Genomic DNA, 72,089 nt, shown 5'->3' with positions numbered 1-72,089 from the left:
AGTAAGATGTGAGCAATACCAAGCTAATAAGATAACATCCAATATAATTCTACTCTAAAACTAAACAAATAACTATAACTAAGACAAAGCAATTAAGATTTTTGGGGTTTTCAAATATGAATAATAAAGCAACTCTTGGCTAGACATGGGAATTGGGGTTACTATCCTTGTCTAATAACCATATCTTGACAATTATGAGGAACCAAACTCATTAAGTCTACTTCTACACTTGAAGTATGTTAAATGGTTTAGTCAACATCAACCCATAAGGTCCAACCTAGCTTCTAATTGACTTAGTAGTAGGCTAGTGTCAATGGTTATCAAATTGACCACTAAGGGTTCCCAAATCATCAAATTCATTAGACCCAATGACTCAAGTTTATCCAATTCCCTTAGCCTAGGCCAAGAGTAAAGAGAACTACTCCATAATCAAAGGAAACATTTCATCAAACACATGGTAAGCATTACCAAAAAACATATTCAAATTGCAATTAAATTGAAATTAACAAGTACCCACTAACAATTATCAACATACCATCACTCAAACAACACAATTGATCATGAAAATCATCAATGTAACATTAACAACTCAAAATTCACAAGATTCATGAAATGGGTATAAAATGACAATTGAGAAGAAAACATAAACTAACACAAGATCTAAACAAAATTATGCTAAGGAATTCAAATTAAGCAATCAAAGCTAGTAATTAATAAGATCCAATTCAGAATTCAACAAGGGAAGATCAAATCAATTAGATCTAGAGAGGAACAAGGGTTTCTCTCTCTAAAATAACAAAAACCAAAAACTAGCTAAAAATTGTGTCTAAGTGTGAATGAATGATCCCCCCCTTTCCCCCTAGCATCCTTAGGTCTTTTCCATGCAGAACCAGCTTGAATTTGGGCCTCTTGAGCCTCAAAAATCGCCAGGCACGATTGATTTTTCGATCTATGCGTGCCCGCCATGTACGCGTGAGCGCCAGTATGGATTTCTCTAATCTGCGCGGATGCAATGATCTTCACGCGCCGCTTCCAGCTGTCCACATCTATGCGTGCGCTCGAGGTAAGTGTGCGCGCAAGGTGCGCGTGCGCGCCTATGCTGAAATTCCCAAAATCCAAATCTTCATGTTCCTTCCTCTTGTGCATGCTTTCTTTCTCTCTTCTAGGCCATTCTTGCCCTATAAATTCTGAAATCACTCAACAAACACATCACGACATCGAATGGTAATAAAAGAGGACCAAAATATAGCAATTCTAAGGCAAAAGAAGCATGTTTTTCATCATGGAGCAATATTAGGAAGAGAACACAAAACCATGTAATTCTTGTGGATAAGTGTGAAAAATATTGACAAAACCCCCCAAATTCTACACGATATAAACCTTAAAATTGGGGTTTATCAAAAACAAATGTCTATAAAAATAAATATAATTAACTAACATTGGGTTGCCTCCCAATAAGCGCTTCTTTAATGTCAATAGCTTGACAGTGAGCTCTTAGAGAGCTTCACAGAGACTCAGAGCTTAATGGTGGTCTCCCAACACCAAACTTAGAAGTTGAGTGAGGGGGCTCTATTTTATTCTGTATTGAGAGAAGCTTTTCATGCTTCCTCTCCATGCTTACAGAAGAAGATCCTTGAGCCTTAAACACAAGGTAGTCCTCATTCAATTGAAAGACTAACTCTCCTCTGTCCACATCAATCACAGCTCTTGTTGTGGCCAGGAAGGGTCTTCCAAGGATGATGGATTCATCCTCATCCTTCCCAGTTTCTAGGATTATGAAGTCAGCAGGGATGTACAGGCCTTCAACCTTCACTAAGACATCTTCTACAAGTCTATAAGCCTGTTTCATTGATTTGTCTGCCATCTCTAGTGAGATTCTTACAGCTTGTACCTCAAAGATCCCTAGTTCCTCCAGTACAGAGAGTGGCATGAGGTTTATTCCTGACCCCAGGTTACACAAAGCCTTCTCAAAGGTCATGGTGCCTATGGTACAAGGTATTAAGAACTTTCCAGGATCCGGTTTCTTCTGAGGTAATTTCAGTTGAACAAAGGCATTCAGTTCATTGATGAACAATGGAGGTTCTTCCTCCCAAGTCTCATTACCAAATAACTTGGCATTCAGCTTCATGATTACTCCTAGATACTGAGCAACTTGCTCTTCAACAATATATTCATCCTCTTCAGAGGAGAAATACTCATCAGAGCTCATGAATGGCAACAGTAAGTTCAGTAGAATCTCTATGGTCTCTGTATGAGCCTCAGATTCCTTTGGTTTCGCAATAGGAAACTCCTTAGTGGTCAGTGGACGTCCATTGAAGTCTTCCTCACTAGAAATCACTGCCTCTTCCTCCTCTATAGTTTCGGCCATGTTGGTTATATTGATGGCCTTGCACTCTCTCTTTGGATTCTCTTCTGTATTGCTTGGGAGAGTACTAGGAGGGATTTTAGTAACTCTTTTACTCAGTTGACCCACTTGTGCCTCCAAATTTCTAATGGAGGACCTTGTTTCAGTCATGAAACTGAGAGTGATCTTAGATAGGTCAGAGACTATGGTTGCTAAGTCCGAGAGGCTCTGCTTAGAATTCTCTATCTATTGCTCAGAAGATGATGGAAAAGGCTTGCTATTGCTAAACCTATTTATCCTACCATTATTATTATTAAAGCCTTATTGAGGTTTCTGTTGATCCTTCCATGAGAAATTTGGATGATTTTTCCATGAAGGATTATAGGTGTTTCCATAGGATTCTCCCATGTAATTCACCTCTTCCATTGCAGGATTCTCAAGGTCATAAGCTTCTCCTTCAGAGGCGACTTCTTTAGTACTGCCGAATGCAGCTTGCATCTCAGTCAGATTCTAAGAAATCATATTGACTTGCTGAGTCAATATTTTATTCTGAGCCAATATGGCATTCAGAGTATCAATCTCAAGAACTCCTTTCTTCTAAGTCATCCCATTATTCACAGGATTTCTTTCAGAAGTATACATGAACTGGTTATTTGCAACCATCTCAATGAGTTCCTGGGCTTCTGCAGGTGTTTTCTTCAGATGAAGAGATCCACCAGCAGAGTGATCCAATGACATCTTGGACAATTCAGACAGACCATCATAGAATATACATAAGATGTTCCATTCTGAAAGCATGTTAGAAGGACACCTTCTGATCAATTGCTTGTACCTTTCCCAAGCTTCATAGAGGGATTCACCTTCCTTCTGTCTGAAGGTTTGGACTTCCACTCTAAGCTTGCTCAACTTTTGAGGTGGAAAGAATTTGGCCAAGAAAGTATTGACCAACTTTTCCCAAGAGTTCAGGCTTTCTTTAGGTTGTGAGTCCAACCATATTCTAGCTCTGTCTCTTACAGCAAAGGGGAAATGCATAAGTCTGTAGACTACGGGATCAATCCCATTGGTCTTAACAATGTCACAGATCTGCAAGAATTTAGCTATGAACTGATGAGGATCTTCCAATGGAAGTCCATGAAACTTGCAATTCTGCTGTATTAGAGAAACTAATTGAGGCTTAAGCTCAAAGTTGTTTGCTCCAATAGCAGGAATTGAGATGCTTCTTCCATAGAAGTCAGAAGTTGGTGCAGTAAAGTCACCAAGCACCTTCCTTGCATCTCCACCATTGTTATTGGATTCGGCTGCCGTAGCTACTTCTTTTTTGAAAATTTTTGTAAGGTCCTCTCCAGAGTGTTGTGCTTTAGCTTCCTCTTCAGAGTCCTTTCAGGTTCAGGATCAGCTTCAACAAGAATGTTCTTATTCTTGTTTCTGATCATATGAAAAAGAAGAGAACAGAAAAGAAAAGGAATCATCTATGTCATAGTATAGAGATTCCTTTATGTGAGAATAGAAGAATAGAAGAATGAGGTAGAAGAAGAAATTCGAACACAGAGAGAGGGAGAGGGTTCGAATTATTAATAGAATAGAAGTGTTAGTAAATAAATAAAATAAATAGAAAGAGATGAGAGAGAGTATTCGAAAATTAATTAAAAGAAAAGAAAAATATTTTTCTTTTTTATTTTAGTTATTGGTTAGTATTCGAAAATATTAACATAAATAAACTAAAATTAGAATTTAAAACAATTAGTTAATTAAAAAGAATTTTGAAAAAGTGGTTAGTTGTTTTCGAAAATTAGAGAGAGAAAGGTAGTTAGGTGGTTTTGAAAAAGGTAAGAAATAGTAAACTTTTTTTTTAAATTAAAACAAACAAGTCAAGTTGTTAATTGAAAAAGATTTGAAAATAAATTTTGAAAAGATGAGAAGTTAGAAAAAGATTTTGAAATTAAATTTTGAAAAATATATGATTGAAATTTATTTTGAAGAAGATTTGAAAAAAAAATTTAAAAAGATTTGATTTTGAAAATTAAAGTTGATGACTTGACTAACAAGAAACTAAAAGATATGATTCTAGAATTTAAATATTGAACCTTTCTTAATAGGAAAGTAACAAACTTGAAATTTTTTGAATCAAAGCATTAAATGTTAGTAAAGTTTTCGAAAATGTGAAATAAAAATAAGAAAAAGATTTTAAAAATTTATTTAAGAAATTCGAAAATATTATGAAGAAAAATGAAAAAGATTTGATTTTTGAAAAAGATTTAAAAAGATAAAATTTTTGAATTAAAATTTTGACTTGACTAACAAGAAATAATTAAATTTATTTTTTGACTAAGTCAGCCCAAAATTTCGAAATTTACGAGTAAATAAGGGAAAGATATTATTTTTTATTTTTTTGAATTAATGAAGAAATATTATTTTGTTGTTTTTCTCTTTCTTCATTAAACAACAAAATGAAACAAAACATAAAAATTTAAGATCAAAACAATTAATGCATGCAAGAACACTTTGAATGTCAAGATGAACACCAAGAACACATTGAAGATCAAGATGAACATCAAGAACATATTTTTGAAAATTTTTAAGAAAAGAAAGACATGCAAGACACCAAACTTAAAATTTTTAATATTTAGACACCAATAATTCGAAAATGCATATGAAAAACAACAAAAAGACACAAAACAAGAAAAATTAAAGATCAAACAAGGAAAATCATCAAGAACAACTTGAAGATCAAAGAAGAACACAATGCATGAATTTTTGAAAATTCAAGAAAAATTAAAAACATGCAATTGACACCAAACTTAAAATTTGACACAAGACTCAAACAAGAAACACAAAATTTTTTTGGTTTTATGATTTTATTAATTTTTTTGTATTTTTAGAAATTATTTTGGAAAAAGAAAATAAAGAAATTCAAAATTTTTAATAAGAATTCCAGGATTCGCGCAATATTAGTCTAAAGCTTCGGTCCAAAAGAATTAGACATGGCCAAATGGCTAGCCAAGCTTCAGCATAACAAATACAGACATGTCCTTTCTACAATGGAAAGTGGAAACCTCGGTCCAAAAGATTAGACATGGCTTAACAGCTAGCCAGGCTTCAACATATCTCATGAAACTCTAGAATTCATTCTTAAAATTCTGAAGAAGAAATATATATATATATATATTTTTGAATTTTTGAATTTTTTGAAAATAAAAATAAAAAGCTTAAACATAAAATAAAATTACCTAATCTAAGCAACAAGATGAACCGTCAGTTGTCCAAACTCGAACAATCCTCGGCAACGGCGCCAAAAACTTGGTGCACGAAATTGTGATTCACACTTTTCACAACTCCGCACAACTAACCAGCAAGTGCACTGGGTCGTCCAAGTAATACCTTACGTGAGTAAGGGTCGATCCCACGGAGATTGTCGGCTTGAAGCAAGCTATGATCATCTTGTAAATCTCAATCAGGCAGATTCAATTGGTTATGAGTTTTGATAATTAAAAGATAAATAAAACATAAAATAAAATAAAGATACTTATGTAATTCATTGGTGGGAATTTCAGATAAGCGTTTGGAGATGCTTTGTTGCTTCTGAACCTCTGCTTTCCTATTGTCTTCTTCCAATCATACGTGCTCCCTTCCATGGCAAGCTGTATGATCCTCTCGGATGAAAAATATCAAGTATGATCTCTGCACGACTAATCAACTGTCGGATTTCTCATCTCGGATGAAAAATACCAGGTACAGCTACCGCACGGCTAATCATCTGTCGGTTCTCACTAGCGTCGGAATAGGACCTTTGTCCTTTTGCACACTGTCACTGCGTCCAACATTCGCGAGTTTGAAGCTCGTCATAGTCATCCCTTCCCGGATCCTACTCGGAATACCACAGACAAGGTTTAGACTTTCCGGATCTCAGGAATGCTGCCAATGGTTCTAGCCTATACCACGAAGATCCTAATCTCACGGACTCGGTCTGTGTATTAGAGACCCAAGAGAATATATTCTGGCTATCGTCCAATGACTACGTTGAACATCATGTAGACCGCTTTGTGGTTGTCAAGCACGCGGATCTTGGCTAAGCGAGTAACGAAGATAGTGGGTGATTGTCACGGGTCCCCTCTTCATTCTGACTTAACTGAATTAAGTACGAGAGTATATCTTGGAGAAGAAGTAGGCGTGAATTGAAAGAGAAACAATAGTACTTGCATTAATTCATGAAGAACAGCAAAGTTCTACAACTTAATCTATGAGGTGTAGAAACTCCACCGTAGAAAATACATAAGAGAAAAAGGTCTAGGCATGCCGTGTGGCCAGCCTCCCAATGTAACATAAATGTCTAAAGTGTTCCAAGGATAAAAAATATGTGAATACAATAGTAAAAAGTGCTATTTATACTAAACTAGTTACTAGGGATTACAGAAAATGAGTAACTAAGTGCAGATAATGCAGAAATCCACTTCCGGGGCCCACTTGGTGTGTGCTTAGGCTGAGCATTGAGCTTTACACGTGCATAGGCCATTCTTGTAGTTAAATGCCAGCTTGGATGCCAGTTTGGGCGTTTAACTCTAGTTTTAGTGCCAGTTTGGGCGTTTTACTCCAGAAAAGGGTCAATGGTGGGCGTTTGAACGCCAGTTTGGGCCATCAAATCTCGGGCAAAGTATAGGCTACTATACATTGCTGGAAAGCCCAAGATGTCTACTTTGAAACACAAATGAGAGCGCGCCAATTGGGCTTCTGTAGCTCTAGAAAATCTACTTTGAGTGTAGGAGGGTCAAAATCCAACAGCATCTGTAGTCCTTTTTCAGCTTCTGAATCAGATTTTTGCTTAGGTCCTTCAATTTCAGCCAGAAAATACCTGAAATTATAGAAAAACACACAAACTCATAGTAAAGTCCAGAAATGTAATTTTTGCATAAAAACTAATAAAAATATAATAAAAAGTAACCAAAACATACTAAAAACTATGTAAAAATAATGCCAAAAAGGGTATAAATTATCTGCTCATCACAGTATGAGTCATCTTGTGGTTCTGGGAGGGGTTCATACTCTTTCAATTCTTGGTTATACTCCCAACCACCAGTAGAATAATGACTTGAATCATTTTGTGGTGGTGGGAAGTATCCCATATGATTCTTTTGCTCATCTTGTGGTTCTGAGACATATCTCCATGGATTGGAGTGCTCAGGATCTGTAATTTGTTAGTGATATTCCCAGCCATCATTAGAAATTGGTGATGGTGGGTAATATCCCATAACATTTGTTTGATTATAAGAAGAGTTGAACTCCATTTGAATTTTGTAAAACACAACACCAATGAAAATTGAAATTCATATCTCAGAGAAGAATTTCTTAGTGAGGCAATAACTCAAACACCTTGGTGTCAAATTAAAACAGAGAACAAAAACAAAGAAAATGCTTAATCTAGACTTCTCACCCACTTAATCATTGTTGATCTAAATCAATCCCCGGCAATGGCGCTGATGCACCAAAACTTGTCTCTCAATAGATTTCTCTCGGCAAGTATACCGAATTATCGTCAAGTAAAAACTCACAATAGAGTGAAGTCGAATCCCACAAGGATTGATTGGTCAAGCAACTTTAATTGGAGGAATGTTCTAGTTGAGCTAAGCAGAATTTGATTGGAGAATTGCAGGAAATTAAATGGCGGGAAAGTAAATGGCAAAAAATGTAATTGCTGGAAATAAAGAACTGAATATAAATGACGGAAAGTAAATTGCAGAATCTTAAATGAAGAAAGGGGAAGATGAATATAAATGTAAATGGCAGAAAGTAAAGAGAATGGGTAATATCAGAAATGGGGGATTCATTGGGCTCAGGAGATGTTGTATTCTCCGGATCAAGTTCATTCTCATCTCTTCCTCAATCAATGCATTCATTGATCTCCTTGGCAATCTTAAGTGATTGGATTCCAATTCCTTGGCAACCCAATCTCTCAAATCTTGATCAATAGCCAATTCCTTGGTCTAATTGCTCATGAGAAGAGATGAAGTATGGTCACTGATTATACCACATGTATTCCCAAATTAAAGTATTGGTAGGATTATATGTCACCATATCCATCCAAACCCCAATTTGGTCCAACATGAGAAAGTATTTCTAGCATGATCTCTTCATTCCTCTTCCAAGGTCCGAAGAGATCCAAGTATGAATAGCTTCTTTTCCAAGATAACTACCCAATAGGATGAAGATTGAAAGCTTTCTAGTAAAATCAAGAGAAAAGAAAGAAGAAGAATAATGAAAACTATTATTGATCCATCAAATTACAACAGAGCTCCCTAACCCAATGAAAGGGGTTTAGTTGTTCATAGCTCTGGGAATGGAAAGCGTAAGTGTAAAGTACATTATGAAAACTAAAACTAGAAGTTGCAGAGAAAGTAAAATATACAGAGTGTAGTTCTCCAAAATGCCAAAAGCTCCCTTACTAGTTCAAAACTACTCCTATATATACTACTCTTCTGATCTTCTAGTTGGCACTTCAAGTCTTGGATATGGGCCTTTGGATCTTTAGTTGAAGCAGTTGCAGTCTTCAGTGGGCTCAGCTTTGCTTGCAGAGAAAGTGTGAGTTAGGCATGGACGTTAGTTAGGACATTAGTGGTGTTAACGTTAAGTGAAAATGTGGGTTCGAGAACGTTAGTGACGATCACCTTTTTCACTAACGTTCCTAACCCAAAATGGTCCACGTTAACTTCAACGTTAGTGGCTCTAACGTGACCACTAACGTTGCCTCTTGGTCCTTCGCAAACGTTATTGGCATTCACCTTTTCCAATAACGTTTGCTTGTTACCCTTCCTTCCTACGTTAGAGTCCACGTTAGTGTAGCTAACGTGACCCCTAACGTGGGCATGCCTCAGCCTCGAGAGCGTTAGTGACACTTACCTTTGTCACTAACGCTCCAAACGCCCCTTCTCACGTTAGTGGCCACGTTAATACAATTAACGTGGCCACTAACGTGGTGGTGATTGCCATCTCCAACGTTAGTGACAAAGGTGAGTGTCACTAACGTTGGCTCATCATTTCTTTCCTCCACGTTAGCTTCCACGTTAATGTAATTAACGTGGCAACTAACGTGGCTAATAGTGGCTTGGTCCAACCTTAGTGACAAAGGTGAATGTCACTAACGTTGGCACTTCTTTGTTCCTTCCACGTTAGAGTTCACGTTAATATAATTAACATGACTCTTAACGTGGCTAAGTGTGCCCCTTTTTCCAACGTTAGTGGTATTCACTTTTACCACTAACGTTGGAGCTTTACTTCTCCTCCACGTTAGCTTCCACGTTAATGTAGTTAACGTGGCAACTAACGTGGGTTATAATGGCTCACGAAGGCGTTATTGGCGGTCACTTTTCTCATTAACGTTGCAAGCTAGCTCCCATTCCACATTAATGGTCACGTTAGTTAGACTAACATGGCTATTAATGTGGCATCTTCCTTGCTTCCTTTGTCCTGAAATCAAGTAAGTAAAGTGCATCAAAGCTAGGTTCTAACTCATGAGATCTTGCATCATCCATTTTATCATTCAATTCATGCATAATCTTCATAAAATCATATAAAATTTACAATGTTTGCTTGAATCAAGATGTAAGTGATTATCTACCCAAAACTTGCTTATTAACTAAGAAAATGCATGAAACTATCCTAAAACAGTAAAGAAAAGGTCAGTGAAACTGGCCAAAATACCCTGGCATCAGGCGCCAAAAACTTGATGGGTGGAAATCAGATTCCACACCAAACTCACCGGCAAGTGTACCAGGTCGCATCAAGTAGTAATAACTCACAAGAGTGAGGTCGATCCCACAGGAATTGATGGATCAAGCAATTTTAGTGAGTGATTAGTTTAGTCAAGCTAACATTGGTGAATTGGATGAAATTGAACTGGTAGAAAATAAATTGCAATGAATTGTAAATTGCAGAAAGTAAAATGGACAAAAGCTTAAATTGGCAGAAGCTTAAAGAGCAAGAAAAGTAAATTGCATCAAATGTAAATGGGGGCTGGGTGCTGGAAAGTTAAATGAAAGCAGTAAAGCAAGCAATTAAAGAGATCTTGAGAATAAGTGACTGGAAATTTAAATTGCAAGAGAGTAAATTCAGATCACAGCAAGAATTGTAAAATGCAGAACACTTGCAGAGGAATTAAATTATAGGAAGAGTAAATCAGATCACAGTAAGCTCAAATGAAAAATTATAGAAAGTGAAATTGCAAAAGAGAATCATAGCAGAAAAGGAAATTGTAGTAGAGAAGGAAATTGAAATTTGCATAAGCCAATATTGAATTCAATACTTGGAATGTAACAGTGCAGAAAAATTAAAAGTGTTCCACAGAGGATTTTCTATTCTACCCTACTCCTAATGCTCTCTAGCAGAGCCAGCCTTCTTTAATGAAATCAAATTGATGCCTTTATATAGGCTTTGCAAAATGAAAATGAAATTGAAATTGAAAACAAATTACAATTTAAATGAAATTCCTATTCTAACTATCTCTTGTGCTTTTGAGTGATGATAATGGGCTTTGCTTGCTTTGAATTTGAAGAAGAGTGGATCCGAATGGTTTGGTTCAAGTGGCATGGGTCAGGGTTGCTTGGTTCAAGTTGGTTTGGTGTGTGGGAACCTTCCAGGGGAGTGCTCCATTTGGTATAGTGAGCATTAATTTCACTCTTGGTTGGTGACCCTTGGTTGCAATTGATCCTTGCCCATAGAGTTCACTAAGTGAGCGTTCCGCTCACTCTTTGAGCGCTACATTCCTTTGCTTCCCTGGGCCAGCTTTGAACCCAGCTATCCTTGGCCAAGAGAGCACGAAAAAGTTGAGGAAAGGGAGCGCTATGCTTGAATTTTTTAGCGCTACTCCTCCTTGGGTGCCTCGTTCGTGTCATGGCATGCACCTAGCTTTTCTCTTGGTTCTAAGTCACGAGAATACTCACACTGGTGAGCTTAGCGCTCACTTCTTTGAGCGCCATCCTTTGATGTGTCCGCTTGTCTTGATTGAGCGCTCCCCCTTCGAGCCTTGGTGCTGGCCTTTGCTCCCTTCGTTGAATGTTTTTCTTGGGCCTTAAAGATGCCTATCACTTGTACTTCAATTTCATGCCAAATATAGATTGCTATATATCGTTGGAAAGCTCTGAATGTCAGCTTTCCAATGCAACTAGAAGCTCATCAATTGGACATCTGTAGCTCAAGTTATGGCCCTTTAAAGAAGGCATGGTCATGCTGTCACAAGGCTTAAAGAAAAACCCGAAAATGCTCACACTTGTGAGCATAGCTCACTTCTTTGAGCGCTCCTTGCTTTAAACTTTCATTCCATTCATTTCCAATTATGAATTCTAATGCTTGGTTCATGATCATACATGCATGCTATACTTTAATAATACCAATGCATTAATCGTTAAAGCCAATGCAAGCATGTAATACATTATCAATTGCCAATTGGCATAATTAAAGCTTAGTAATGCATTACGTATAAAGCTTGATTTGCCAATGCATGCATGCTTTAATTTATCAATAATAAATTCATGCATAAGGCACTAATGCATATTATTTCATGATAATAAGGCCAAGGCTTTAGGGTCATGGTAAAAGCGTGGCCTAAGGTTCCAAAGCGTGCTCAATCTTCAAAGAAGGCCCAAAGCGTGCTCAATCTTCAAAGAAGTCAAAAATTTCTATACAGGAACATTATTACAAGGTTTTGGGTCCCTTACTCCATCATCACAGATAATGGCACTCAATTCACTGATACAGGTTTCAGGAACTTGGTAGCTGACTTGAAAATAAAACACCAATTCACATTCGTAGAACACCCACAATCTAATGGACAGGCAGAAGCTGCCAACAAAGTCATACTAGCTGGGTTAAAATGGAGACTACAGGACGCAAAGGGAGCTTGGGCCGAAGAGCTCCCACAAGTCTTATGGGCATATCAGACAAATCCGCACTCCACCACAGGAGAATCACCCTTCCGACTTGCTTACAGAATGGAGGCAATGATCCCGGTAGAGATAGAGGAAGGATCTCCCAGAATAATCCTCTATAATGAAGAGGCCAACTCCCAAAATCAAAGGGAAGAGTTCGACCTACTTCCAGAAGTCCGAGAAAGAGCTCGGATTAGAGAGGAAGCGTCAAAACGTCAAATGACTTCAAGGTATAATCAGAGGGTAATCCAGCGAAGCTTTGCCAACAATGATCTCATCCTAATCCGAAATGACATCGGAGCAGGTCGATCAGGAGAAGGGAAGCTAGAAGCTAACTAGAAAGGACCTTACCGAGTTGTAGAGGTACTGGGAAAAGGCTACTATAAGGTGTCTGACCTCGAGGGACTAGAGCTACCAAGGACATGGCATGCCTGTAACCTAAGAAGGTACTATAGTTAGAAAGTAATAAAGATCTTAGGTCAAGGTGCACTTTTTTTCCTGAAAAGGTTCTTTAATGAGGCGCCAGGTCAAGATCTACAAAATTGCCCGATTTAGAAGGGTAAGCACTCATATGTATATATTCTTGTTTATATGCCTATTTTCTACTTGAATAAAGTTTTTTAGATTTCGTAAAAAGTTTCCTACCATGACGCATTAATCTGAGCACAAAAATTCATCGCCCGATTACGACAAGGTCGGCAAGGTGAAAACTAAATTCATCGCCCGATTACGACAAGGTCGGCAAGGTGAAAACTAAATTCATCGCCCGATCATGACAAGGTCGGCAAGGTGAAAATCAAACTCATCGCCCGATCACGACAAGGTCGGCAAGGTGAAAACCAAATTCATCCTCCGATTATAAAGAGGTTGGCAAGGTGAAAGCGAAAAAACAGATTAATGCAAAAAGTTATAAAAAGTAATCCATAAAAAGCGGCCTGACGAGGTCTAACTAAAATTAGACTACTAAAAATAACTTAGCTTGGACCGACAAGAGAAGTCGGACCAACGAAGACAAAAGCTTGGACCGACGAGAGAAGTCGGACCAACAAAAAGCGTGCGCTAAAAAGGACACAGCTTGGCCCGAAAAAGCCACGACTCCACGACAAGGCTATCAAAATTGTCCAGGCTAACTAAAAAGGTTCTACGAGAACACTAAAAATTTGCTGGACAACTTAGCCCCAACGATCACCTCGACCAACCAAGTGGGCAAAACAAGAGCTGATCAAAAAGGGGTCGGACAGCAGAGTACCCACACTACTATAGAGATCCACAAAGGTTGCAAAAGCACGAACAACATATCAAAGAAACATATCCATCAAAATAAAAAGGCTGCCTAAGTGGCAACCTCAGAGTTTAAAAGCATTTTGTTTGGAGAAATAAAGTTGCATAAAAGCAACTAAAGTCAAGAGAAGTCCACAACATCCAAAATTACAAAAAACCAGAGTTTAAAAACCCACAAGCCGGGCTATAGAAATAAACAAAAAATCATAAGGGGTCCAAATTCTCTCCATCAGTAGCATCCGTAGTTGAAGGGGGAGGAATGATCTTCATAGGGGTGGCGTCCACAGTCCCATCCTCCCAATTGAGAATTTGAACATCAGGATCAGATTCGGGATGGTCGACCTCAACCGTAGGAGTTGAAGAAGTTGTGGCGGCAGAAGCTTTGGCTGGCGGTGCAGGGGGAGGTCCGTCATCTTCATCATCTGGAGCAGGCACTATCTTGCCATCTTCCACCACATTGTCCAAGCTAAAGAGAGTCAGGTCAAGTTCAGGAGCAAGAACTCGGACCTGTGCCTTTAAATTTTCATAAGCACCCATCACAGTATCTACTAGATGACCCTGGAGATTGGCGTAATCCGCATGGGCAGAAGCAAGCCTCTCCCTCAACTCCAACAGCTCGGCATAAGTGCGGGTATAACTTTCCTTGTGTTTCTTTGCCATCTCCTCCGCCAAGTTTGCAGCCGCCTCAGCCCGGGTAGCTCGGGACTTTTCCTTCTCCAGGTCCAACTCCAGCTTAATTACCCTAGGATCAAGCTCATCCTTCACCCCCTTGATTCTATCAAAATCCAATTTAGCATCCTCCAGAAAAGCCTTAGTCGCATGGACTGGGGAACCCTGGATAGTATGGAATAGGGCTGCACCCATATGGGCCATTCGAACACTATTACTGGTGATAAAATCCAAATGATGAAGGATGAATGCATCGTCCATAGGAAGATGGCCATAAGGAGCAATCTGAATGTCGACAAACCCCACAGCATCAAAATCAGGGGCATTCAAGTTATAGGGACTAACAGTCTTTTGCTTTTTTGGAGGAGGACCAGTAGTAGGGGAGGAGGCAGCACCAGAAGTCAGCTGGAGAAGGTCAGAAGGAACTACACAAACCTGAGGAGTCGGAATAATCTTCTTTGGCCCAGAAGTGTCCAAGGTCGGCTTCCTCGGAGGAACTTGAGTAGATCCTTCTCCAGAAGCCTTCGCCGAGATGTTTTGAGCAGCTATTGCTTTCTTAGCCCTACGAAAGTGCTTCATAGAATCCATAGACTTCACCATCTCTGAAAAAAGAAAAACAACGAAATCCAGTTACAAATAAGAAAGGGATATATCGACAACCACAAAGCAAAACTCTAAGAAAAGAGGTCGGTCACTACCCAATTCAACACAAAGAAGGGAAGGATCTCCTAGAAACTTCTTCGTCTCAAGATGAGGGTGCTCGCCCCAGTTCTCCTCTAACACATTTACGAAGGCCTGCTCAACCTGATTCAGACTTTCCCAAGAATACCTAGCTACTACTACATTCTTTTGCCAACATAATGGAAAGGTGGGCTCATTGTTCTCATCCAAGAAAAAAGGGTGAACCCCCTCAACAGCTCGGACCTTGAAATAGTAGTTCTTAAAGTCCCTAAAGGAGTCATCATACATAGAGAATACTTTCTTTCCTTGGGTAGCTCAGAAAGAAATCCAGGAAGCTTTCTTCTTAGCTGCCCTAGACTTCATCAACACAAAAAGATAAAGAAAGAGAGTTTGGGTAGGTCAGATATCCAGTTCCTGACACAACAATTGGAAGATTTTTATGAAGCCCCATGAGTTCGGATGGAGGTGAGAAGGAGCTACATTATAGGACCACAACAGCTCGGTCTCAAAAGAGGTAAAAAAATGGTAATATTCAATTGACTAAAGAAGTAGTCATAAGTATAGAAAAAGGGTCGTTCCCCTTGAGTCAAAGGAGGGAAACTAACCCTCTCCTCAGGGTCAGGTGACACCAACTCATAATTTTTCTCGTGGTCCCTATTACTACAAATCCTATGGTGCCTCCTAAGTCACACATAGTACTTAGGGTCAACCACAGTAACACACATCAAAATAATGGAGTCCAGCCAGTCAAACATGCCATCCGGGATCTTAGTAGACATCTCAACAATATTTTTACGGGAAGACATAGGTCAACTATTCCTACAGTAAGAAAAAGAAAAATTGGGTTACTACCAAACAACTCAGCAAACATGGAAACAACTCAGACAAATAACAACAAAACATCAAGTGACAGATACGGCAGTGAAAGGGAAACCCCAGGACTCTCACTAAAGTCCAGGGGCACCCTTTGGAGGCAACAATAAGGCAAGAACCCATAAAAAAGGGAAATCGGCAATCTATATTCTAAACACCTCTCAATAGAAGATACAGAGAAATCAAAACCTTCTCTGGCAATGACACTCCACACAAAACAGCAAGAAAGTCATCATCACCAACAAAATCATTAAAGTTACAACCTTTCCTACCAACAGTTCATCATCAAAGCAACAAAAAGCTTTCAAAACTATAACCTCAATCTACCAACAAATCTGCAGAGGCCAAAAACTTTGATCAGGGGGATACAACCACGAAAAGAGACAGAAATAGTGACAAGCAAAAATCCGAACAAAGAACAAAACTACCAAAAGGCACACATTTCCTCCAAACAGGAGTGAAATAGGAAAAAAGCAAACGAATGATCAAAGTACAAAAGATGCAATCTTTTTTAGAAAGAATCAAGTCTCTCAAAGCAAACTCAAAATAAAAATCAAAACTTGGCAAGGTATGCAACAGTAAAAACAGGCGTGATGCAAAGAAAGTGTGAAGAATAAAGACCAACCTATAGGAGAGAGGGCGATAACTGCTTGAAGACCGAAACAACGACGAATCCATGCCAACAATCGCTTTTGAAGCAAGGAAAATGGGAAGCACGAAGACACAAAAACAGAGGGGTAAAGGAACGAAGCACTATAGCGAGCAAAAGCAAAGAGAAAGGAGAAGAGAAACTGAAAGAGAAGGCTTTAAAATTCAAAATGATAATACGAAAAGGGAAACAAGGAAATGACAAAAGGGGAGTTAATAAGTTTTAACCCTCGCACGTTCCCAAGAAAAGCGCAACGCACGCTGCAATTAAAGAGGAAAAAAGAAAGAAAATGCTCCGCATTCAAGTCTCAACAGGAGTCATACCAGAGATCAGCCCAAGGCGAAATGCTCGAGCTCGAATTCCTCAAAAGGATCGAAGTCCAAAGGACATGACCTCAAAGGAAAAAGTCGAGCTCAAGCAGGGGCACTGTTCATACCCTGGGTCGAGCTATCCGACCCAGACTGATGAAAGATAAAAGTGACCGACCTCTTCAGGATGGATTGCCCTGATCTCTTCTCAAAAGAGTTCGGCCAAATCACCATAGAGGCCCAAGCAGGCCCAAACGAAAGGAGCAAAGCCCAAGTCTAAGGGCAGCAAAAGCCTAGAAAGATAAAGGCGGTTCCCCTTAAAGATAAAGATGAATTCACTTAAAGATAAGATAAGATAACTAACTTATCTCCAAGGAAGGTCACTCTGCACTACTATAAGTACATTGGAGCACCCAAGTATAACTGATACTCCAATTCTACTAAAAACCTACCTAAAGCACGTGCTAACTTAAGCATCGGAGTCTCTTGCAGGTACCACCACCCTCCGGTGATCAAGGAACAGCGGCTCCACCACATCCAACAAGTCAGACATGATAGCTCCGGCCGCCACAGCAGATCTCGTCCGAGATCAACCTTCAGTTTCAGGTAACTGATGCACCTCAAGAGACTATGTTGGTATAGAATTTATCAATAAAATCCCGTTGCAAGTATAGCTCTTCCCAACAACAATCCTCAGTATCAAATTTAGAAGGGATTTGGTTGTCACAAGTTCAACCCCAATAAAAGTAACCGAAGTATTCAAACCTCGGGTCATCTCATAAAGAATGGGCAAACATGTGCTTCAACATTGGTTAGAAATCTGGGGTTGCAAGTCATGAGCAAGAAATTAAACTAGGAATCTTAACAAGCAAGTAATCTTGGAATGCAAGAAACTAATGCAAACAATTAGAACAAAATGTGAATAATTCCAAACTCATCAAATAAATTCCAACGCAATTCTATTTTAACTAAACAAGTAACTATAACTAAGACAAAGCAATCAAGATTTTTGGGTTTTCAAATATGAATGATAAAAGTAACTCTTGGCTAGGCATGGGAATTGAGGTCACTATCCTTGTCTAATAACCATATCTTGACAATTATGAGGAACCAAACTCATTAAGTCTACTTCTATACTTGAAGTATGTTAAATGGTTTGGTCAACATCAACCCATAAGGTCCAACCTCACTACTAATTAACCTAGTAGTAGACTAGTGTCAATGGCTATCAAATTGACCACTAAGGGTTCCCAAATCATCAAATCCATTAGACCCAATGACTCAAGCTTACCCAATTCCCTTAGCCTAGGCCAAGAGTAAAGAGAACTACTCTATAATCAAAGGATACATTTCATCAAACACATGGTAAGCATTAATAAAATATCTAATTAAATTGCAATCAAATTGAAACTAACAAGTACCCACTAACAATTATCAACATACAATCATTCAAATAACACAATTGATCATGGAAACCATCAATGCAACAATAACAAATCAAGATCTAAAAGATTCATGGAATGGGTGTAAAATGACAAACAACAAGGAAACATAAAACTAACACAAGATCTAAGCAAAATTATACTAGAGAATTCAAATTAAACAATCAAAACTAGTAATTAACAAGATCCAATTCAGAATTCAACAAGGAAAGATCAAATCAAAGTTAGATCTAGAGAGGAACAAAATTTTCTCTCTCTAGAAGAACAAAGAACCAAAAACTAGCTAAAATTATGTCTAAGTGTAAAATGATTGATTCCACCCCCTTTTCCCCTAGCATCCTTGGGTCTTTTCCATGCAGAAACAGCTTGAATTTGGGCCTGATGAGCCTCAGAAATCGCCAGGCACGATTTCCTTTAATGAAGTCACGTGAGCTTCCCGCGTGTGCGCACCATGCGTGCATGTGCGCCGATTGCTTTTGAGATACACGCGTGCACGCCATGTGCGCGTGCGCGTCGGTGGGGATTCTCTGATCCGCGCAGATACGTCCATCCTTGTGTGCCGCTTCCAGCTTTCCTCACGCACGCGTGCGCGTGCAGTATGCGTGCGCGCCCTTTGTGAAGTTCCCAAAATCCAAATCTTCATGTCCCTTCCTCTTGTGCATGCTTTCTTTCTCTCTTCTAGGCTATTCTTACCCTATAAATCCTGAAATCACTCAACAAATACATCACGACATCGAATGGCAATAAAAGAGGATTAAAATATAGCAATTCTAAGGCAAAATAAGCATGTTTTTCATCATGAAGCAAAATCAGGAAGAGGACAGAAAACCATTCATTTTTTGTGAATAAGTGTGAGAAATATTGACAAAAACCCCCAAATTAAGTACAATATAAACCACAAAATTGGGATTTATCAAATCTCCCCACACTTAAACCAAGCATGTCCTCATGCTTAAAATTAGAAGACCAAAGATCATGGTAAGAAAGGGGTTATGCAATGCAATTTTCCTAAATGAATGCATGCAACTAATGTAAAATCATCTATCTACTCGGTCAACGGTAAATCTATCCTCCAAGAACACATATGAGCATACGGCGTGAAAATGCTATGTAGTTCATGAATCCTACCAATTTGAACATCAACATGAAGTGCATATAACTTGCTAGATGAACGCTTGTGAAATCCGGGAACAAGGAGCTGAGCATCGAACCCTCACCGGAAGTGTATCCGCTCTATTCGCTCGAGTGTATAGGGTTCGTCACTCAATCCTCTCCTAATCATGCTTTCCAAGATTTGTCTTTGATCTAACAATCAACAATTACTTAATGCATGCTTACAAGTATTATGAGGTATTCTTCATGGGTTGTAATGGGGCTAGGGTGAAGGTAGGGATGTATATGGTCAAGTGAGCTTAAAATTTGAGTCCTTGATTAACCTAAGATCCCACTAGACACATAGGACAACATATTACAATTATAATACAATACCTAGCTACCCATGGGTTTCACTTTTTGCATACTCATGCATTCTTTCCAATTTACATTCCTTATGCATTGTTATTATCACTTTGTCTTGGGGCATTTTTGTCCCCTTTCATTGCTTTCTCTCTTTTTTTTATTTTTTATTTGTTTCTTCTATTTTTCTGTTTCTTTTTCTTACATTCTCATATATACACATACAATTTCTTTTTCTTTTTGGTCCCCTCTTTCTTGGGGTTTCATGTATAAAAGTTCCAACGCACATGATTCAATCATTTAATACATGAGTATGTTTCTACTTCCCAAAATTTCCAATTATAATTACAATACACCTATTTATATCTACCCAAATCAAGTACACCCTCCCAATTAATTGATACACACGTCCATTTACCTAAGCTAATCAAGGATCCAAATTTAGAGACAATAATTGTTTTTCACTTAGGGTTGTTGATGTGCTCTTTTTAAGAACCAAGAGGGCTTACCATAGGCTCAAAGTTGGTTAGCAGTGGTAGATAAAACGGTTAAGGCCGTTTGGAAAAAGTGACTATTAAAATGATGGCCTCAATCATGTAAATGCATTCATACACAAAGTAATGGACATATAGAATCAGACAAAGCAAGGATTACAATCATAGAGAGAGAACAATGCACACAAGAATGGGAATTAATGATTAGAAGATATAACCACACAATAGGCTCAAAACTTACATGCTTGTGTTCTTAACTCAATCACTATGTTCCAAAATACATTCTTAAAGCAAGTTTGCCACAAAAATTTTTTTTTTCAAAATTTTAGTAGGGTACCCCAAAGCACAGTTCATGGGGAAGAAGTTATTATTTTGACCAAGCAACTCTATAGAAACTAACCATCATGCAAGGAGTATTTACAAGCAGACTAACTACACATGCAATGCACTAACTACTAAGCAGAAGATAAATCCATGGGTGTTGAAAGGAAGAGATTGTTACCCATGGAGATTGGTTAAACGACCTCCCCACACTTAGAATTTAGCACGGTCCTCCGTGCTACCAACAATGCGCAAAGGACGGTTGGGACCGGAACCTTCAATATTCCCTTCTTCAGAGCTCCCATCGCTTGGGTTTGAGGTGGATGTGAATATTTTGGGTTCCTCCATGCTAGGGGTAACACAACGCATAAGCTTCTTGATGTAAGTATATTGGCGTTGGTTGTGCCGCTCATATCTATCAAGCTTCCGGTGTAGATCTTCTATCCTTTGGTATGTGGATCTTTGCCGTGGTGGTGATGATGAGGTGGAAGGAATTGTAGATGGGAGGGCTATGTCAAGGCTTGAGTTGTTCATAGGAAGATGTAAGTATTTTTTGCTTGGGACCACATCGCCCTTAGCCGGAATTATAGCCTTCGTGTCCATGTCTTCCCAAGGAACACCCGTAGCAGCAACTAAATCGGATACCAATGCTGGAAATGGCAAATTGTCCCGGGCGTGAACTTGTCCCATCACTTTCTTGACAAGAAGTGGAATGTTCACTGGTCTCTCCGTGAGAATACACCAAACAAGCAAGGCGAGATCCGCTGTGAAGGACGACTTGTTGGTGCTAGGTAGCACATAGTAAGATAGGATCTAGGCCCAAGCTCTAGCTTCTACAGTGAGGAAGCGAGCATCAATGCACTTAGGTCTCATCCTGAATCGACCATGGGTCCAAAATTTCTCTGGTTCAGCAATGACTCGGAGAATCGAGTCCCAATCAAATCCAAACTTTTCTCGCTGATGTAAGACCTCTTGGTAGCCATCCATGTCACTTGGTACCGGTAGGACATTAAGCACATGCTGAATAGCCTCTTCTAAAACTGAGACTTACTTCCGGTGCACGTATACCGATTGAAGAAAGGGAAGATAGTAGTTAGTGTAGAACTCGACCACCTATGAGAGGTTGACCTCTTGTGGTTTTCTCAGATGAAATTCCCATCCTCGCCGTTCAATGCGGGGTAGAATACAAGGAGTAACCTTGTCCGGCGGAGCAAGTAGATGCTCAGCATGGTAATTTCTCTCAACCATGGTGGGGAACATAAGTTCACAGAAGCGGTTGGGGAACTTTGAAGAATCCTTTGCCGGTTTGCTCTTCCCATTCTCATCAATAGGAGCGGGTGTCTTCGCTTTCTTAGATAGCGGTTTAGCTCCTAATGAAGAGTGCGCCTTCGAGTTTGACCTTTGGGGTGCCCTCTTTGCAGCTGGTTTCCTTGAAGCTTTCTCCTTGCCTTTCTTGGTGGCCATCCTGAAAAAAGAAGGGAAAAAGGAAAGTATTAAACCCAAAGAATTATCTCAACAAAAACATGCAAGCGAAAGATATTGCCCATAAGAAACAATGCAACAAAGTAATCATAGAAACATGGGTCACAACACTTGGCATGGGATACAAGAGGGAATGAAGCATGCAAAACGGCATGAGAAGAGTAATCTCAAGCATCCATAACAACAAGCAAGTCATGTTCAACGAGTATCTAATTGGCAAGTAATAAGCAAAGTGGACTCAATGCATTTAGACAACAACAAGTGATTGAGGAGAAAGCACCAAATTGAAAATACATGAATGAAATAAACCAAAATGGCATATGTGCATTTTCTCAAACACTTGGTGTGCAATTATCAAGTAATGAGCAATTATGAGATACTCAACTAATTTGAATCCCAAAATGAAATATCAATCATCACATAACATCGTTCACATGACAAAGACAATGAGAGACAACAAGAAGATCTATCAAAGCAAATTAAAACTCAAATTCAACATTCATGGAAGAACAAGAAAAAAGAAAAATAAACAAATAAAAAGCAAGTAATGTAATCATGTAACTAAAATAGAAAATAAGTAAACAAACAAGAAAAATCTAACTAGAAGAAGAGATTATGCAAAGAAAGTAATAGATGAGGTATGGAAGAAGTAGAACCTTGAGAAGGAGAAAAGAAGAAAGTGAGGTTCTCTTCTTGTGAGAATGAGAAGGAGAGAAGAAGCATAGAGCCACCGGAAGCGGTGGTGGTCGCCGGTAAGTAACCGGAAACGGTGATGGTGGATTGGAGAAGAAGAAGAAAAGAAAGAGAGGTGATGGACTAGGAAGAAGAAGAAAAAAATAAGAAAGAAAGTGGGATAGAAGCAGGGCGCGCAGCTTTAAAACTGATTCGCGTGACTGGTGCGCGCGCGCACAGTGCGCTGGCGCGTCGGTGAGGGTCAGACAAGGGACGCGCACGCGTCAATGGCGCTGACGCGCGAGTGTAGCTGTGCCCCTGGCACAGGATTGGCACAAAGTTGGCCCAAGTTTCGGGTACTATGTACCAGAGTTAGCATTCAGTGCAGGCGCACGGACGCGCACAGTGCGCTGACGCGTGCCTGAGTGGATTGGTGACCGGTGCAGACACGCGCGGTGCACGGACACGTGGGTATGGGCACAGGTGAGGCACAAGTATGGCATAACTCTCTGGTTTTTGTACCAGGGAGTTTGGGTAGAACCATCAGTGCGCTTGCGCGTCGATGGTTAAATTACAAAGGGCACGCAGGCGGCACGTACGTGGACGCGTGAGTGCCTGGCACGAGATGGGCATAAAGTGGGCATGACTCTCGGATTTTTGGTCCAGGAGTTAGAAATGCACCGCCGGCGTGCGCGCACGGTGCGCTGGCGTGCGGATGCCCCTTTTTTTCTTTTTTTTTTTTTTACATAGAAAAAGCTATTCTAACACATTCTTGGTACGTGTTTAAGCTAGTAGTCAAAGAGAACACTTCACAATTTCATGCATTATTCAAAACATGGCATTCTCTCTACTTCAACAATTCATCCATACCAAAATAGTGAGAACTACATGAACATCCTATATATCCAACAAGAGTAATAAATCTAGCAAATCATATACAATTAACAACATCAAGAAGTCACAAAATTCACAAGAATCTAAAGCTAAAAACAAGATGGTATACACAAGGAAGATCTTACCATGGTGGGGTTCCTCCCACCAAGCACTTTTCTTTAACGTCCTTAAGTTGGATGCTCAGTCGCTTAAGCTTCTCCTTCCTTAGCTGCATCTGCCAATAGGAACACCTCTAGCTCTTTTGGGAGCTTGTAGCCATGATACTTCTTCACTCTATGTCCATTCACCTTGAAGGTTGCTTCACTTTTGGGATCAAAAAACTCCACCACTCCATAGGGCTTTATCTCCTTCACCTTGAAGGGTCCTTCCCATCTAGAACGAAGCTTGCCAGGCATGAATCTAAGCCTCGAGTTGTAGAGGAAAACCTCATCACCTTCTTGGAAATCCTTCTTCCAGATGTGATGGTCATGAAATGCCTTAGTCTTTTCCTTGTAAATTTGGGCATTCTCATATTCTTCGTTCCTCAAACACTCGAGCTCCTCTAGTTGTAATTTTCTGGCTACTCCCGCCTTGGTTGGATCCATGTTGCACTACTTTACCGTCCAATAGGCTCTATGCTCAATTTCTACTGGAAGGTGGCATGCCTTACCAAAGACGATCCGGAAGGGGCTCATCCCTAATGGGGTTTTATAGGCCGTCCTATACGCCCATAGTGCATCTCCTAACTGGAAGCTCTAATCCTTCCTTTGTGGATTGACCACTTTCTCCAAGATTCTCTTCTTGTCTCTGTTTGACACTTCCGCTTGTCCATTGGTTTGCGGATGATAAGCAGTGGTAACCTTATGTAATACCCCATAGCGTTTGAGCAGTATCTCTACTTTCCTGTTACAAAAGTGGGATCCTTGGTCGCTCATGATTGCTCGTGGCGACCCATAATGGCATACAATGTGATTTTTAATAAAAGAAACAACGGTATTAGCGTCGTCAAGGCAGGTAGGTATCGCTTCTACCCACCTTGACACGTAGTCAACCGCTAACAGAATATATAGATACCCACTTGAGTTGGAAAACAGTCCCATAAAGTCAATGTCCCATACATCAAATATCTCACAAAACAACATAGGTTGCTGAGGCATCTCATCCCTTTGGGACGTGTTTCCCGACTTCTGACACTGATGGCAAGACACACAGAACCGGTTAGCATCCTTCAATAAGGTTGGCCACCAGAATCCACAATCCAACACCTTTTTAGCTGTCCTTTGTGGGCCAAAGTGGCCACCATATTCGGACGAATAGCAAGCTTCAAGAATGAGTTGAATTTCAGATTCTGACACACATCTTTGAATTACTTGGTCTGTGCCCCTCTTCCACAAGTGAGGGTCATCCCAAATGTAGTATTTGGAATCACTCCTCAACTTGTCCCTTTGGTATTTAGAAAAGTTGGGAGGGAAGATTTTCGCAACCAAGTAGTTCGCCATTTTGGCAAACCAAGGAAAGCTATCCGACACAGAATGCAAACTATCCAATGGGAATGAGTCATTGATCGGAAATGGGTCAAATTTTAAGTTCTCAAGGCGGCTTAAATGATCTGCAACCAAGTTTTGAGACCCACTCCGGTCCCTAATCTCAATGTCGAATTCTTGCAAAAGCAAGATCCATCGTATGAGTCTAGGCTTTGACTCATTCTTTGTCAACAAGTACTTTAAAGCTGCATGATCCGTGTATACCACTATCTTGGACCCTAGCAGATAAGATCTGAATTTATCTAAAGCATGAACAATAGCTAGGAGTTCCTTTTTTGTAGTTGTATAGTTAGATTGTGCTACATCCAGTGTTTTAGAAGAATGAGCAATGATATAAGGGAATTTACAATCGTACTGTGCAAGCGCGGCACCTACAGCATGGTTTGATGCATCGCACATTATCTCGAATGGCAACGTCCAATTGGGGCCTCGCACAACCGGTGCTGTGGTAAGAACTCTCCTTAGCTCTTCAAATCCTTTCACACATGCACTGTCAAACTCGAAATCCACATCTTTTTGGAGTAGGCGCGACAAGGGCAAATCAATTTTGCTGAAATCTTTGATAAAGCGCTTGTAAAATCCTGCATGTCCCAAGAACGAGCGAACCTCCCTCACAGACGAGGGGTGAGGTAAAGTGGTGATAACATCGACCTTGGTCGGGTCTACAGAAATGCCTTCACTAGATACCACATGTCCCAACACTATACCTTGCCTTACCATAAAGTGACATTTTTCAAATTTTAAGACAAGGTTAGTGTCGACACATCTAGCTAGGACCTTGGCCAAGTTCTCTAAGCAACAATCAAATGATGTTCCATAAACACTGAAGTCATCCATAAAGACTTCCAGACAATTCTCCATTAGATCGAAAAAGACACTGGTCATACACCACTGAAAAGTGGTAGGTACATTACATAGTCCAAATGGCATCCTTTTATAGGCAAAGGTGCCAAAAGGGCAAGTAAATATGGTCTTTTCCTGATCTTCAGGAGCAATGTGAATCTGGAAGTAACCAGTGAATCCATCAAGAAAACAATAATGGGATTTACCCGTCAAACGATCCAATATCTAATCGATAAAGGGCAAAGGGTAGTGGTCCTTTCTTGTAGCGGCGTTCAATCTCCTATAATCGATGCACACGCGCCACGCATTTTGTACTCTCTTGGTGACCACTCCACCATCGTCCTTCTTAACCACAGTAATGCCCGATTTCTTGGGAACGACCTGGACCGGGCTCAACCATTCACTGTCAGAAATTGGGTATATGATACCCGCATCAAGTAGCCTAGTGACCTCCTTCTTTATCCATCAAGGATGGTCGGGTTGAGCCTCCTTTGCGGTTGCCTAACCGGCCTAGCTCCCTCTTGGAAAAATATACGATGCATGCATTTGCAAGGGTCAATCCCCACAATATCAGCTAGGCTCCAACCAATTGCCTTCTTATACCTTCTTAGAACATCTAGGAGCTTTTTCTCTTCTTCACTAGAAAGCTCACTAGCAATAATGACCGGAAACTTTTGGTTGTCCTCTAAGAAAGCATACTTCAAATGAGATGGAAGGGGCTTCAGTTCACTTTTTGCCTCAAGCTGAGGTTCCTTTTCATCAAGCTCACGGAGTTCATTCTCAACAACTTTCTCATGTTCATCCTCTTGGTCATCCGTCTCTTCAACAACATGGTAGCACAACTTGTTGTGGTCTTCTTCTTGCACTTCTGCTACCACTTCATCAATTACATCACATCGGAGAACGGAATGCTCTTTGGGAGGATGCTTCATGGCTTCTTCCAAATTGAACTTGATAGTTTTGTCTCCAACCTCAAAGGAATATATACCGGTGAAGGCATCTAACTTGAATTTAGAGGTCTTGAGAAAGGGTCTACCAAGTAGAACGGAGGATGAGCTTTTATTTTCTATTGGAGGCATTTTAAGGATGTAAAAGTCAACCGGAAAGACCAAGTCCTTGATTGCCACAAGTACATCTTCTGCTATTCCCATCACAGTGATCACACTTTTATCGGCTAAGGAAAACTTTGCCGCCGACTTTTTTAATAGAGCTAAATTCAACTGCACAAAAATGGATAGTGGCATGATGCTTACGCAAGCTCCTAGATCACACATACAGTCATGAAAAGTACGTCCACCAATACAACAAGACACCAAACAAGGTCCAGGGTCACCACATTTCTTTGGAATAGGTTCCATCAATGAAGAAATTGAACTACCCAAGGATAATGTCTCCAACTCTCCTATCCTATCCTTGTGTGTGCACAAGTCTTTTAGAAATTTTGCATACTTTGGAATTTGTTGGATAGCATCAAGAAGTGGTATGGTTACCTTAACTTTCTTGAACACCTGAAGCATGTTTAAGTCGAATTCCAGAGTTTTCTTTGCTTTCTTCCCCAAGGAAGGGAATAGGATAGGAATGGACTCATCCACTATACTTTTCCTCTTGGGTTCTTTAAGGCTTACACCTTCTTCATCTTGTTTTTGTCTACCTCCTCCTCTTCATGTGGAGCTTCAACAACCACTTCTTCCTCATGAATGTCTTCCATGACCCTAGGAGATATCTCCTCCAATGTAGTCCCCGACCGTAGAGTGATGGCATTGAGACCGCCCTTGGGGTTTGGTTGGGGTTGGAAAGGAAGGCTAGAAGAGCTTGAGGGTTGGTTGGTGTTGTTGGAGGACATGGACAACTTTGAGATCATGTCGGTGAGATTGGCTAATTGAGATATTGAGATGAAGATTGGTTGTTGTTGTAATGAGAAGAAGAATTGTTCCATCTTTGGTTCTGATTGCTCCCTTGTGCATTATCCCTCCACCCTTGATTTTGATTATTACCATGAGAGTAGTTGTTTTGGCCTTGAGAAGGATAGGGTGGACGGTTGTTGTAATTCACATTGGCCACTACAAGAGCATGCTCCTCTTGAATTTGATGGCATTGATCGGTGTAATGTGTGGTGCTAGAGCACAAACCATAAATTCTGGGAGGGCCTTCAAGTTGAGCAACTTGAGGTTGAGCTTGGACGGCTTGGATGGAGTAGTATTCCTTTTGATCTTTTTGTATTTGAGTGAGGATAGTAGTCATGTCCCCAAGCGCCTTGGTTAAGCTTGCTTCGGAAGGGGATGGTTCTACCACACCCTTGAGAGGATTACTTCTCACCATCACATGTTGTGTAGTCTCAGCAACATCATTTATCAATTTCCAAGCTTCTCCCTCCGTCTTGTTCTTTGAAAGTGAACCGCCACTAGAAGCGGTGAGTAATCTTCTATCTTCCGCGCAAAGACCTCCGGTGAAGTAACTAATGAGCAAGTGAGTGTTTAATCCATGGTGTGGACAAGATTCCAATAGCCTCTTGAACTGAGTCCAATACTCACACAAACTCTCTTGATCTTTTTGCATTTTACCCGAAATCTCCTTCCAGATGAAGTCGGTCTTCTCTGGTGGGAAGAATTTATCTAAAAACTCTCTTCTCAAGAAATCCCAATTAGTCATAATTTTATCCGGTTGTGAATAAAACCACATCTTCGCTTGCCCTTCAAGAGAGAAGGGGAAGGCAAAAACCATGATAGCCACCTCATAGGCTCCATGCCTTCGAGCCGTAGAACAAGCAACTTGAAAATCCTTTAGGCTAATTAGGGTGTTACATTTAGTGGTTTCAGAGTAGTTTGTCCTCATGAGCCTGAGGGATAAACCGATTGTGCTTCATTGCATACTCTGCGTGTCTTTTTCTTTGATGCTATTAGGTTATCTATTTGATATTGTATAGCATGCTTATTTGTGAGTACTTGTTTGGGATAATTGAAGCGCTAGACTTTTGATATTGAGACTGATCACCTTAATATCGATTGTTTGGTATAGACAGGAACCCTAATGGCCACTCGCGGGCGAGGTCGAACACATACCCGAGAAAGTAGGAATGAGCAACCAACTGACAATCATGCCGAATTCATGGCCGCAATGGCGAATCTCGCTAATACCATGGAAGCTAATGCTGCTGCGACTTTGCAAGCTGTGCAGAGATTGGGCCAATCGGCCGGGAACAAAAACGGGAATGACGAAGAGAACGCCAATGATAATGCTGAAGGAAACGGAGATAACACAGGAGGAGTTCCGATGACCTTGGTGACGTTCCTCAAGGTTCATCCGCCAACTATCCAAGGATCAACTAATCCTACTGAAGCAGACCACTGGTTCCAGGCTATGTAGCGTGCTTTACAGGCGCAGCATGTTCCCCTCAATCAATATGTCAAGTTTTTCGCTTATCAGCTAGCAGGAGAGGCCCAGCCCTGGTGGCAAGCAGAGTGTCGCTTGCTACAGCTTTAGAACGCCGATATTCCATGGGAGGTGTTCCAAATGGCCTTTTACAAGAAATACTTCCCTGAGTCTGCAAGGGAAGCAAAGGAGATAGAACTAATGCAGTTGAAGCAAGGTTCCCTATCTGTGGCAGACTACACCAACCAGTTTGAGGAGCTCTGTAGATTTTCTAGGGTATGTCAAGGTGCCCCGGAGACTTACGACAGTTGGAAGTGCATTAAATACCAAAGGGGGCTAAAGGACAACATTATCACTACTGTGACTCCTATGGAGATCCGTGTCTTCTCCGACTTGGTGAACAAGGCCAGAGTAGTGGAAGAGTATGCCAAGACCGTGGCGGCATCCAAGGATACTCATGGAGGAAGCTCTAGTCGGGGGCATGGCAAGTATTTTCATCCGAGAGGACAAAGCTTCAAGAGAGGAGGATATGCACCTCAAGGTCAAGGAGGCTTTAGAAAGAACACCCATGATCAGATTCAGCGTGGCAAAGGGAGAGGAAATCAGAGTAAGAGTTCTTCGGATTTAGCTTGTGATCGTTGTGGACGTTTTCATCCATATGACTCTTGCAAGATTGGTATAAGTGGGTGCTTCCACTGTGGCTTGCCTGGTCATTTTGCGAGGGATTACACACGTGGGAAGAACCCAAGTGCAGGTCAGAGTCAACACCAGGGGCGAGTCTTTGCTGTGAACGCCAATGATGCTTCCAAGGCAGATCCATTGATGAGAGGTATATGTCTAATTGGTGATAAATCCTTAGTTGCATTATATGATACTGGAGCTTCACATTCGTTTATTTTGTTTGCTAAAGTTGAGAAATTAGGCTTGAAAGTGTCAGAGTTACCTTTTGATCTGTATGTACATACTCCGCATCAGACAGTTATGACTAGGTTAGGTTGTAGACGAGTAGGTTTCAAGCTTGAGGGTAGAGATTTTGTGCATGATTTGATCTGTTTACCAATGGTGGGGCTAGAGATGATTTTGTGGTTTGATTGGTTGTCGAAGAATCGGGTTTTGTTGGATTGCTTAGAATGGACTATTCGGTTTATGCCGGAAGGAGAGAATGGAGCAGTGGTAGCTACGGGATATTACCTGAACTCTGTAATGGTGCATTGTAGTGGGAAGGAGTGTCAGGGTTATATTTCGTTGGCTACGAATGCGTTGGGTGATGTCCAGAACTTGGATCAGATACCAGTAGTTAGAGATTTTCCTGAAGTATTCCCGGAAGATATCCCTGAGTGCCCACCTCAAAGGGAAATTGAATTTGCGATTGAATTGGTGCCGGGAGCCAGACCAGTATCGATTGCGCCGTATAGAATGGCTCCGATAGAACTGGCAGAGTTAAAGACTCAGTATCGACCGAGTGTATCACCGTGGGGAGCACTAATTTTATTGGTAAAGAAGAAGGATGGAGGAATGCGTTTATGTGTGGATTACCGATAGTAAAATAAAGTGACAGTGAAGAACAAGTACCCGCTGCCAAGGATAGATGATTTGATGGATCAATTGCAAGGAGCTGGAGTATTTTCCAAGATTGATTTGAGATTCGGTTATCATCAAATAAGGGTGAAGGAGGATGATATCCCTCAGACCGCGTTTAGGATACACTATAGACACTACGAATTTACGGTAATGTCCTTTGGGTTAATGAATGCACCTGCTATTTTCATGGATTACATGAACAAAGTGTTTCGTCCCTTTTTGGACAAATTCGTGGTGGTTTTCATAGATGACATCTTAGTCTATTCTAAGACGGCAAAGGAGCATGAGGAACACTTGAGGATTATGTTGCAAATCCTAAAGGAGCAAAAGTTGTATGCCAAGTTGTCGAGGTGCGAGTTCTGGAAGGAGGAAGCGAAAGTTGTATGCCAAGTTGTCGTTGTGAGCAAAGGAGGGATAGCGGTGGATTCTTCTAAGGTAGAAGCGGTGATGGAATGGGAAAGACCGACGACTATGATGAAAGTCAGGAGTTTTTTGGGCTTAGCCGGATATTACCGGAGATTTATCGAAGGATTTTCCCGGATTGCATTACCAATGACGAAGTTAACAAGGAAAGAAGTGCCATTCGTGTGGATGTCAGAGTGCAAAGAGAGTTTTCAGACTTTGAAGTGTATTGTGATGCGTCACTGAAAGGTTTGGGTTGCGTGTTGATGCAACATCGGAACGTGGTGGCTTACGCATCGCGTCAGCTAAGACCGCATGAGGTCAATTACCCCACTCATGACTTGGAATTAGCGGCGATTGTGTTTGCATTGAAGATGTGGAGACACCACTTGTACGGAGTAAGGTTTAGCGTCTTTTCTGATCATAAAAGTCTCAAGTACATCTTTGATCAGAAAGAGCTAAATATGCGCCAAAGAAAGTGGATGGAGTTGCTTAAAGATTATGATTTCGAGTTTAGTTATCACCCTGGAAAGGCGAATGTGGTAGCAGACACTTTGAGTCGAAAATCTTTAACGATTGCTTGGATGAGGATCAAGGAGGAGGAGTTAGTGGATAAATTTGTGGATCTTAAGCTGGACATTGGTGATGTTGCCAGAAGAGCTTGTTTGAACCAGTTACAGATCTCAAGTACGTTTAAATTAGAAATAAAAAGGGCTCAGCAAGATTAGCATAAGCTTCAGCAATTGTTTCAACTAGTTGGTGATAACAGGTGTGAAGAATTCACTGAGGATGATGAAGGGTTGTGGAGAAATAAGGGGAGAATTTGTGTACCAGATGTTGGGAGTTTGAGGCGAGACTTGTTGTCGGAAGCTCACAACAGTGGGTTCTCTATTCATCCCGGGAGCACGAAGATGTATTATGACTTAAAGAAAATGTTTTGGTGGCCTGGGATGAAGGGTGATGTAGCTACAGTGGTATCCAAGTGTTTGACTTGCCAGAAAGTAAAGATAGAGCACCAAAAACCATCGGGAATGCTACAACCACTTGAGATTCCTCAGTGGAAGTGGGAAGGAATCGCGATGGATTTTGTGACCGGTTTACCAAGGACTAGGTCAGGATTTGATGCTATTTGGGTGATCATGGATAGCTTAACCAAATCCGCTCATTTTCTACCTACCTGAGTAAAATGTTCTATGGAGGCGTTAGCAAGATTGTACATCAAGGAGATAGTAAGGTTGCATGGTGTGCCATCGAGCATAGTGTCAGACCGTGATCTCCGATTCACATCAAGGTTTTAGGGAGCTTTCCAAAGAGCTTTCGGTATGAAGCTATGTCTCAGTACCGCATATCATCCGCAAACCGATGAACAGTCGAAAAGGACCATTTAGGCGTTGGAGGATATGCTGGGAGCATGTGTTTTAGATCAACCCAAAAGTTGGGATCATTACATGCCATTGGTGGAATTTGCATACAACAATAGCTTTCATGCGAGCATTAGGATGGCTCCGTATGAGGCCTTGTATGGACAAAAGTACCAGTCTCCACTTTGTTGGTATGAATCCGGTGAAATAAGCGTTTTGGGTCCTGATGTAATAGTAGAGACTACTGAGAACATTAAGAAGATTCGTGCAAAGATTCTAACTGCTCAAAGTCGACAGAAGAGTTATGCGGATCAGAGAAGGAAACAGTTAGAGTTTGAAATGGGGGAGCACATATTCCTTAGGGTTACACCGACAACTGGGATTGGAAGAGCAATCAAAACCAAGAAGTTGAACCCAAGATATATAGGACCGTTTGAAATTTTAAGGCGATTCGGGCCGGTGGCGTATCAAGTCGCTTTGCCACCTCATCTATCTAACTTGCATGACGTATTCAATGTGTCACAGCTCCGTAAGTACACGTCGGATGCGGCTCATGTGTTGGAGCCTGAATCGGTCGAGTTGAAAGAGAACTTGACTTTCCAAGTAACGCCAGTGAGGATCGATGACACTAATGTAAAGAAGCTGCGAGGAAATGATGTTTCATTGGTTAAAGTTGCTTGGGAGCGAGCAGTAGTAGAAGAGCACACTTGGAAATTAGAGTCCGAGATTCAAAAGGATTACCCCAAGCTTTTCTCAGGTAATTCAAATTTTGAGGGCAAAATTTCTTATTTGGTGGGGAGAATGTAAGAACCACAACTAATAACTGGCTAATTATGTAATTAATATTGCCCAAATTAGATTCTGAAAAGCTAGAGTGAGAATTTGAGGATTTAAAGGTGATATTTGGACTCGGTAGGTCTTTCTGAGTCAGAAAATGTGTCTTCTACGAAAAACCGTAAAAAACTTAGAAAAATATTCGAAATGGAAAACCGAGCGTTAATTTTAAAGGTTTGACCCGAAGTTAGGCCAAACGGGCTAAAAACGCTAACGGGTTAGACCGGGCCCAAGTTGGGCCCAAGCCCAACATATAAAAGGCTCAATTAATGAACCAATCAGCACAAACACACTTAAACACACCCATCAGAAATTGAAAGAAGGAGAGGAGAAGAGATTGAGCACTATTCATGTCAATCTTCCAAAGCTCATATCTTGAGCTAGAGAGCTCCGATCGCCGCATCGTTTGCAGCTATGCGTTCCTTGTGAAGAGCTCTACAAAACCCATACAAGAAACTGGAGAGGTAACCACGAAATCCTTTCTATTCTTCTCTCAAAAATTTTGGTTCTTAGAGCCTTGGGTTTTGACATCTAAATCTGTTGGAAAAGGTAAGAGCCATTAAACGCTTGTGAATTTATGTTTAATTGGAACCCTAGTTTGATTTGTGGTGATTTATATGGATATAGCTTGATTTTTGTATGTTTGGAGCTTGTTGGTGCTTGTTGGAGTTGCATTGGTGATTGGATTTTGGTTGAGAGCTCATTGGTGCTAAATTGGAGTTTTGGTGCATATAAGGAATCGGCTAAGGTATGGTTTTGGTTTCCTCTATGTTGTATATAATATTCATGGACACTTAGGCTAGTGACCAATAGGATAGGTTTGAATTAAAATGATTGTTGGTGTGTTAAATGTTGATGAATGATGATTCATGATAAGTTGATAAATGTTGGGTTCAATTATGATGATTTCCAATGATATGATGATGTTGAATGATTGTATGGATTAGAAGTTGGTTCATTATGATTATTGTAGTGCTAAGATTTATGAAATGGTAAGTTTGAAGGTGATTTGATCATGTGTTATATAGTTGATGTTGGAGTTGAGAGTAACGAAATGAGAAGGAAAATGTGGTAAGGTTGGTGTATTATGATAAAATAGATAAATTTTGATGAAAAGTAGAGTTTTGAATGGTTTGGTATGGTTTGGTATGGGTATAATAAGAAATTATGGAAATTGTGAAGTTTGGTAAAATTGGGTTTTTGGTGAACTTTGTTCGATCATAACTTATGCCTCAGTTTTCAAAATTTGATGAGATTTTTTTAGAATTAAAGATATTTGAAAACCATTTAAATTGATACAAAGTTTGTAAAATTTGGAATTTTGTAGAGGGAGGTATGATCATTCAAAGTTGGTGTTAAAAATCTGAAATTCTACAAAGTTACGGAATTTTATGATTTCTGATATGTGCGCACGCATAGCCTTGTGCGGACGCACCATCTGCGAAAATTTTGATCTGTGCGGACGCACACACTTGTGCACACGCACAGGCAGGAAAATGCGTTCTGTTTGCAGCGCTAGCACAGCTTGTGCACGCACATATCTAAGGAAAAATTTCAACCTGTGCGGATGCCATTTTGATGAACGGATTCTTGACGGTTTAGAATTTCACTAATGAAGTCTCGTTGTAAAGTATAGTTTCTAAACCAACAATAATCCTTTCCTACAAAAATTTTGTTTGTCACAAGTACAAACCCCTAAAATCTATAAACCAAAGTATTTAAACCTTAGGTCGTTCTGCCTAGAAATTGCGATAAAGTGTCTTATTATTGGTTATGAGGTATGTTTGGGTTTTTTTTTTTTTTTGAGATTTTAGACATTAAATGTAAATGGCAATGAAAATAAACTAACAACTACAAAGGTCTTGGCAAGATATGAGAACTAGAAGTCTTATCCTAGTTACCTTCCTCAATTGAGATGAGAATTGACCATTGCTACCATTTAGTTAACCTCTAATCATGGGGGAAAATCAAGTGGATGAATTAACTTGATTCCCCAAGTCCTAGCCAACTCCTAAAGGAAAGACTAGCTTTAGTGGTATCCAAATCAATTAGCAACTTCTAATTATCAATCAACAAAGGCATTAGATAACTCAAGCGTCACTAATTACTCCACCTAGGCCAAGGGGAACAAAATCTATACTAAAATCCAACCAAGCATTTCATCAAATACTTGGAGGGCACAAAAGAAAAGCAAAGTAAATTGGCAACAACAATGAAATCTAACAACAAATATTGCAAGGAATTAATAACAACAATTAAAAGAAACACAATTACCATAAATTACTAATGCCAGGGCATTTTGGCCAGTTTCACTGACATTTCCTTTACTGTTTTTAGGGTAGTATCATGCATTTCCTTAGGAAATAAGCTAGTTTTGGGTAGATATTCACTTACATCTTGATTCAAGCATGCATTGTGCAATTTACATGATTTCATGAGGATTTTGCATGAATTTAATGATAAATTGGATGTTGCATTTCCCATGACTTGGACTAGAACTTTGATGCACTTTATTGCTTGATTTCAGGACAAAGGAAGCAAAAAAGAACCACATTAGTGGCTACGTTAGTTACACTAACGTTAACACTAACGTGGAATGGGAGTAACTTGCAAAGTTAATGAGAAAAGTAATTGCCAATAACACTCTCGAAGCCATCATTGCCCACGTTAAGAGTCACGTTAACTAAGTTAACGTGAACTCTAACGTGGAAGAAAGGAAATGGAGCCAACGTTAGTGACACTTAACATTATCACTAACGTTGGACCAAGCTCATAAGTGGCCACGTTAGTCACCACGTTAACTTAGTTAACGTGGCCTCTAACGTTAAGAAGAAAGCGGGGAAGCCAACGTTAGTGACATTGAACATTATCACTAATGTTGGCCAAGTCACATTAAGCCACGTTAACTCCCACGTTAACCTAGTTAACGTGGAAGCTAACGTGAGGAAACAAGGTGGTCGACAACGTTAGTGACACCAAACATTGTCACTAACGTTGGAAGGAACCCACACAAGCCCCAATAAGCCATGTTAACTCCCACGTTAACTTAGTTAACGTGGAAGTTAACGTGAAGAAGGGAGGTGACGCCAACGTTAGTGACACCCAACATTGTCACTAATGTTGGAAGGAGCCCACACATGCCACCATGAGCCACGTTAACTCCCACGTTAACTTAGTTAACGTGGATAAGGGAATGTTGAGCCAACGTTAGTGACACTCAACTTTGTCACTAACGTTGGAGATGGCTAGCATGGCCACGTTAGAAGCCATGTTAACCTAGTTAACGTGGACTCTAACGTGAGAAATAGGGGCATATTGGAACGTTAGTGACAATGGTAAGTGTCACTAACGTTCTCGAAGGTTGGCAAGCCTACGTTAAAAGAGCCACGTTAACTAAGTTAACGTGGACTCTAACGTAGGGAAGGGGGAGATTTCTCAACGTTATTGGGAAAGGTGAGTCCCAATAACGTGTGCGAAGGATAAAGGGGCAACGTTAGTGGCAACGTTTGTGCCACTAACGTTGAAGTTAATGTGGCTCTTACTTGGGTGAGGAACGTTAGTGAAAAAGGTGATTGTCACTAACGTTCTCAAACCCATATTTTCACTGAACGTTAACACCACTAACGTCCTGAGCTAAAGTCTCTGCCCACTTCACACTTTCTCTCTGCAAGTAAAGTCAAGCCCAATGAAGAAGAGAACTGCTTCAAACTCAAGATCCAAAGGCCCATACCCAAGACTTGAAGAGCCAACTAGAAGAACAGAAGAGTAGTATATATAGGAGTAGCTTTAAATTAAATAGGGTAGGAAATTATAGGGAGCCTCTGGGCATAGAATTACTCTCTGTATTTACTTTCTCTGCACTTCTAGTTTCATCATGTATTCTCCATCTTTGTTTTTATTTTCCAGAGCTATGAACAACTAAACCCTTTTCATTGGGTTAGGGAGCTCTGTTGTAATTTGATGGATCAATACTAGTTTTCATTATTCTTCTTCTATCTTTTCTCTTGATTTTACTTGAAAGCTTTTGATCTTCATCCAATTGGGTAGTTATCTTGGAAAAGAAGCTATTCATACTTGGATCTCTTCTGAACCTTGAAAGAGGAATGAAGAGATCATGCTAGAAATGCTTTCTCATGCTGGACGAAATTAGATTTGGATGGATATGTGACTATAATCCTCTCAACACTTGATTTGAGAAATGCATGTGGTATAATCAATGACCATACTTCATCTCTTCTCATGAGCAATTGACCAAGGAATTGGCTATTGATCAAGATTTGAGAGATTGAATTACAAGAAATTGTAATTCAATCACTTAACATTGCCAAGGAGATCAATGAGTGCATTGATTGAGGAAGAGATGAAAATGAAATTGATCCGGAGAATGCAACATCTCCTAAGCCCAATGAACTCCCCATTTCTGATCTTACCTATTCTCTTTAATATCTGTCATTTACTTTTATGAGCAATTACCCATCCCCATTTAAGATTCTGCAATTTACTTTCCGTCATTTACATTCAGCTCTTATTTCTAGCATTTACTTTTCTGTTATTTACTTTCCCACCATTTAATTTTCTACAATTCTCAACTCAAATTCTGATTCGCTCAACTAGAACATTGCTCTAATTAAAGTTGCTTGATCAATCAATCCTTGTGGGATTCGACCTCACTCTATTGTGAGTTTTTACTTGACGACAAATTCGGTACACTTGCCGAAGGAAATTTGTTATGAGACAAGTTTTCCGTGCATCAAGTTTATGGCACCGTTGCCGGGGATTGATTGTGCATCAACAATGATTAAATTGGAAGATAACTAGATTGAGCATTTTATTTTTTATTTGATTTAATTTTCTGTTTGAGTCATTTACTTTCTGTTTTAGTTAATTTCTTCCCTTCCCCCTACTTTTTCTTTGTTATTTACCATTCATTTCACTAACCCACTAACTGTTTGATATATTGCATCACTCACACTAACAGTAATTCTGACAGAAATACTTTCTGCATCTATTTTCCTTGCTTGTACTTGTTGGTTGTATGACAGGGAGAAGAAGCGGAGCTTCAACTTCCTTTGATTCTGAACCTGAGAGGACCTTCTTGAGATTAAGAAGGGAAGCAAGAGGAAAAAGAGTAGTTGGTGCTGAGGAAGAGGAGGAATACTTTGAACTAAACATGGAAGAAAACATGGAAAACCATCATGAAGAAGAGGCTCACAACTATGGCAGAAGAGGACGAGCAAATCATGCTGGGGAGGATAGAAGAGTTTTAGGCTCTTACATCAATCTAAACCCAGGAAACTGTGGAAGTTGCATTCAAAAGCCAACCATCCACGCCAACAATTTTGAACTAAAACCACAGCTCATCACCCTTATTCAGAACAACTATTTGTTCGGAGGGAGTGTCCAAGAGGACCCCAATCAACATTTGACCACCTTCCTGAGAATTTGTGACACAGTGAAGTCTAATGGTGTTCATCCTGACGCCTATAGATTGCTCTTATTTCCATTCTCACTCAAGGATAAGGCAGCCAAGTGGCTGAAGTCTTTCCCAAGGGAGAGCTTGACAACCTGGGAGGATGTGGTGAACAAATTCTTAGCAAGATTTTACCCTCCTCAACGAATCAATAGGCTGAGAGCTGAGGTCCAAACATTCAGGCAACAAGATGGTGAGACTCTATATGAAGCATGGGAGAGGTTTAAAGACCTAACAAGGAGGTGTCCACCTAACATGTTCAACGAATGGGTGCAGCTGCACATTTTCTATGAAGGGCTCTCTTATGAATCAAAGAAGGCAGTAGACCATTCATCCAGAGGATCTTTGAACAAGAAGAAGACCATTGAGGAAGCCATAGATGTCATTGAAACTGTAGTAGAGAATGACTACTTCTATGCTTCCGAAAGAGGGAACACGAGAGGAGTGATGGAGCTAAACAATGTAGATGCTCTGCTGGCCCGAAACAAGCTCATTACCCAGCAGCTGGCTGACCTCACCAAGAAGATGGAGAAGAACCAAGTAGCAGCAATCACCACTTCATCAACAACCCAAGAAGGAGTAAATGAAGAAGCAGAGGGAAGTCAGGAGCAAGTCAACTACATTGGGAATTCACCTAGGCAAAACCATGATCCATACTCCAAGACCTACAACCCTGGATGGAGGAATCACCCAAACTTTGGGTGGGGAAATCAACAAGACCAAAGCCTTGATCAAAGACGCCCAAATCCCAACAATGCAAGCCACCAACACTTCACATCTAGACCATATCAACACCCCAATAACAACACCTCTCCACATCCACATCAAAACCAAAATAACTTACCTCATCCTTCCACCTCTAATTACAATCTACAATCATTTGATGACAAACTCTCAAGGATTGAGAATCTACTTGAAGGCATAGGCAAGGAGATTCAAGACAACAAGGTGTTCAAAGAGGAAGTGCGAGCCAGTTTCAAGAACCAGATCGACACAATCAAGAGGTTGGAATCTCAAGTGGGGTATCTCTCTGAGCAAATTCTCAAACCCACAGATGGATTCCCAAGTGACACAAAGAAGAATCCGAGAGGTGAAACAAAGAAAGTAAGATGGGAAGATTGCAATATGGTCACTATAAGTGATAAGGAGACTGAGGACAAGCCAAGCAAGCTGTCAGAACAACCTGAAGATACCTCAGTAGAGAAGAAGGAAAAAGATCATCAAGAACCAGAAATCTCACAACAGGAGCTGCTGAGACTCTATGCACCTTTTCCCCAACTGCTCAATGGTGCTGTGGAGAAGAGAATATACTCAAGGTTTCTTGATTTGTTTGCATCTCTGCATGTCAACATACCATTCATCAAGACTATTCAACAAATGCCTGCATACATCAAGTATATGAAGCAGCTGCTTCCCAGCAAAAGCTCACTCAAGGGAGGCCAAACTATAGTGATGAACAAGGAGTGCAGTACCCTCATTCAACCACAGCTGCCTACAAAAAGAAAAGATCCAGGGAGTTTTCATGTCCCCTGTGCCATGGGGGAAACAATGTTTGATAGAGCACTCTGCGATTTAAGAGCAAGCATCAACTTAATGCCCTTATCCCTGGTGAAGAGGCTGCAGATCAATGAGATATTGCCCACAGATGTAGTCATCAGACTGGCTAACAAAACTCAAAAACAAGCAATAGGGGTGGTGGAAAATGTGTTGTTAAAGGTTGGGAAATACTTTCTTCCGACAGACTTTGTCATCTTGGACATGGAAGAGAGTCACACTCACCTAATCATATTGGGAAGACCATTCCTAGCTACAGCCAGAGCACTCATAGATGTGGAGCGAGGGGAGCTAATATTAAGGATCCATGATGAACGACTCAGCTTTAATGTCTTCAAACTCTCACAAGAAGCAGACCAAGAGAACAAAGAACCAAGCAAAGATCATAATGAGATGCTGACAGAGGAAGCAAGCACTGAAGCACAACCAGCCCATCTGGGAAAGCCCTGGGTTGATGAACAAGGAAATAAGCAGTTGTCACAACTCAAGGAAAAGCTGGAGGAACCTAAACCACCAGAGACATGTGAAGACAACAACAAAATTTCCTTAGAAGAAGAAGTCACCAAGAGCAAGGCAACATCAAAAGGGACAAAGAAGAAGGTACCAAAGGGGTGGTTTGAACTCGTGAGGAGGTCTATCCTCCCAGCTGCAAATAATTCAGAGGTTAATATTAATCGAGAAACTATGGTACATTGCCTAGTACAAGGTGGAGAAATCAATGTGCATGAACTTATAGCTGAAGGAATTCAAGATTCAGCTGAGAAGCTTGAATCAGGTGCCAGACTTTGGTACCCCAGCACCATTTTCAGATTATGCAAAAAGGCCAAGGTGGTCTTTGAGGATAACAATCCAGACTGGGTGAACCCTGGGAGGCTAATGACAACCCAGTGTATGGCCTATACTACACCTGCTCAGCAACAAAGAAGGCCACAAATAGGGAAACTGAAAGCAAAAGAAGGAGCTCACCAAGAGGAGTCTCATCAGGAAGAATATCAACAAGAAGAGCATTCTTAACAGCCGACTTGAATATGAATCACCTTCTAAAAGCCATTGAAGATTTGGGGATGAGACATATGGAAGGACAAGAGCAAATACTAAACCTTCAGTCCAACTGGATGAGCCAACAAGAAGAGTGGCAGAAACAACAAATGGAGCAGCAACAGGAACAATACTCCCAGCTCACTCAAGCCATCCACCAAGTTACTGAGAGGCAAGAACATCAAGATAAGCATTTGCAGGAACTCAATCAGCGGCAAATAGCTCAGATGAAAGCATTCAATGAGTTCACTGTACTTAATGAAGGACGGCAACTACATAGGGAAGAGTTCAACGTAAACACTCAAGCCAAGTGGAACTACATGTCTAGTAATATGCATCATCTACACTATGCCATCCCTACATATGATGAGGTCCAAAAAGATTTTGTAGAACAAGAAGAGAGGAAGGTGAAACAGTAGAAGGAAACACTCAAGAAGAAGATGGAAGATGGTGGTTTCTAGAAGAAGCTGATTGGAAAAAGTAAAGAAAATGGGAGTACAAGCAATCAAGAGGGACACAAGGAGGACAAGCAAGGAGGAGAGCATGGGCAACCACATGAGTAAAAGGTGGTGAAGTTCCTCCTTTGGTCCATCTTTCTCTATGCTTTAAATAAGGAAGATCTTGTATGAAATAGAACTTGCTTCCATGTTAGTTTAAACAATTTTAAATTCTGTCTTTTAAGTTTTGTTGAAAAGGTCTATGTTTGCTGGTCTTTATGTCACTGCACCCTTACTTTGCTTATTTGTATGCTTGTCCCTTTGATTTAAATGAAAAGAGAATGAGTGTTTTTAAAGACCAGAGAGGAGTTCATACTATGGAGTAAGTTCATGAGTTTATGGTATAGTCATAAGTTAGCTAAGTTGGTTCAACCAGAAGGTGGGAGGACAACTATCTGTCATGAATACTGTGCTTGAAAAATACCTCATGAGACTAGCTAAATAAGAAGATCCTAATAAGAAAAAGGGAAAGAACAATAAAGGTTGAAAAATAAAAGAAAAAGAGTAAGCAATAAGGCTAGGCACCAATGGTTTTAATCTTGAGGCATGTGTCTGTGGTGCTCCTGTGTGAGGGATCTACTTGGATGAATAAGCTCTTAGGGGTGCCTTATCACTTGGTAACTTGGGTTAACTAACTCGAGATTATCAGCTGAAAGTCCACTATCAAGAGTAACCCTCAATACAGAACATTAATAACCCAAAGAGGTGCTGGACACCAAGGTCTCAAGAAAAGAAAATAAATAAACTATGTGCCTGTGGTGTGTATGTATGGGGGAGAGACTTGAGCAAGTAAGTCCTTAGGCGTGCTTCATCACCTAGCACCTTGAACCAACTGGTTCGGGAGTGTTGGCCGAAAGCTTATTTTAAAGAGTTGCCCCCTTACATAGCACTTAGCTTAAGAACAAAAATAAGCCCTGAAATAACAACAAAAGGATCAATGAATAAAAGTCTCATGGGATGCAATCACAGTGAGTATTCTAGGACATGATAAAGGTCTGAGAGCCAGGAATGAACCTAAGTTGCTATGCATGAAACCACCATAAAACCAGGGACATGACTTCCACAAGAATGACTCATTTCTCTTGGCGTTCCATTCATCATTCTCTTGTTCCAGTACTTGCTTAGGGATAAGCAAGCTTTAAGTTTGGTGTTGTGATGCCAGGGCATTTTGGCCAGTTTCATTGTCCTTTTCTTTACTGTTTTTAGGGTAGTATCATGCATTTCCTTAGGAAATAAGCTAGTTTTGGGTAGATATTCACTTACATCTTGATTCAAGCATGCATTGTGCAATTTACATGATTTCATGAGGATTTTGCATGAATTTAATGATAAATTGGATGTTGCATTTCCCATGACTTGGACTAGAACTTTGATGCACTTTATTGCTTGATTTCAGGACAAAGGAAGCAAAGAAGAACCACATTAGTGGCTACGTTAGTTACACTAACATTAACACTAACGTGGAATGGGAGTAACTTGCAAAGTTAATGAGAAAAGTAATTGCCAATAACGCTGTCGAAGCCATCATTGCCCACGTTAAGAGTCACGTTAACTAAGTTAACGTGAACTCTAACGTGGAAGAAAGAAAATGGAGCCAACGTTAGTAACACTTAACATTATCACTAACGTTGGATCAAGCTCATAAGTGGCCACGTTAGTCACCACATTAACATAGTTAACGTGGCCTCTAACGTTAAGAAGAAAGGGGGGAAGCCAATGTTAGTGACATTCAACAATATCACTAATGTTGGCCAAGTCACATTAAGCCACGTTAACTCCCACGTTAACCTAGTTAACGTGGAAGCTAACGTGAGGAAACAAGGTGGTCGACCATTGTCACTAACGTTGGAAGGAACCCACACAAGCCCCAATAAGCCACGTTAACTTAGTTAACGTGGAAGTTAACGTGAAGAAGGGAGGTGACGCCAACGTTACTGACACCCAAGATTGTCACTAACGTTGGAAGGAGCCCACACATGCCACCATGAGCCACGTTAATTCCCACGTTAACTTAGTTAATGTGGAAGCTAACGTGGATAAGAGAATGTTGAGCCAATGTTAGTGACACTCAACTTTGTCACTAACGTTGGAGATGGCTAGCATGGCCACGTTAGAAGCCACGTTAACCTAGTTAACATGGACTCTAACGTGAGAAATAGGGGCACATTGGAACGTTAGTGACAATGGTAAGTGTCACTAACGTTCTCGAAGGTTGGCAAGCCTACGTTAAAAGAGCCACGTTAACTAAGTTAACGTGGACTCTAACGTAGGGAAAGGGGAGATTTCTCAATGTTATTGGGAAAGGTGAGTCCCAATAACGTGTGCGAAGGATAAAGGGGCAACGTTAGTGGCAACGTTTGTGCCACTAACGTTGAAGTTAACGTGGCTCTTACTTGGGTGAGGAACGTTAGTGAAAAAGGTGATTGTCACTAACGTTCTCGAACCCATATTTTCACTGAACGTTAATACCACTAACGTCCTGAGCTAAAGTCTCTGCCCACTTCACACTTTCTCTCTGCAAGTAAAGCCAAGCCCAATGAAGAAGAGAACTGCTTCAAACTCAAGATCCAAAGGCCCATACCCAAGACTTGAAGAGCCAACTAGAAGAACAGAAGAGTAGTATATATAGGAGTAGCTTTGAATTAAATAGGGTAGGAAATTATAGGGAGCCGCTGGGCATAGAATTACTCTCTGTATTTACTTTCTCTGCACTTCTAGTTTCATCATGTATTCTCCATCTTTGTTTTCATTTTCCAGAGCTATGAACAACTAAACCCCTTTCATTGGGTTAGGGAGCTCTGTTGTAATTTGATGGTCAATACTAGTTTTCATTATTCTTCTTCTATCTTTTCTCTTGATTTTACTTGAAAGCTTTCGATCTTCATCCAATTGGGTAGTTATCTTGGAAAAGAAGCTATTCATACTTGGATTTCTTCTGAACCTTGAAAGAGGAATGAAGAGATCATGCTAGAAATGCTTTCTCATGCTGGACCAAATTGGGTTTGGATGGATATGTGACTATAATCCTCTCAACACTTGATTTGGGAAATGCATGTGGTATAATCAGTGACCATACTTCATCTTTTCTCATGAGCAATTGACCAAGAAATTGGCTATTGATCAAGATTTGAGAGATTGAATTACAAGAAATTGTAATTCAATCACTTAAGATTGCCAAGAAGATCAATGAGTGCATTGATTGAGGAAGAGATGAAAATGAAATTGATCCGGAGAATGCAACATCTCCTAAGCCCAATGAACTCCCCATTTCTGATCTTACCCATTCTCTTTAATATCTGTCATTTACTTTTATGAGCAATTACCCATCCCCATTTAAGATTCTGCAATTTACTTTCCGTCATTTACATTCAGCTCTTATTTCTAGCATTTACTTTTCTGTTATTTACTTTCCCGCCATTTAAAAGTCACGTGTGGCCTTCGACGCATACGCGCACAGCGTGTAACGGCCTAGCCCCGAAGAAACGGCACTTTTTCGGGATCAAACGGAATTTTTACAGAATTTTTAGGAATTTCTATGCATATAAGCACCTCCACTGCACAGGTGCTGCGTCATCAAGCTGCTGAGTCAGCAGCTTGATTGCACAGGACACCTCTCCTAATCTAAGTAGGCACGTCGCGAAGAGTTGCATTTTTTAGCCACTTCGGGCCCGAATTTCAAAATTCTGATTTCCGTGGTTAGTCTCTATGTGACGAGCCGGTCACAAATTTCGAGAGAAAAATTATATTAATATAATATTCATATATTATTATTTTATTCAGAATATTATATTATTATCTTCTCTACTGTGATTAATGTTGATCTATGCTTAATAATATAATAACTGAGCTTGAAATCTACCGGTAACGGATAATACCGGCATTCTTAGATGAACTTAGCACTGCTAATGCTTCATCATATATCTTTTATTCTTATGATTATCCAGTTACTAGTGTCATTTACACTAAGTAAATTAATGTTTATCCATTAGTAGTGTAATTACTTAAGTTCTAATACATCTAGCTTTAGTAATTATCCTTTTCTGAGATATTTTGACAAGTAACTTTTGTATAATCATCATCCAAAAGCCACGGCCTCCCTAGGACAGCTTGGCTATCATTTTTGTTCTTGGAAAAGCTTAGAACACCATGAAAGAAAACCATGAAGCTTCCATGAACACCTGAGCTACTTTCTCCGTTCTTTCTCAAACCGAAACCCCTATCAAAAATCTAATCTTACCAAAGTGTTCACCTCTTCCTCCTCTTCATTTCTATGTCACCTTTCATGGAGTAAATCAAGGTATGAAGGCTGCTCCTTCTCCTTGAAGATTCGGCCATGGTGGTTCCTTAAGTTAATGATGTTTTCTTCATGTTTTCTCTTAGGATCTCTTATTCAATCACCAAAAGCTCCAAGAAAACGGGATTTCTAGTTACGTTAAGGTGAGGAAAACCTTCTTTTCATCATCATGAAGCTTCAGCCTTCATGGTTCATAAGATTCTAAAGTTGTTTTTGATGTTAAAATAGGCGTAACAGTGCTTCTGGAAGCTTGTTTTTGGTGCAATCTCAGACAGCAGCAAAGGAGGTAAGGTTTGGTAAATTAATCAATGATTGGCTGTGTTCTTGAAGTGTTAAACCAGATCTTGTTGCTTGAGATTTAATTTTGGGTGTATGTGTGAGGGTTTGATCATGGAAACTTGTTGTTTAATGCTTGAAAATCATGTTTATGATGGTTTTGAAGTGGCTGTTGGTGCTGCTGGAAAACGTGACATTCCAGCCATGAAAATCATGATTTTTGATGCTTATTTGATGTGTATTTGATGGCTGAAAAGTTTCTCTTTGGTTTGATAAAAATTGGATTCAAATCGGTTTCCGAAAAGATTGAAAAACTAGCTGAAAATCAAGCAGAAATCTGATGAACTTTTGAAATAAAAAATGTTTTTGGTTTTTGGAAAAACATGAAAACGTGTATTCAAGGAGTTTTGGGGTCAAAATGCAATTATTAAAAAGTTTGGGGTTGAAAATTAATTAATCAAAAGTTGAGGGGCTAATGTGCAAATATTAAAAGTTATAGGAGTTAAAGTGCAATTTCCAAGAAGTTCGGGGGTCAAAATGCAATTTTTGAAAGTTAAATAAAATATTATTATTTTAATAATAAAATATTAATATATTTTTTTATTAATAATATTATTTTAATAATAATATTATTTTATTAATAATAATAAAATATTGATAAAAAGACAGTTTTCCCTGAAAGGCTCAGGAAGGCAGATTTGAGTCCAGAATTCTCTAATTTCCTTTACTAAACACCTAAGAAGAGGTATAAGAGAAGATATAGAGGTATATGAGGTAAAGAAACAAGATTTTGAAACCTGTGTTTAAGTTAAAAAGAAAAGGAGTTAAAAGTGATATAGCTGTGTACCTGACCTTACAGAGTAAATAGAGAATTATAAAATGAGCTTTCTGTGATGTTGTAATGCTTGATTTATGATGATTGCTAAATGATGGAAAGTATGGTTATATGTGAATTATGAGCCTTCGAGCAATGCTTGTGAATGTTGTGCGGGGACGCCCGTATTGAGATGTTGCTTCCCAGACAGGCTGCGGTAGAGTAGTACTAGCCCTGCAAGCTGAATGCTTGGTAGAGGCCTGACTTGCATACCTGCGGTATATTGAGACCTGAGCAAATACCAGCCCTGCAAGTCGAGAGCACTTAGTAGAGGGTATGCGGTACTTAATCTGGGATTAAGTTCTGGGAAGGCCTTATCTGACTTGGAGGGTCGGATTGCGTCGGGTGCGGGTCGAAACCGACAAATGAACTCATTACCTGCAATAGGGACAGACATGCATCATACTTGTTTGTGCATTATTTATAACTAATCTTCTTGTGTTCTTGTTCTATTCCTTGTTTGTTGGAGCATAACTGTGTGATTGCATATTAATGTGTGAATGTGCATTTATTTCCTATTTTCTCTCTTGTTCATGTGTTAGTTTATGTTGCTGTTATGTACATATTACTCTACATTTATTTATACTTCTATGACCACAGACATTATAAATGAACTTAACTGTAAACCCCGACCTTACTAAGAACTCCCCAGTTCTTACCCCTTACACCTCTACAGATGGACACGGGAGTCCTATTCTACGAGATTGATCCACCGTACATCCACGAGGACCCGGTGCGTGGCGAGTATTACATCTACTGTGCGGTACCTCGTATCCGTAATTATGTAGTTCGTGGTAGACCTTTCCAGTACCCTATTAGGATAGCATACTTTAATCCTGATGCACCCTATGACTTTCCTTTATCTTGGTTACACTCCGGCGGACCTGGGATACCTCATCCTGAGGAGCAGATGCCACCTCCACCTGACCATCCTCCTCCACCTGAACCTCCTCTACCTGATGAGCCTATACCTGCCCAGCTTATCCATGAGGCACCTCCTGCACCTTTTGTCCTTGATGAGTGGGGTGTTCCTGTGTTGCCACCCGAGCTTGATCCTTTACCTGAGCCGATCATGCATCCTGTCTTTGATGAGCAGCAGGGACATGAGTATGATCAGATCATGGAGGCGCCACCTCCTTCTCCAGACTGTATTTTGTTTGGTAGCTATCCTTTTATTGTTCCTGTGGCCAGCAGTAGTTCCTCTGCTATCACTCCGGCAGAAGAAGAGGACGAGGAAGAAGAAGATCCAGAGGAAGATCCTAACTTCATAGTTATCTCCTCTGACAGTGATGACGATGAGCCAGGCGAGGCGCCAGCAGGCGAGCATCACCATTCGCCTGGTGATTTTCCGTGAGGTACTCTGGACCAGGACTGAGGAGACTTTTTGAGACGCCTAGTCTAACTTCAGTACATTAGAGTGTCTCCCTCACTTTTGTTAGCATGATTAGAGGGAATAGGCATATCATAGAGTTAGGCTAGCCTGGGTGCCAGCTTAGGGGCTTTTGGTCAGGCCAGGCCCTGGGGCGTCTTATGTACATATATGTATATACTATATGAGTCACTGACTTAGGGGTGCTGTACTATAGCTCTATGCTTATATAACTGAGCCACTTCTGTAACATGATGTATATTATAGTGTGTTGTTCCATATTCTGTTATCTTTTGTCTTATGAATGTGAACGTTTAATTATCCCTAGATATATGGAAGGTATGCGACTTTAAATTATTCTTGTTAAAAAAAATTTACTTGTAAAATTCGCAGGGTTTTAACAACGTACAGGCTTATATTTATTAATTAATAATACAAAAAGGAAAAACAAGTTGGTAACATTCGATTTTTAGTATGATCTAGACATGCTAGAAGTTGGGACGTTACAATTTGGTATCAGAGCGGTTCTTCCTGTTAGAGCCTGGGGAATGGACTGAATCATGCTTTATTGCATGCTCTGTGGTGTCTCTCATGCTTATAGGGTATCCATGTGATATGTGTTGCATGAATGTCTTTGTGCTTTCATTCTGATAATGTTCACGCCCAACCTGAGGTATTAAGACTGATCACCTTGGTATTGATTGTTTAGTATGAACAGAATCAGGATGCCTCCACGGAGACGTAGCGATCGGGAAGGGTCTACTGTTAATAATCCGCCACGAAACGATGATAATCTGTTTGCTGCGATTCACGCTATGGCTGAGGCTGTGCGTGAAACGGCGACTGCTACTACCCGAGCAGTTAACCGTCTGGGGGAACGTAATGGAGAGCGTAACAATGACCGTAATGGTGAGAATAGTGGGAACAGTGATGGAGATAACATGAATCATGATAGGCCTATGACATTAGCTGCTTTCTTAAAACTTAATCCACCGAAGTTCAAGGGTACGACTGTAGCAACTGAAGCTGATAATTGGTTCCGATGCATAGAAAGGTCCTTGAGGGCACAGCATGTCCCGGAAGAACAGTATGTAGAATTTGCTACTTATATGTTGGAAGGGGATGCTCAGCACTGGTGGCAGGGCATTCAACATTTACTGCAGCAATATGAGAGTAATATTTTGTGGGATGTTTTCAAAGAAGAGTTCCATAAGAAGTACTTTCCTAGAGCTACTCGTGAGGCAAAGGAGATGGAGTTGATGCAGTTGAAACAGGGAAGTATGTCTGTTGCTGAGTATACAAGGAAGTTTGAAGATTTATGTCATTTTTCCAAGGTTTGTCAAGGGAATCCAGCAGATTTCGAAGAGTGGAAATGTTTGAAATTTGAAGGGAGACTCCGTGAAGATTTGTTGAACTCAGTGGTTCCATTGGAAATACGGAATTTTACGAAGTTGGTTAATAAGAGTCAGCTAGTAGAGGACTGTGCTAAGAAGATAGCTGCAGCTCGGATGAATCGCCCAGGATCTTCTTTTCAGAATTATAATCAGTATACAGCTCCTCAGGGAAGGAATTTTAAGCAGGGAGCAATGCCTTCATGAAGGTACAATCAGAATAGAAATGTTCATGCACGTCCTACAGGAGGGAATGGAGGATGAATGAGACAGGATATGGGTAAGCGACCTCAGCAGGCACAGATGCGACCAGTATGTAGGCAGTGCGGAAAGGAGCATGGAGGTAGACCTTGTCAGCTTACAGGCGTTATCTGTTTTTCTTGTGGTCAGCCTGGACATATGGCTAAGGACTGTCCGAAGAAGCCAGTATAAGGAACAGATAGGCCGCAACAGCAAGGACGTGTGTTTGCTATGACTGCTGATGACGCAATGAAATCAGACTCCCTAATTCAAGGTCAGTGTTATGTCAAATCTCGACTCTTAACTGTACTGTATGACTCTGGTGCATCACATTCATTTATTTTTGAGATTGTTGCGCATGAGTTGGGATTAGATTTCACCATGTTAGATTATAATCTAATTGTTCGTACACCCACATCTTAAAATGCCTTGACTAGTCAAGTATGTCAACAGGTGCCTTTTGTTATTGAGGCTAGGACTTTTATACATGACCTGGTTTGTTTGCCTTTGTGTGGTTTAGATATTATCTTAGGTCTAGATTGGTTGTCCAAGCATCATGTTTTCCTTGATTGTTTTAAACGAATTGCTACATTTCCATCATCTGAAATGCACACTGAACCAGTTGAGTCTTGTACTTTCTATTTGAATTCCCTAAGAGTTATTTCTAGTAATAGTGGGTTAGAGGGTTACGTTCTACTATCGGCTAGCTCAGAAACTAATGAACAAGACTTGGAGCAAATTCGAGTGGTGAAGGAGTTTCCTGATATTTTTCCAGATGATATACCTGAGTTTCCACCTCAGAGAGAGATAGAGTTTACTATTGATCTGGTTCCTGGAGCCGGACCAATTTCTATAGCACCATATCGGATGTCACCGTTGGAACTAGCAGAGTTAAATAAAGCAGTTGAATGAATTACCAGGGAAGAAGTTTATTCGTCTGAGTGTATCACCATCGGGAGCTCCAATGTTACTAGTAAAGAAAAAGGATGGTGGAATGAGGTTATGTGTGGATTATCGGCAATTGAACAATATCACAATCAAGAACAAGTATCCACTCCCAAGGATAGATGATCTGATGGACCAGCTGAGAGGTGCGACAGTATTCTCGAAGATTGATTTGCGGTCAGGTTACCATCAAATTCGGGTGAAGGAATCAGATATACCTAAGACTGCCTTTCGAACTAGGTACGGTCACTATGAGTATACGGTTATGTCCTTTGGACTGACTAATGCTCCTGCTATATTCATGGATTATATGAATCGCATTTTTCGTCCGTATCTAGATCAGTTTGTGGTAGTCTTTATAGATGATATCCTCATCTATTCCAAGACAGAAGAAGAACATGGAGAGCATTTGAGGATTGTGTTGCAAATATTAAGAGCACGGAAGCTATATGCGAAGTTGTCGAAATGTGAGTTTTGGGTGACAGAAGTGGCATTCTTGGGACATGTGATCACACGAGATGGAATAACTGTAGATCCTTTAAAGATCGAGGCCGAAGTACAATGGAAGCAACCCAAGACAGTTACAGAAGTTCGAAGTTTCTTGGGGTTAGCAGGATACTATCGGCGGTTTATCAAGGGTTTTTCACATATAGCTTTACCTTTGACTTGCCTTACTAGGAAGGAAGTTCCGTTTGAGTGGACAGAGAAGTGTGAAGAAAGCTTTGAAACTTTAAAGGAAAGTTGACGACGGCGCCAGTTTTGGTGTTACCAGACCCACAGGAACCTTTTGAGGTGCATTGTGATGCTTCTTCCAAGGGACTTGGATGTGTATTGATGCAGCATAGGAATGTGGTAGCTTATGCTTCGAGACAACTAAGACCTCACGAAAGGAACTATCCGACACATGATTTGGAATTAGCAGCAGTGGTCTTTGCACTTAAGATTTGGAGGCACTATTTGTACGGAGCCCAATTTGAAGTCTTCTCTGATCATAAGAGTTTGAAGTATATCTTTGATCAGAAAGACCTTAATATGAGGCAGAGGCGATGGATGGAATTCTTAAAAGATTATGATTTTAAGTTGAGCTATCATCCTGGGAAGGCAAATGTAGTCGCAGATGCTTTGAGTCGGAAGAGTTTGGACATATCGTGGATGATGATCAAGGAAGAAGAAATGATCTCAGCCTTTGAAAACTTAAAATTAGGAATGAGAGAGACATCAAGAGGAGTTGTTATGGCGCGACTACAATTAACATCTGACTTTAAGATAGCTATTCAGCAAGCTCAGGCCCAGAATTCAGGAATGCTGACATTGTTAACACGGATGAAGGCAGATCAGCTGGAAGAGGTACGCCAAGATAAAGAGGGAATATGGAGATATAGGAACAGAATTTGTGTACCTGCTCAGGAGGACTTGAGAAAGAACATTCTTACCGAAGCTCATGAAAGCAGATTTTCTATCCATCCCGGAATGACTAAAATGTACCAAGATCTGAAGAAGATGTTCTGGTGGCCGGGAATGAAGAAAGATATAGCAACGTATGTTTCAAAGTGTCTCACTTGCCAGAAGATTAAAGTGGAACATCAAAAACCACCTGGAACCCTGCAACCATTGGAGATACCGCAATGGAAATGGGAAGAGATTACGATGGATTTTGTTACTGGGTTACCAAGAACTTCTGCCGGGCATGATGCAATTTGGGTAATTGTAGATCGATTGACAAAATCAGCGCATTTTTTACCAATTCAAATTGGTCACAGCTTGGAGAAACTCGCCCAGTTATACATTCAGGAGATAATACGATTGCATGGAATACCTTCATCAATTGTGTCAGACAGAGATCCAAGGTTTACTTCTAGATTTTGGGGAGCTCTACAGAAAGCTTTTGGGACGAAGTTGCACTTAAGTACAGCATATCACCCACAGACTGATGGACAGATAGAACGAACAATTCGTACCTTGGAAGATATGTTGAGATCTTGCGTAATGGACCAACAGGGTAACTGGGACAAATACTTGCCATTGATTGAGTTTGCTTACAACAACAGTTATCAACAGAGTATCGGAATGGCACCATATGAGGCCCTCTACGGAAGAAAGTGTCAATCACCATTATGCTGGTATGACAAGGAGGAAGGCAGGATTTTGGGGCCAGACTTGGTACAAGAAACTACCGAACGGATTAAGCACATTCGAGAGAAGATTCAAACTGCCCAAAGTCGACAAAAGAGCTATACAGATATTAGGCGTAGGCCCTTAGAATTTAACGAAGGTGACCATATCTTCTTAAGAGTGACACCTACGACAGGAATAGGTAGAGCTCTTAGGACTAAGAAATTGAATCCATGATATTTAGGTCCTTTTCAAATTCTTAAAAGAGTCGGTCCAGTAGCATACCAAGTAGCTCTCCCTCCTTATTTGTCAAACCTTCATGATGTTTTTCATGTTTCACAACTCAAAAAGTATAATCCCGACGAAAGTCACGTTTTACAACCAGAGACACTACAGCTACGAGCCGACTTGACATATCAAACCCTACAAGTCAGGATTGTGGAACGAAGTGACAAACAGCTTAGAGACAAGACAGTATCATTGGTTAAGGTAGCATGGGGACAAACTGGAACTGAAGAGTACACATGGGAGCTGGAAGACAAGATGAGAACAGACTACCCGTTTCTCTTTTCAGGTAATTAAAATTGAGGACAAAATTTTCTTTTAGGAGGGTAGAATGTAACGGCCTAGCCCCGAAGAAACGGCGCTTTTTCAGGATCAAACGAAATTTTTACAGAATTTTTAGGAATTTCTATGCATATAAGCACCTCCACTGCACAGGTGCTGCGTCATCAAGCTGCTGAGTCAGCAGCTTGATTGCACAGGACACCTCTCCTAATCTAAGTAGGCATGTCGCGAAGAGTTATCTTTTTGAGCCACTTCGGGCCCGAATTTCAAAATTCTGATTTCCGTTGTTAGTCTCTATGTGACGAGCCGGTCACGAATTTCGAGAGAAAAATTATATTAATATAATATTCATATATTATTATTTTATTCAGAATATTATATTATTATCTTTTCTATTGTGATTAATGTTGATCTATGTTTAGTAATATAATAACTGAGCTTGAAATCTACCGGTAACGGATAATACCGGCATTCTTAGATGAACTTAGCACTGCTAATGCTTCATCATATATCTTTTATTCTTATGATTATCCAGTTACTAGTGTCATTTACACTAAGTAACTTAATGTTTATCCATTAGTAGTGTAATTACTTAAGTTCTAATACATCTAGCTTTAGTAATTATCCTTTTCTGAGATATTTTGAAAAGTAACTTTTGGATAATCATCATCCAAAAGCCACGGCCTCCCTAGGACAGCTTGGCTATCATTTTTGTTCTTGGAAAAGCTTAGAACACCATGAAAGAAAACCATGAAGCTTCCATGAACACCTGAGCTACTTTCTCCGTTCTTTCTCAAACCGAAACCCCTATCAAAAATCTAATCTTACCAAAGTGTTCACCTCTTCCTCCTCTTCATTTCTATGTCACTTTTCATGGAGTAAATCAAGGTATGAAGGCTGCTCCTTCTCCTTGAAGATTCGGCCATGGTGGTTCCTTAAGTTAATGATGTTTTCTTCATGTTTTCTCTTAGGATCTCTTATTCAATCACCAGAAGCTCCAAGAAAACGTGATTTCTAGTTACCTTAAGGTGAGGAAAACCTTCTTTTCATCATCATGAAGCTTCAGCCTTCATGGTTCATAAGATTCTAAAGTTGTTTTTTATGTTAAAATAGGCGTAAAAGTGCTTCTGGAAGCTTGTTTTTGGTGCAATCTCGGACAGCAGCAAGGGAGGTAAGGTTTGGTAAATTAATCAATGATTAGCTGTGTTCTTGAAGTGTTAAGCCAGATCTTGTTGCTTGAGATTTGATTTTGGGTGTATGTGTGAGGGTTTGATCATGGAAACTTGTTGTTTAATGCTTGAAAATCATGTTTATGATGGTTTTGAAGTGGCTGTTGGTGCTGCTGGAAAATGTGACATTCCAGCCATGAAAATCATGATTTTTGATGCTTATTTGATGTGTATTTGATGGCTGAAAAGTTTCTCTTTGGTTTGATAAAAATCGGGTTCAAATCGGTTTCCGAAAAGATTGAAAAACTAGTTGAAAATCAAGCAAAAATCTGATGAACTTTTGAAAAAAAAATGTTTTTGGTTTTTGGAAAAACATGAAAACGTGTATTCAAGGAGTTTTGGGGTCAAAATGCAATTATTAAAAAGTTTGGGGTTGAAAATTAATTAATCAAAAGTTGAGGGGCTAAAGTGCAAATATTAAAAGTTATAGGGGTTAAAGTGCAATTTCCAAGAAGTTCGGGGGTCAAAATGCAATTTTTGAAAGTTAAATAAAATATTATTATTTTAATAATAAAATATTAATATATTTTTTTATTAATAATATTATTTTAATAATAATATTATTTTATTAATAATAATAAAATATTGATAAAAAGATAGTTTTTCCTGAAAGCCTCAGGAAGGCAGATTTGAGTCCAGAATTCTCTAATTTCCTTTACTAAACACCTAAGAAGAGGTATAAGAGAAGATATAGAGGTATATGAGGTAAAGAAACAAGATTTTGAAACCTATGTTTAAGTTAAAAAGAAAAGGAGTTAAAAGTGATATAGCTGTGTACCTGACCTTACAGAGTAAACAGAGAATTGTAAAATGAGCTTTCTGTGATGTTGTAATGCTTGATTTATGATGATTGCTAAATGATGGAAAGTATGGTTATATGTGAATTATGAGCCTTCGGGCAATGCTTGTGAATGTTGTGCGGGGACGCCCGTATTGAGATGTTGCTTCCCAGACAGGCTGCGGTAGAGTAGTACCAGCCCTGCAAGCTGAATGCTTGGTAGAGGCCTGACTTGCATACCTGCGGTATATTGAGACCTAAGCAAATACCAGCCCTACAAGTCGAGAGCACTTGGTAGAGGGTATGCGGTACTTAATCTGGGATTAAGTTCTGGGAAGGCCTTATCTGACTTGGAGGGTCGGATTGCGTCGGGTGCGGGTCAAAACCGACAAATGAGCTCATTACCTGTAGTAGGGACAGACATGCATCATACTTGTTTGTGCATTATTTATTGCTAATCTTCTTGTGTTCTTGTTCTATTCCTTGTTTGTTGGAGCATAACTGTGTGATTGCATATTAATGTGTGAATGTGCATTTATTTCCTATTTTCTCTCTTGTTCATGTGTTAGTTTATGTTGTTGTTATGTACATATTACTCTACATTTATTTATACTTCTATGACCACGGACATTATAAATGAACTTAACTGTAAACCCCGACCTTACTAAGAACTCCCCAGTTCTTACCCCTTACACCTCTACAGATGGACACGGGAGTCCTATTCTACGAGATTGATCCACCGTACATCCACGAGGACCCGGTGCGTGGCGAGTATTACATCTACTGTGCGGTACCTCGTATCCGTAATTATGTAGTTCGTGGTAGACCTTTCCAGTACCCTATTAGGACAGCATACTTTAATCCTGATGCACCCTATGACTTTCCTTTATCTTGGTTACACCCCAGCGGACCTGGGATACCTCATCCTGAGGAGCAGATGCCACCTCCACCTGACCATCCTCCTCCACCTGAACCTCCTCTACCTGATGAGCCTATACCTGCCCAGCTTATCCATGAGGCACCTCCTGCACCTTTTGTCCTTGATGAGTGGGGTGTTCCTGTATTGCCACCCGAGCTTGATCCTTTACCTGAGCCGATCGAGCCTCCTGTCTTTGATGAGCAGCAGGGACTTGAGTATGATCAAATAATGGAGGCGCCACCTCCTTCTCCAGACTGTATTTTGTTTGGTAGCTATCCTTTTATGGTTCCTGTGGCCAGCAGTAGTTCCTCTGCTATCTCTCCGGCAGAAGAAGAGGACGAGGAAGAAGAAGATCCAGAGGAAGATCCTAACTTCATAGTTATCTCCTCTGACAGCGATGACGATGAGCCAGGCGAGGCGCCAGCAGGTGAGCATCACCATTCGCCCGGTGATTTTCTGTGAGGTACTCTGGACCAGGACTGAGGAGACTTTTTGAGACGCCTAGTCTAACTTCAGTACATTAGAGTGTCTCCCTCACTTTTGTTAGCATGATTAGAGGGAATAGGCATATCATAGAGTTAGGCTAGCCTGGGTGCCAGCTTAGGGGCTTTTGGTCAGGCCAGGCCCTGGGGCGTCTTATGTACATATATGTATATACTATATGAGTCACTGACTTAGGGGTGCTGTACTATAGCTCTATGCTTATATAACTGAGCCACTTCTGTAACATGATGTATATTATAGTGTGTTGTTCCATATTCTATTATCTTTTGTCTTATGTATGTGAACGTTTAATTTTCCCTAGATATATGGAGGGTATGCGACTTTAAATTATTCTTGTTAAAAAAAATTTTACTTGTAAAATTCGCGGGGTTTTAACAACGTACAAGCTTATATTTATTAATTAATAATACAAAAAGGAAAAACAAGTTGGTAACATTCGATTTTTAGTATGATCTAGACATGCTAGAAGTTGGGTCGTTACACAGCGCGCGTACGCCTCCCTGGAGCATTTCGCAATCTGCGCGTAAGCGCACAGTGCGCGCGCGCGCCCATGGGCTTTTTCCAAATCTTTGGCTTTTCATGATTTCTCCACTTTGTATCCTTTCCTTCCACTTGTTTGATCCTTTCCGAGCCCTTTCCAATCTGAAATCACTAGCAAACACATCAAGGCATCTGGTGGAATCAAAGGAAGATAAAAAATCATCAAATTAAAGGTCTAAAAAGCATGTTTTCACATCTAAGCACAAATAAGGAGACAATCACAAAATCATGCTATTTCATTAAATAAATGTGAGGAAAGGTTATCAAAATGCTCTAAATTCAACACAAGATAAACCCTAAAAAGGGGGTTTATCAACCTCCCCACACTTAAACCTTAGCATGTCCTCATGCTAAACCAAGAATGAAGCAAAGGGTATGACATTTATTCAATGGAACTAAACTATCTAAATGCAACTAACTATATGAATGCAAATGCTTGGTCAAAATAATTCAACTTCCAAGAGAACATATATAAGCATAAGGGCTAGAGTAATGAAAATCAAAATCCAACCCACAATTGAATTCAATTGTCAAAAAGGATTTACAAGCTTGCATGAATATAGATGATATTGATGAATACATGTAATTGAGCAATCGAACCCTCATCGGATGTGTATCCGCTCTATTCACTCAAGTGTTTAGGGGTTGATTCACTCAATTCTCCCCTAATCATGCTTTCCAAAATTTGTTCTTTATCTAACAATCAACAATCATTCAATGCATGCATACAAGTATCATGAGGTCTTTTCCATAAGGTTGTAATGGGACTAGGGTCAAGGTAGGATCATATATGGGTAAGTGGACTAGAATTTGAATCTTTGATGAGCTTAAACTTTCCCACCTAACCTATGTAATGACCTATACAATTAAGTACTAACCTAACTACCCATCCTTCACTTTTCACATACTCATGCATTTTCTTTTGACAACACTTATGCATTGACTCTTATTGAACTTCACTTTGGGGCATTTTGTCCCCTTTTTATTTCTTTCTTTTCTTCTTTTCTTTTTCTCTTTCTTTTTCTCTTTTTTTTTCATATATATTTTTTTCTTTTCTTTTGTTTTTCTCATTTTTTTTCTTTCTTTCAAAACTATATACAAGAACACCAATGCATAAGGTCTATACATTTAATCAATACATGAGTGTGTACCCAATTCCCAAATATACAATTATAAAGCACCCTTTTATCCCAACCAATGTTTCCAACCTCCCCAAACTTGAATATAAAACACTCTCACTAGCCTAAGCTAATCAAAGATCCAAACAAGGGACTTCATTGTTTTTCGCTTTAGGCTTGTAATGTGCTAAAATAAAGAACAATCGGGTTAAGTGTAGGCTCAAAATTGGTTAACAATGGAGAGTAAAAGGTAGGCTATTTGGGTAAGTGAGCTAATGAAATAATGGCCTCAATCATATAAATGCATGAATACAAGGAATAATTGGACATAAAGAATTAAACAAATCAAGGATCACAATTATAGGAAAAGAACAATTTCACACAAGAAGGAAAATAAGTGGTTATGAGATGTAACCACACAATAGGCTTAAAACTCACAATCTTGTGTTCTTAGCTCAAAACATGATCCACAAAAGTATAAATCCATGCAAGTTCCACAAAAATTTTTCACTCAATTGGGGTGGTGCCCCTTTTTGTATAAATTCCTTGGAAAAATTTGTTGTTTTGATTAAGCTTATTCCAAATGCAATGTTGCGATTAAGAAATTCTAAAATTCCCTAGTTTACCTTCTTTATCAATCAAAACAAATTCTTTTATGCACAAAGGGTTTAACTAGGTTTTCAACAGTTCAAAACATTTTTCAAATCACAACCACAAGGCTAAAATGCAATATGTACAATAAAAGTTTGCAATAACCAAAATAAAGGCATCCACAATAGCAAATATGTACAATAATCCCAAAATAGTGCAAAATAAAGCAAAATAAGATGAACTAAGTGATAGTGTCTGAAAAAATGTTCACCAAATCCACCGATGGCTATGACGGTCACTCCCCACACTTAAGATGAAGTATCGTCCTCAATGCTAGTGATCAGGCTCATGGTGAGGAGAGTCAACGGTCGCATCTGGCTCCAGCTAGGTCTCAGACTGGGGCACTGGCTCCTTGGGAGGCTGCTGAGTCTCCTGAGTAGCCTGCGTCTGTGGTGGGGCCTCCTACTGGACTGGCTCCTCAACATGCTCCTCCTCGTGCTCTGCCTCGTGATCCTCCTCATCGGAAGCGGGAGAGTCAGGGAGAGGGGGTAGCTCAGTGCCCTATGAGACAAACACCTGGTCTATGCCATCGAGACGTTGCATGATACGACACTCGCTGCGCTCCATGAAGCGAAACAGGCACTGTACTAGTTGATATGTCAGCTCTGGTGCTGGTGGTGGTGGTAAAGGTGGTGCTACTTCTACTGAAGAAGAAGAGGGACCTGCCGCTGCTGTAGAGGATGAAGGTATAGCTGCCTCTACTGCTGCTCTAGCTCGAGAGCGGTGTCTGGATGGGGGCTTCTCGTGTACCCACGTACCCCATGGAATAGTAACCTCCTTCTCATCGTCGTTTGGGAGTGGTGGTGTCACGTCATCGTCCCTCCAAGGGGCACCGGCTAACTCAATCATCGTAGTGACCATGGTGGGAAATGTTAGGAGGCCACGGATGTGTGCTCGCCACATGCCTCGCCTGATCAGCCGAGGGAAGTATACCTCCTTCCCCTCTATGACACAGCCAATCAGAAAGATCATATCCATCGGAATCTCAGTAAAATGGGTATTAGGAAGGACATAGTGGCGAATATCTGCTGCCAAGTCCTAGCCTCTCTAGACAGATAAGCAAATAACATCCCCTTGGGCTTTTGGTTGTTAGAGTCCATCACCCAAGGGGCGTCTGGTGTGGCAATAACGCACTTCAGCGCATCATAATCAAAGGTCATAGCATTCATTGCTATCTCAGCCTGCTGGTATGCACATGTGTCACCAATCTAGGGTAGGCAATGCAAAACACCCTCAATAGCAGCCTCAGTCACTAAAACCTGTCAGCCCCGTAGGTGGACTGACTCAAGAGTCGTGCGGAAGAGGTTGCAGTAAAACTCCTTGACCCAAGAAATTTTTATCCTCCCCAAATCTCTATCAACAAACCCTAAGCCCAATCCCTGAATACGGGCATTAATGGAGCATCTCAGGTTGTTAGGAAGGGCTAGTTTCTTCTCAATGTTCAGCTTTGTCTTCTGATATGTGGGGAAACGAAGCTCACAGTAAAGATTGGGGAATGTTTGTGTCAGTGAGCGGTAGCAGCTGATTCTGTTTATCCACTTCATTAAGTGGGTTCTTTGCATAGTTGGCATAAGGAGAGATGGTGTAGGCTTGAGATTTCTTCCTCTTTTTCGAGGTGGTAGCCTTTTCTTTTCCTCTATCGGCCATCCTGAAATCAAATATGGCATGATATGAACAAGTAGGCAAATAGGAGAATGGAAAGCAAGGAATGGCATATTAACATGAAGTGAGTCAAAAGGGAGAAAACTTGGAATACAAGCAACAGAAATTAGCATTCAACACAAAAGCTAGAAACCAAGAATTCAAGAAATATATGCACAATGCTTGTTCATTAAGCTCAATGAGCATCATACCCAAAAAGAATGGTTAAAGAGTTAGTTGAAAACTAAAAAGAAAAATCAGCATGTTAGGTAAGTTAAAAGTTAGAAGACTGGTTCAGAAGTTAGGGGTATTGATGAGCGGATAATTTATACGCTTTTTGGCATTGTTTTTAGTATGTTTTTAGTATATTTTAGTTAGTTTTTATTATGTTTTTATTAGTTTTTAAATAAAAATCACTTTTCTAGGCTTTACTATGAGTTTGTGTGTTTTTCTATGATTTCAGGTATTTTCTGGCTGAAATTGAGGGACCTGAGCAAAAATCGGATTCAGAGGCTGAAAAAGGATTGCAGATGCTGTTAGATTCTGACCTCCCTGCACTCGAAGTGGATTTTCTGGAGCTACAGAAGCCCAATTGGCACGCTCTCAAGATAGCCATAGCTTGCTTCAAGCCGACAATCTCCGTGGGATCGACCCTTACTCACGTAAGGTATTACTTGGACGACCCAGTGCACTTGCTGGTTAGTTGTGCGGAGTTGCAAAAGTGAGATTGTAATTTCGTGCACCATGTTTTTGGCGCCGTTGCTGGGGATTGTTCGAGTTTGGACAACTGACGGTTTATCTTGTTGCTTAGATTGGGAATATTTTATTTTTGTTGGTTTAGAGTCTTTTATTTGAGTTTAGTTTCATATTTTAAGTTTGGTGTCAATTGCATGCTTTTATTTTCTTTTAATTTTTCGAAATTGCATGTCCTTAGTTCTTTCTTGATTTTTAAAATTTCTAAGTTTGGTGTCTTCTTTGTGTTTTCTTTTAATTTTTTGAAAATTTGTGCTTTATTTTCTAAAAATTTTAAGTTTGGTGTTTTTGTGCTTTTATTTACTTAAAAATTTTTCAAAAATTTGTTCTTGGTGTTCATCTTGATCTTCAAAGTGTTCTTGGTGTTCATCTTGACATTCAAAGTTTTCGTGTTTGTTCTCTGTGTTTTGATCAGAAATTTCTAAGTTTAGTATCATTTTGTTGTTTTTCTCTTCCCGCATTAAAATTCAAAAATAAAAAAAAATATCCTTTCCTTATTTTACTCATAAATTTCGAAATTTTGCATTAATTTAGTCAAAGATTTTCAAAATCATATCTTTTTTTTGTCAAGTCAATATTCTAATTTCAAAAATTGATCTTTTCAAATCTTTTTCAAAAATCAAATCTTTTTAATTTCTTCAATCATATCTTTTCAATCATATCTTTTTTTATTTGCAATCATACCTTCTAAATCATATCTTTTTCAAAATAATTTTCAATCATATCTTTTTAATTGCTAATTTCAAAATCTTTTTAATTAATTAATTAATTTAGTTTTCAATTTGCTCTTATTTTATTTTCTTTTTGTTTTCAAAATTTTATTTTATTTTCCATTTATTTTACTTATTATTTTCGGTTACTTTTAAATAAAAAAAAATAATTCATATGAATTTCCTTTTCTCCATCATGGACATAAGTGGAAGTGAACAGTCTAGAAGGACTCTGGGGTCATATGCTAACCCCATTACAGCTGCATATGGGAGTAGCATCTGTATACCCCCCATCAAAGCAAGCAGCTTTGAGCTAAACCCTCAGCTCATTGTCATGGTGCAGCAAAATTGCCAGTATTCTGGTCTTCAACAAGAAGAACCTACTGAGTTTCTGGCACATTTCTTACAAATTGCTGACACAGTACGTGATAAAGAAGTGGATCAGGATGTCTACAGATTATTACTGTTTCCATTTGCTGTAAAAGATCAAGCTAAGAGGTGGTTAAATAACCAACCCACAGCAAGCATAAAAACATGGAGACAGTTATCAAACAAATTCCTGAATCAATTTTACCCTCCAAAAAGGATGACACAGCTAAGGTTGGACATCTAAGGCTTTAAACAAGAGGATCATGAATCCCTTTATAATGCTTGGGAGAGGTACAGAGGGATGCTGAGAAAATGCCCCTCTGAAATATTTTCAGAGTGGGTACAGTTAGACATCTTCTACTATGGACTTACAGAAAAAGCTCAGATGTCTCTAGACTACTCAGCTGGTGGATCTATACACATGAGAAAAACAATTGAAGAGGCTCAAGAACTCATAGATACAGTTGCTAGAAATTAACATCTGTACTCAAACAGTGAGTCTTCCATAAAAGAAGAGGCTATGGCAGTAACTACTGATCCCAATCCTCAAGAACAGATTGTTGAACTTAATTAGCAATTACTCCTTATGACAAAATAATTAGCAGAATTCAAAGAGATGCTCTAAGACATTAAAAATGCTAACAAGAATATAGAAGCACAATTGAATCAGACAAGACAGCAGCTATCTAAACAGATAACAGAAGAATGCCAAGCTATCCAACTAAGGAACGGGAAGACATTGAATAACTCAGCTCAAAGTAGCAAAAAGTCAAGAAAGGAACAAATGACAGAGGATGACCAAACCACTGCCCAAAATCCCTCTGAGGACATCAAGAGCCCAAAGAGGAATAACTCTGGCGTCCAAACGCCAGAAAAGGGGGAAAAGTTGGCGTTAAACGCCCATTCCTTGTCCAGTTCTGGCGTTCAAACGCCAGAAAAGGGTGGAAAGCTGGCGTTAAACGCCCATCCAGCACCCAATCCTGGCGTTCAAACGCCAATGAGGATCAGACACCTGCAAGTGCTAATGATAACCCCTCTAAGAAGGCTTCTCCAATCACCTCTGTAGGAAATAAACCTGCAGCAACTAAGGTTGAAGAATATAAAGCCAAGATGCCTTATCCTCAGAAACTCCGCCAAGCGGAACAGGATAAACAATTTGCCCGCTTTGCAGACTATCTCAGGAGTCTTGAAATAAAGATTCCGTTTGTAGAGGCACTTGAGCAAATACCCTCTTATGCTAAGTTCATGAAAGAGATCTTAAGTCATAAGAAGGATTGGAGAGAAACTGAAAAAGTGTTTCTCACTGAAGAATGCACTGCAGTCATTCTGAATAGCTTACCAGAGAAGCTTCAAGATCCAGGAAGCTTTATGATACCATGCACATTAGAGGGTGCTTGTACCAAGACAGCCTTATGTGACCTTGGAGCAAGTATTAACCTAATACCTGCATCTACTATTAGAAAGCTTGGCTTGACTGAAGAAGTCAAACCAACCCGGATATGTCTTCAACTTGCTGATGGCTCCATTAAATATCCATCAGGCATCATTGAGGACATGATTGTCAAGGTTGGGCCATTTGCCTTTCCCACTGATTTTGTAGTGCTGGAAATGGAGGAGCACAAGAGTGCAACTCTCATTCTAGGAAGACCTTTCCTAGCAATTGGACGAACTCTTATTGATGTACAAAAAGGGGAAGTGACCCTGAGAGTCAATGAGGATGAGTTCAAGTTAAATGCTGTCAAAGCTATGCAGCATCCAGACACATCAAATGACTGCATGAGCACTGATATTATTGACATTTTGGTGGAAAAGAACAATATGACTGAGAGTCTTGAATCAGAGCTAGAGGACATCTTTAAAGATGTTCAACCTGGTCTGGAGGAACCAGAGGAGATAAAAGAACCTCTAAAAATCCCTCAGGAAGAGGAGAAACCTCCTAAACTCGAGCTCAAACCATTACCACCATCCCTGAAATATGCATTTCTGGGAGAAGATGATACTTTTCCAGTGATTATAAGCTCTGCTTTAAATCCACAGGAAGAGAAAGCACTAATTCAAGTGCTAAAGACACACAAGACAGCTCTTGGGTGGTCCGTAAGTGATCTTAAGGGCATTAGCCCAGCAAGATGTATGCACAAGATCCTATTGGAGGATGATGCTAAGCCAGTGGTTCAACTACAGAGGCGGCTAAATCCAGCCATGAAGGAAGTGGGGCAGAAAGAGGTCACTAAGTTACTAGAGGCTGGGATTATTTATCCTATTTCTGATAGCCCCTGGGTGAGCCCTGTCCAAGTTGTCCCCAAGAAGGAAGGCATGACAGTGGTTCATAATGAAAAGAATGAACTGGTTCCCACAAGAACAGCTACAGGGTGGCATATGTGTATTGATTATAGAAGGCTCAATACAGCCACCAGAAATGATCATTTTCCTTTACCATTCATAGACCAAATGCTAGAAAGACTAGCAGGTCATGAATACTACTGCTTTTTGGATGGCTATACAGGCTACAATCAAATTGTAGTGGATCCTCAAGACCAAGAGAAAACAGCATTCACATGTCCATCTGGAGTATTTGCTTACAGAAGAATGCCTTTTGGTCTCTGCAATGCACCTGCAACCTTTCAGAGGTGCATGCTCTCTATTTTCTCTGATATTGTAGAGAAGTTCCTGGAAGTCTTCATGGATGACTTCTCAGTATTTGGAGACTCATTCAGCTCCTGTCTTGATCATCTAGCACTTGTCCTGAAAAGGTGCCAAGAGACTAACCTGGTCTTAAACTGGGAAAAATGTCACTTTATGGTGACTGAAGGAATTGTCCTTGGGCACAAAATTTCAAGCAAGGGAATAGAGGTGGATTAAGCCAAGGTAGAGGTAATTGAGAAATTACCCCCACCTGCCAATGTTAAGGCAATTAGAAGCTTTCTGGGGCATGCAGGATTCTATAGGAGGTTCATAAAGGATTTTTCAAAAATTGCAAAACCTCTAAGCAACCTGCTAGCTGCTGACACGCCATTTGTGTTTGACACAGAGTGTCTGCAGGCGTTTGAGACTCTGAAAGCCAAGCTGGTCACAACACCAGTCATCTCTGCACCTGACTGGACATTACCATTCGAATTAATGTGTGATGCCAGTGACCATGCCATTGGTGCAGTGTTGGGACAAAGGCATAACAAGCTTCTACACGTCATTTACTATGCCAGTCGTGTTCTAAATGACGCACAGAAGAATTCCACAACCACAGAAAAAGAGTTGCTTGCAGTGGTTTATGCTATTGACAAGTTTAGATCCTATTTAGTAGGATCAAAAGTGATTGTGTACACTGACCATGCTAACTCTTAAATATCTACTCACAAAGCAGGATTCAAAACCCAGGCTCATAAGATGGGTGTTGCTTCTGCAAGAGTTTGATATAGAAATAAGAGACAGAAAAGGGACAGAGAACCAGGTAGCTGATCACCTGTCCCGGTTAGAACCAGTGGCTGGGCGTCCCTCCCTTCTATTGAAATCTCTGAGACCTTTTTGGATAAGCAACTCTTTGCCATTCAGGAGGCACCATGGTTTGCAGATATTGCAAATTATAAAGCTGTGAGGTTCATACCCCAGGAGTACAGCAGGATGCAAAAGAAAAAACTAATTTCTGATGCAAAGTACTACTTATGGAATGAACCATATCTCTTTAAGAGATGCGCTGACGGAATGATCCGCAGATGCGTCCCTAGAGAGGAGGCACAGAAGATCCTGTTGCATTGTCATGGATCATAGAATGGAGGACATTTCGGAAGTGAGCGAACAGCCACTAAAGTCCTCCAATATGGCTTCTATTGGCCTACTCTCTATAGAGATGCTCGAGAGTTTGTGCGTAACTGTGATAGTTGCCAAAGAGTTGGTAACTTACCTCATGGTTATGCCATGCCTCAACAAGGGATCTTAAAGATTGAGTTGTTTGATGTATGGGGTATAAACTTCATGGGTCCTTTCCCACCATCATACTCAAACACTTACATTCTGGTGGCAGTAGACTACGTATCTAAATGGGTGGAAGCAATTGCCACACCCACTAATGATACCAAGATTGTGCTGAAGTTCCTCCATAAACATATTTTCAGCATATTTGGTGTTCCCAGAGTACTAATCAGTGATGGGGGAACCCATTTCTGCAATAAACAGCTTTACTCTGCTATGGTTCGATATAGAATTAGCCACAAAGTAGCAACTCCGTATCATCCACAGACAAATGGGCAGGCTGAAGTCTCTAATAGAGAACTAAAGAGAATCCTGGAACGGACTGTAATTGCCCGTAGAAAGGATTGGGCAAGGAGCTTGGATGATGCTTTGTGGGCATACAGAACAGCATTCAAGACTCCTATAGGAACCTTTCCATACCAGCTTGTGTATGGCAAGGCTTGTCATCTGCCTGTGGAACTGGAACATAAAGCCTACTGGGCAACCAGATTCCTAAACATGGATGCTAAGTTAGCTGGTGAGAAAAGATTGCTCCAGCTAAATGAGCTGGAAGAGTTCAGACTCAATGCTTTTGAAAATGCAAAAATTTATAAGGAAAAAGCAAAAAAGTGGCATGACAAGAAATTGTCATCCAGAGTCTTCGAGCCAGGACAAAAAGTTCTACTATTCAACTCTAGGCTCAGATTATTCCCTAGAAAATTAAAATCCCGGTGGAGGGGACCATATGTGATTACAAGAGTGTCACCATATGGATATGTTGAGCTTCAAGATATTGATTCTGACAAAAAGTTCATTGTCAATGGACAGAGAATCAAACATTATCTTGAAAGCAATTTTGAGCAAGAATGCTCAAAACTGAGGCTTGAATGAAGCTCAGTAAAGGTCCAGCTAAAGACAATAAAGAAGCGCTTGCTGGGAGGCAACCCAGCCATTTGCAAGTTATTTATTTTAAATTAATACTTGTAGAGGCTTGATATACATTTTCATCAAAGGTTAATCATCAAAAATGAAGGAATTCATAGAGTTACAGAAGGATTCAGTGCAAAAAGCAGAGAAAAGGAGCTTGCTGGCAAGAAAACGCCAGTAAGGGGCATTTTGGGCGTTAAACGCTAGAATGGGTATCATTCTGGGCGTTTAACGCCAGTAAAGGTACCATTTTGGGCTTTAAACGCCAGAATGGGTACCATTCTGGGCGTTTAACGCCAGAATTGCAGTATCCGGAGCGTTCAGCAAAACGCCCAGTGATAAAGGAGTTTCTGGCATTTAACGCCAGCCAGGGTACCTGGCTGGGCGTTAAACGCCCATAATGGCCAACAACTGGGCGTTAAATGCCATAATGGATACCATTCTGGGCGTTTAACGCCAGAAAGGCAGGGGGAGGAGATTTTGTTTCAAACTTCAAATTTTTTTAAATTTTCATGTTTTGACTCATAATTTTCTGCATAAACATGTTTCAAACTTTCATCATTCACCCTCAATTTTCATCATTCAATAATTTTCTAAATTATTTTTCAAATTTCTTTCAAATCCTTTCCAAATCTTCTTCAAAAACTCAAATATCTTCTCAAATTCTTTCCATATCTTTTCATATCTCTCTTAAATTTTTCGAAAGCCATCCCCTCCTCCTATAAAAATAGTTTCGGCCATCCCCTCCTCTACACCATTCGAATTTACCTCTTCTCCTCTCTCTCTCCTTTCCTTTCTTTTGCTTGAGGGCAAGCAAACCTCTAAGTTTGGTGTGCTTTTCCGTGATCACTGAGATAAGACTCATCAAGACATGGCACCTAAGGGAAAACAAACCAAATCAAGAGGCAAGAAAGAGAATACTCCAAAGTGTCTTTGGAATCAAGAGAGGTTCCTAACCAAAGAACATGCAGACCATTACTACAAAATAATGGGTCTGAGGTCAGTGATCCCAGAAGTTCAATTCAATCTGAAAGAAGATGAATATCCGGAGATCCAAGAGCAAATTCGAAACAGAGGATGGGAAATTCTAGCCAATCCTGAGACAAAGGTTGGAAGAAACATGGTTCAGGAATTCTACTCAAATCTGTGGCTGACAGATAAGCAGAGAATGACTGGAACCGCCTTTCATACCTACAGAACCATGGTCAGAGGAAGAATTATTTACTTCCATCTGGACAAAATAAGAGAGGTTTTCAAACTACCTCAACTACAAGATGATCCTGAATCCTTTAATAGGAGAATGGTGAGAGTAGATAAGGGGTTGGATCAAGTTCTAGAGGACATATGCCTCCCTGGAACTAAGTGGATAACCAATTCCAAAGGTGTCCCAAACCAACTCAAGGGAGGAGATCTCAAACCAGTTGCAAGAGGCTGGCTGGACTTCATTGGGCATTCTATATTGCCTACTAGCAACCGCTCTGAGGTCACTGTCAAAAGAACAGTGATGATTCATTGTATTATGCTTGGAAAAGAAGTGGAGATTCATCATCTGATTTCTTGTGAGATTTACACAATTGCAAACAAGAACTCCACTGAAGCCAAACTTGCCTACCCAAGCTTAATTTCTCTGCTATGTAAAGATGCTGGGGTGAGGATGGGAGTAGATGAATTCATTCCAATTGAACACCCAATCACCAAGAAGTCAATGGAAGGACAAGTGCAAGACAACTCCATCAAAAAGAGGGCGCAGGAGTTCCTCCCAAAAATTCCTGAAATTGACTACTGGACCCGCTTAGAAGCATCTGTTACCAAGCTACAGGAAGCTATGGAACAATTTAAGGAAGAACAGTAGAATCAAAACTGCATGCTCTGCAAGCTGCTGAAGGAACAGGAGAAGTAGGGGCGTGAGCTACAGGAGCTGAAGCGCCAGAAGCTCTCCCTTGAAGGACCAAGCACCCCATAGATTGAGGGAACATCCACTTCTCAAAATCAAGGTTGTTGAGTCCTAACTCTGTGATAACCTTTATTATTAAGAGTCTATTTTAAGAGTCATTTATTTTTTTCTGCTTTTAATTTTCTGTCTTCTATTATTATAGGTCTGCCTTTATATTTATTTTTGAGTCTCATTTTTATTCCATAATTAATAAAATTAAAATTTATATCTTAAAGCTATGAATGTCCTATGAATCCATCACCTTTCTTAAAAGGAAAATGTTCTTAATTGAAAAAGAAAAAGAAGTACATGAATTTTGAATTTTAAAACAGTTTAATTATTTTGATGTGGTGGCAATATTATTGTCTTTCTGAATGAATGCTTGAACAGTGCATGTTTTTGAATTTGATTGTTTATGAATGTTAAAATTGTTGGCTCTTGAAAGAATGAAAGAAAAAGGAGAAATGTTATTTGATAATCTGAAAAATCATAAAATTGATTCTTGAAGCAAGAAAAAGCAGTGAATAGAAAGCTTGCAAAAAAAGAAAAAAAAAAGAGAGAAAAGCAAGCAGAAAAAGCCAATACCCCTTTAAACCAAAAGGCAAGGGTGATAAAAAGGATCCAAGGCTTTGAGCATCAGTGGATAGGAGGGCCCACAGGAATAAAATCCTGGCCTAAGCGGCTAAACCAAGCTGTCCCTAACCACGTGCTTGTGGCGTGAAGGTGTCAAGTGAAAATATGAGACTGAGCGGTTAAAGTCGTGGTCCAAAGCAAAAAGAGTGTGCTTAAGAGCTCTGGACACCTCTAATTGGGGACTCTAGCAAAGCTGAGTCACAATCTGAAAAGGTTCACCTAGTTATGTGTCTGTGGCATTTATGTATCCGGTGGTAATACTGGAAAACAAAGTGCTTAGGGTCACGGCCAAGACTCATAAAGTAGGTGTGTTCAAGAATCAACATACTTAACTAGGAGAATCAATAACACTATCTGGATTCTGAGTTCCTATAGAAGCCAATCATTCTGAACTTCAAAGGATAAAGTGAGATGCCAAAACTGTTCAGAGGCAAAAAACTAAAAGCCCCGCTCATCTAATTAATACTGATCTTCATAGATGTTTTTGGAATTCATTGTATATTCTCTTCTTTTTATCCTATTTGATTTTTAGTTGCTTGGGGACAAGCAACAATTTAAGTTTGGTGTTGTGATGAGCGGATAATTTATACGCTTTTTGGCATTGTTTTTAGTATGTTTTTAGTACATTTTAGTTAGTTTTTATTATGTTTTTATTAGTTTTTAAATAAAAATCACTTTTCTGGGCTTTACTATGAGTTTGTGTGTTTTTCTGTGATTTCAGGTATTTTTTGGCTGAAATTGAGGGACCTGAGCAAAAATCTGATTCAGAGGCTGGAAAAGGACTTCAGATGTTGTTGGATTCTGACCTCCCTGCACTCGAAGTGGATTTTCTGGAGCTACAGAAGCCTAACTGGTGCGCTCTTAATTGCGTTGGAAAGTAGACATCCTAGGCTTTCCAGCAATGTATAATAGTTCATACTTTGCCCGAGATTTGATGGCCCAAACAGACATTCCAAGTCAGCTCAAGAATTCTGGCGTTTAACTCCAGAACTGGCACAAAAGCTGGAGTTAAACGCCCAAACTGGCATAAAAGCTGGCGTTTAACTCCAAGAAATGTCTCTACACATGAAAGCTTCAATGCTCAGTCCAAGCACACACCAAGTGGGCCCCGAAAGTGGAATTTTACAATAAACACCCTAGCTTACTCATTTTCTGTAACCCTAGGTCACTAGTTTACTATAAATACTACTTCAGTGATTCATATTGTACCTCATGACACTTTACACGTTTCTTGTTGTATTCTCTACGGCATGAGTCTCTATACCCCATTGTTGGGGGTGAGGAGCTCTGCTGTTCTTCATGAATTAATGCAATTACTAATGTTTTCCATTCTATTATGCTTGCTTCCATTCTAAGATATTCATTCGCACTTCAACTTGATGAATGTGATGATCCGTGACACTCATCATCATTCTCACCTATGAAC

General features: G+C 40.0%; 2 protein-coding genes and 2 non-coding genes across 4 annotated transcripts; 3 read left to right on the top strand and 1 right to left on the bottom strand.

Moving 5' to 3' along the window:
* Positions 1-3,136: 3,136 nt before the first annotated feature.
* LOC148564725 (small nucleolar RNA R71) lies at positions 3,137-3,244 on the top strand. The gene has a single exon (XR_015884432.1). It is a non-coding gene; the product is annotated as a small nucleolar RNA R71 (small nucleolar RNA).
* Positions 3,245-29,352: 26,108 nt separating this feature from the next.
* On the top strand, positions 29,353-30,753 carry LOC110272046 (uncharacterized). Its single transcript, XM_021123834.1, has one exon. It carries the CDS (start codon positions 29,353-29,355, stop codon positions 30,751-30,753), a length of 1,401 nt encoding a protein of 466 aa, XP_020979493.1.
* Positions 30,754-32,693: 1,940 nt separating this feature from the next.
* Positions 32,694-46,764, top strand: LOC107640734 (uncharacterized). The gene is made up of 4 exons (XM_088487080.1): positions 32,694-33,312; positions 34,394-34,460; positions 46,471-46,528; positions 46,624-46,764. Exons 1-4 carry the CDS (start codon positions 32,694-32,696, stop codon positions 46,762-46,764), a joined length of 885 nt encoding a protein of 294 aa, XP_088343206.1.
* On the bottom strand, positions 39,013-39,116 carry LOC148564724 (small nucleolar RNA R71). Its single transcript, XR_015885233.1, has one exon. It is a non-coding gene; the product is annotated as a small nucleolar RNA R71 (small nucleolar RNA).
* Positions 46,765-72,089: the final 25,325 nt, after the last annotated feature.

The sequence above is a fragment of the Arachis ipaensis genome, chromosome B5 (assembly GCF_059453495.1).
Source record: "Arachis ipaensis isolate K30076 ecotype BB chromosome B5, ASM5945349v1, whole genome shotgun sequence".
Classification (NCBI taxonomy): domain Eukaryota; kingdom Viridiplantae; phylum Streptophyta; class Magnoliopsida; order Fabales; family Fabaceae; genus Arachis; species Arachis ipaensis.
The sequence above is the reverse complement of the archived record's forward strand: the minus strand, read 5'-3'. Positions and strand labels throughout refer to the sequence as shown.

Excerpts from the sequence above, each read along its gene's own strand:
- LOC110272046 (XM_021123834.1), top strand. The coding sequence starts at position 29,353 with ATGGCCTTTTACAAGAAATACTTCCCTGAGTCTGCAAGGGAAGCAAAG.
- LOC107640734 (XM_088487080.1), top strand. The coding sequence starts at position 32,694 with ATGGCTCCGTATGAGGCCTTGTATGGACAAAAGTACCAGTCTCCACTT. Across the intron at positions 33,313-34,393 it reads TTACCCCAAGCTTTTCTCAG|GTGATTTGATCATGTGTTAT; the intron begins GTAATTCAAATT and ends GTAAGTTTGAAG. Across the intron at positions 46,529-46,623 it reads CTCAGACAGCAGCAAAGGAG|GGTTTGATCATGGAAACTTG; the intron begins GTAAGGTTTGGT and ends TGTATGTGTGAG.